Source organism: Peromyscus californicus, unplaced genomic scaffold, assembly GCF_007827085.1.
Source record: "Peromyscus californicus insignis strain IS unplaced genomic scaffold, ASM782708v3 Scaffold_4__1_contigs__length_199733344, whole genome shotgun sequence".
NCBI classification, from domain to species: domain Eukaryota; kingdom Metazoa; phylum Chordata; class Mammalia; order Rodentia; family Cricetidae; genus Peromyscus; species Peromyscus californicus.
Window position 1 is genome coordinate 79,848,954 of NW_026294562.1, and position 72,089 is coordinate 79,921,042.

Below are 72,089 nucleotides of genomic sequence, written 5' to 3' on the forward strand. Positions count from 1 at the left end.
TTCAGCGCTACAAAAACTAACAGATGAAGAATTCTGTAGGGAATGGAGTGCCATACCTTCCTTTGATACACATTCAGTGAGAAACAATCGTGTCTGCCCTGAAATTGTGCCCTTCTACTTGCTTCTCAGTGTAAATTTGTGTGCTAATTCTCAGTACTGACCAACTGTCTCTCTTGAAATTTATTACACTTTTTAAAAACAGCAAAATCTAGACAGATATTCTTGAAAAGCCAAAGCTACAGCGATAAGGAAGAGAACAGTAGCTGCATGGGCGGAAGTAGATGTGACCACAAAGAAGCAGACTGGAAAAGTAGGAGGTGATAGAACTTTTCTGAATCCTGTATTTTGGGTGGCCTCAAACTCATAATCCTCCTGCCTCTGCCTTCTCAGTGCCGGGGTTACAGGCAGATACTGCCATGCCTTCCTTACTTTTTCAATAATTTGGGGACATTTTTTAAAATTTTAACCTAATTTATTACCTGTATATTTGAGGAGCATGCATGCCACAGTGGTCATGTGGAGGTCAGAGGACAGCTAGCTTTCGGAGTTGGTTCTCTCCTTCCATTATAGGTTCTTGGTTTCAAACTCAAGTCATCAGAAGCACTGAGCCACCTTGCTGGCCCTGAGAATGGTTTTTAATGTTTTTTAATGCAATAAATTCAGATCACAGTTTCCCTCCCACAACTCCTCCCAGATCCTCCCCCATCCACCTAATTCCATGTTCTTCTCTCTCTCTCTCTCTCTCTCTCTCTCTCTCTCTCTCTCTCTCTCTCTCTCTCTCTCTCTCAGAAAATACAAACCAACCAGAATTAAAACACACATACTGAAAAAGAAAGAGAGAGAGAAGGGAAGGGAAGGGAGGTGGGAGGAAGGGAGGGAGGGAAAGAGAGAGAGAGAGAGAGAGAGAGAGAGAGAGAGAGAGAGAGAGAGAGAGAGAGAGAAAGAAAGAAAGAAAGAAAGAAAGAAAGAAAGAAAGAAAGAAAGAAAGAAAGAAAGAAAGAAAGAAAGAAAGGACATGGACACAAAACCAGAAACCATAATACACAAGCAAAAGACCAATAAGACAAAAAATGCCCAAACAGTATGAGACAAAGGGTCTATAAAGATGCTACCAGGTTTATTTTGTATTGGCCATCTACTGTAGGCCTGGGGTCTACCTTAAGTGTGGTTAGTATACCCAGCGAGTCTCTATTGAAGAAAACTAATTTTTCCTTTGAAAGTGGATGTCAATTGGAGATAGCTTTATGGTTAGGGATGGGAGCCTGTGTCCACTTCCTCATGTCAGAATTAGGGCCCCAACGTGAGAGACCCTGGAAATTTTTAAGTGAGTTATTTTGCTGTATGAACCCTACAGAAAGTTAATTATTGTGAAGTGAACACATCACTCAGGACTCAGTATAGAGCCTCCTCCTGCCCCCTGCTAAGTCTTAGCCCTTTCCCTTCTCTCTGGAAATAATGACAATACTGATTTCTAAAATCACAAATTTGTTTTGCCCGTTTTTGAAAACTTAAATGAATCTCACAGCAATGATGCATTATGTATTCTTTTGCATTTAGCTTCTTTAACTCAACAGTATGCTCATGGAATGCATTAATTCCCAACACTTAGTTCCCTCTTATTGTGCTGTGATATTTCATTGTACAGATAATAGGTTTTTTTTAAAAAAAAAAAAAGCATTCTACTTTTGATGGAAATTTGGCTGTCCAATTTTGGAGTATTATAAATAATGTGTCTGTAAGGGACAGAAAAGAACCTAGAAATAGATGTCATAATTTAACATCTGATAAAAGTGAAATTCCTTAAGTAAGGGTGCCCAATATCAGGGTAGTTCATAAAATTAAATACATTTAAAATCTTTCAGGGGAAAGTAGAATTTTTCATTGGCAAGAGCAAGAGTGTATTAGTCAATAAGTGATGTTATGGTACAATCCTCTGTTCATTCAGAAAAAAAATTAGGGTAAATTCCAATCTTATACCACACACAAAAATCAATGGAAACTTAATTGAAATCTAAATAGAAAAAATAAGCACTAAATGTACCATAACACATTCATCTATTACAATGCCTCAAGAGATAACTATTTTATCATTTTGAAGATGTAGATGCTGAGTCTCAGAGAGACTATGTAGCTTACCTGAGGTCACACAAGGCCCCACACAGCAAGTTCAGAAGACACTCACAGACACTTTGTGCTCTAGATATAAGTGAATTACCATTAAGTGTGTTCACTCAACCCAGCTATCAACTCTTTTTTTTTTTTTTGCAGAGTTAAAAGCCCAGAGATCAGAGAGCAGTAGCCAAAAGCTGAGACTACCTTCTTACCACCCACTGCCCGCTGCCGTCCTTCCCCTGAGAAAGAGGCCTACTTCCTGTGCGTCTGTCTTTTTATTGACTTTCTGTTCTGCCTTCTCATTGGCTGTAAACCCAACCACATGACCTCCTTGTCACTGCCTGTCTTTACAGACCTCCAAGTCTCTATAGTTGGTATTGAGATTAAAGGTGTGTGTCTCTATGCTGGCTGTATCCTTGAACACACAGAGATCTGCCTGTCATGTGATCGGATTAAGGGCATGTGCTACCAGACTTTTGCTAAATGGCTTGCTATTAGCTCTGACCCCCAGGCACTTTTATTTATTAACATACAAATAAAATCACATTTCAGCACAAATAAAATATCACCATATTTCCCCCTTCTATTCTAATAAAAAGGAAAAAAGTTACAACTAATGTAAGAAAAACTATATACAATATATACAAGCAATAAATACTTAAACAATGTCTAGTCCATTAGCATTTGACAAACTCAGAGAAAATATTCCATTATCTATTCTATTTTTGTCAGTCCAAAATGTACCTGATTCACTTTAAAAAAATCAACAATTTCCAGAACTTAAAATCCTGAATCATGACAGGACACTAGTAGAATTCAGGTGTTTCTGGTACATGGACTGCTCTCACCCTATGTGAGGTCGAACTGTTGGCCTTGTGTACAAACTGTTGGCCTTGTGTACATCCTACTTCACAAATGAGTCTGTCAGATACGCTAAGCCTATAGGCTGAAGATGATGCCCCAACACTGAGGAGAAACCTCAGGTGACTGTCCAGGAAGCTGGCTGTTTCTGTCAACTCACATTTTTTTTTTTGGTGAGGGTTTTTTTTTGTGAGCTTTTTGCTTGCATGCACTTCCTGTTTTTATTTTTGTTAGTAATATTATTTCCTTCTTGGGTATCTGAGGGAGCTGAAGATTAGACAGCTACAGTTAGTTAAAGATTAGATAGTTATAGTTTTCCTTGTTAAGAATTTTAGAAAAGAAACCCACTAAAGAGGAGTAAGTATATAAATTTGAAAGACATTATAAGATAGTTCTGTTAGTAATACAAGTTAGGATGGAAAGTGAATCAGCTATCAACTCTTAACAAATAATCATCCCTGCCCACCTGGAGCACAGCCAGACCTCCAGAAAACAACTCTAAGTTCAAAATAAAACTCACGTAAAAACTTCTAGTCTCACAACCTGAACCCCCAAGCAAGTGCCATCCATTTTCTGAACAATGCCATAGAGAAGAGATTCGTGCCATCAGAACAGGCGATCTAGTGCTGCAACTGCATGTGTTCTGACATAATGGTGATGTCCTGAGGAAAAATTAGTAGGTGCCTCCCAAAAAGGCAGCCTGGGCCCTGGCTACCAATTTCATCTCTTCCTTTCAAGGAGTTTCCTCCCCAAAGAATGGGAGTTCAGTCACTGCATGCTTTTCCCAACCAGGACTGTCAGGGGTTTAACACATATTAAGCATCTGCATGTGGGACTATATTAGGAGTGCTGTAAAGAACACAGGAAAGCACATTTTAGTTCACTTCATGGTAACATAATAAAATATATGAGGCCAGGTACTTACAGAGAAAATGGTTCTATTTGCTCACAGATTTGGAGGCTGACAGTCCACAGGCAGGTGGCCGTCTATCACAACATGGCGTTGGCATCATCTTAAATGCCTGAAAGAGAGATAAAGTAGTCACGTGTTGACAGATTCAGGGGCCAGTCTTGCTCTTCTTACAACAACTGCTCTCACAGGAGCTAGCTCCCTCCACAAGGATAGCACTAATCCCTCAAGTGCAATGCCTTCATTGCCTATTCATCTTGCACTAGGAAGGTTCCAATACCTCTCAGAGACACCACACTGGGGACCAGGCTTTCCACATGTGAACATTCAGAAGACACACTCAAACCATACTCAAACCCTAGCATGATAAGATGAGCTTTCTCCATCTCCTATAGCATCCTCCACAGCTAAGGCTTCCCAGCCTCTTCTGTGCCTAGTTCTTCAATATTTTTTGGCAGTGCTGTGGTTTGAACTCTAGGACCTTGAGCTTGCTAGCAAACACTGCCACTGAGCCACATCCCAAGCCCTTCCCCCAATCCCTTTCAAAGGACTGCTGCTCTTTGTCTTCCTCCTAGTCCTTATCATTTCCAAGGCTCTGTCTGTCCCATGCACACCATTTTCTCCAGTCACTTCCTCATGCTCCACATTCCAAACAGCTCCCCTCACATCTCCTCATTCCGACGCAGAAATCAGAAAACAAATAGCCTCTTTGGAAAGTGTGGCTCTAGAACTCCAGGCAAAACCAGCATGAGAACCAGAGAGGGCTTGAAATATTCTGCAAGTCTGAGTTGCTGAAGTGAAATGTTCATGGGAAATGAGTAAAGAGAGATAGAGGCTTGAGATATAGACATCAGCGGGACTGAGAAGGATCCGGCATTCTACACTGAAGGGAATTGAGCATATCCAATGAATAACAAATTCACTGAAAAAGACGCAGCGGGAAATGCTAGCCCATTCCTCCACTAATGTGTAAGATACAATAGAAGGACATATGACTACCTCCTGTCTTTAAACCCCAGAAGATGTCAGGGATCCCAGACCTTCTGCTGCAGATGACTACAGGACATACAGCCCAGGTGATCAGAACACTGCCTAGTGGCCTCTACTCCCCCAACAAAACCAGGGAGCCATATTTGTCCAGCAATGCCTGTGTGCTGCTTACGGACACACATCGGAACTTCAAACCCACAGCAGAACTCAGAACCTCCAGAATGCTCTTCCAGGTTCATTCCTAAGACTAATGGGATTCTCAGCTCCTATCTGTTTTTAGAACAAGCTTACTCAGACCAATGGTAAGCACTGTTCTCACATCCTGCCCATCCTTACCCCCATACAGCCTCTGCCATACATTTGAGAGCTTGGAAAGTAATGTGCATTTCTCTAAATATCTCTCAGTCATTCCCCATCTCCCTTACCAATTCTTCCTTTTCTCCATTTTTCTTTCCCTCTTTCTCTCCTTCACCCTTTTTATTCTTTCTTCCTCTTGTAAAAACTTGTACACAAAAATTTGACCCATTTCCCATCAATAAAAATATACAGAAAGCATCATTATTTTAATACCATAACATACATGATAATTATTAGCCTAAATAATCAACATCTAAGACTGCTGCATCCAACAAAACTGCTATTTGTTATAAATTGAAAAAAGATCTAACTTATTTAAAAAATATATAAAATATACAGTTTTTGAGGCAGAAATAAAGCATAGACTTGACATAATGAATATTACATAAAGTAAAATCCAGGATCAATAAAATTTGATATGGACAATATCTAATCAATACATCAAATTTTGTTTCTGGGTTTAAGTGGAAAAGAATGTGCCCAAATGAAAATGATTTCAGTAGAGTTAACATTTTTAAAAATGGTCTAACTGTGCTATGTAGAAAATTGATCAAGAGATCAAATTGACTTAATGGAATCACTCTGGCAAATATTGTCTGGATTCAAAGTCCATCTAGGTTGATATATTTCTAATTAAAATTGTTAAATTCAAAATGTTCTCTGAGCCAAAAGAGCAGGAGAAATTGTTCTCAAAGTCAAAAAGGAAGGGTCAACATACTGAGGTCAAAATGTCCTGTAACATGACAGTGTAGACGCCATGCCAGGTCACATCAGATTGTCTTTCAACTTCTAAAAGAAAGAAGAAAAAGGACAACTATGTGATTCCGTAGAAGTAAACCAGTTGCACAAGGATTCATGAACTGTGCAAGCACCTGAAATATTAGCAAAAACACAGGCAAGGGGAGAGGGAAAATGGCCTCCATGAAGTGATGACCACAGTAGAATTTATCCAGAGGACTGCTGTGAAGAACAAATGAGAAAATCTTTCCAAGGTGCTCAGCTCTGGGCACAGTAGGAGCACAACAAGTAGTTGTGATGCTGGATGTCAGAAATGGCAGGAGGGTTTGAGGAACTGAAGAAGAGCTGCACATTGGTCATGAGAATAGGCTAGCCTTAGAGAACCTCGTTGCGTTCCCAGCCTCTTCCAAATTCAATTCTGACCAGTTCTGCTCACTTCCCAGGGCTCACACTGGTGTGCACACATGCCCTTGAGCCTTGCTCTGCCTCTGCCTCTCTCACCCTCACCTGGAAAATATTTATGTGTCCTTCAAAACCCAAACTAATGTCATTCCCTCTATGAATTTTCTATTGGCTCTTCTGCCAAGCTCCCAGAGCGTTTTATCCATATTTTATCACCTCACATTATCAGAGTTTGTTGCTATTTCCCCCATTACATAAAGAGAAGCTCATTTTCACTTGGACTTTTGAGCTCCTGACACCAAGGGGACACCCAGCGAATGTTCCGGGGAGCTAGCTTTACTAATAATTCCCAAACTGGTCTAAATCTTTCCTCTGGAAAAATTCCTTCCCGCAACCTATCCTATTTTGCAAACAGAATTAGATTGTATTTTCTTTGCCTAGGAACACTTCTGGTGGGCAAGAGATGCTTTGGTGAAATGCCAATTTAATGCTAATGGAAGGTTCTGGAACATTTCACCTGCAAAGGGTTATGGCTGGTGGGTTTCTAAGAAATCTTAAACAACAGAGATCTCATTACTCGCACAGTCAAGGAGATTCAGGCATTGTCCCCCCTGACAGTCACAGAAGCCCTGGGCGGTTCTACCACATTAGCTTTTAGAATGATTTGATGCTAGAGATAGATTCTACTCCAATTCACACTTGTAACATTTTGAGATTTTTAACATGTTGAGGGATTACAACAATAAGCATACTTTTGTTCTCTTAAATTTGATATTCTCTCTCTCTCTCTCTCTCTCTCTCTCTCTCTCTCTCTCTCTCTCTCTCTCTCCATGTATGAAACCAAGCCTTTATTTTCTCTTTCTTCAAAGTATTTGCGATGCTGATAGTGATGCTAAGCTTCCTGGAGGATGATGGGAGATTGGCAAGTTCTCAAAGAATAAGATTCCACCAGAAAGAGGAAAAATAGGATTTCAGTAGTAGGATTAGCACGGTTGTTAATACACAGCCCAACAAAACTATCAGGCTATGGAGAATGACTGTAGTGAGCACAGAGAGCTGGACCATCAGTACAGGCCTTCGGCTCCAGTGAAACTGTTCATCCCTAGACATAAAATGACACCTGAGCTTCCACAGTTCTAGGTACTAAGTGATTTATGACTTAAAAGAAATTAAAGCAAGATGAAAAGGTACATTCCCAAATATTTCTTTCCACTACTGTAAACTAGGAGAGCAAAATCACGTGCATATGCATGCATGCACACATGCACATACAGATAATACAGAGTGTTTACCAGCTGCCCCAGTTGAGGATTCAGTGTAGAACTTACAAATAATAATAATAATAATAATAATGACATCTCCTGCATGTTGGCTGTGGACTCATGGCTATGTCATTAGAAGATTTTGATGGTGAATAAAGACATGTGGAACCTGACCTCTTCCACTGAAATACTACCAGATGATCCTCTTTCTGAAGAGACTTGCCTACAACATCTCAAGGCTTGGAAACTGGGGAATCAAAACTCAGGCTTACCTGAGCATGTTACAGAATGGATCCAGTCTGTATAATGTTACTTCAATGTATGTGTCTGGGGCTAAGCATTGGAACTGAATAACAAACTGGTGTGCTCTTCCCTGGGGAAGACTATTTCTCCCACTCCTGGCAACCCTTAGTTATTTACAGTTCTTTGTGTAGGGCTGAGGTCTCATGGACTTTCATCTGTCCACTTGGGCATATCTACTGTTGCTGTCCTGGTTCAGCTCATGATTAAGCAGACATGTTGGTGAGACTTTATGAGTATAGCTTCTGGCATTACTAGGAGACACAATCTCACAGTCTGATCCTCTGGCTCTTAAAATCTTTCCATCCCTCTTCTGCAGTATTCTCTGAATAGTGGGTACAGGACTTAATTTATAGATGTATCTATTGGGACTGAGCTCCACAACTCTACATTTTGATTGGTTGTGGTTTTCTGTAGGTGTCTCCATCTGTTGGAAAAAAAGACTTTCCTTGATGAGGGGTGAGGACTACACTTATCTGTGAATATAAAGACAAACGTTTAGATTGTTGTTAGGGATTATGCCAGCTTAGTAAGAAGTGGTTGCAGGTTCTCCTCCAAGATCCATGACTTCACTGGCCCTGGAGAGTTGGCTATGTTTCCAATACCAGGCAAGACCTTCTTGTTGAGTGGGTCTTAAGTCCAATTAGAGAGCTGTTGGTCCAAGGGATGCATGCCACCAGTGCATCCTTAGGGTTATCTTGACATGCTCATCTTTGTTGTGGTACACAGGTATCATAGATGGGTAAAACTGGCCAATTGTGTTTTACAAATAGAATAGTAAAGTTCCAAGCTTCTGATGTTTTCATAAACCAATGGAGTTTATTTAACAAATATATATCTAGTGCTGGTTAGGCATTATGCTAGGCTCTACTGATGCCAGAGGGAGCATTAAATATATATATATATATATATATATATATACATACACATTTATTAAATATATGTGTGTATATACATATGCATATATATAATATCTATCCTGCCCTTTCCCATTGCCTGCACATACAAACCTGTGGTTTGGAGCTGGTGGCTAGATCATTGAGAGCTTTCTATATGTTATAAAAGCTTCATGTGCCAAAGCAGTGTGCCAGCAAACTCCTCTGAAGTAGGTCACTTCTGAAACCCACTTAAAAGACCCTTCTACCCATCTTAGTACAGGGTATCTTGTTTGATAGCTCCCAAAGCTATTGACATGTGATTGGGAAAAGCCCTGGGAAATTTTTTAATACATTACTGTCCAAACCCTACTCCAGACCAATCAACTCAGAATATGAGGATTGTCCAGATGTGGGAAGATATGAAACAAGATCCCAGTTCAGGTTCCTGAACCACACCTCAAGATTGTCGTTTAACTTCTCTGCCTGTGGCCTCATCAGGAGTTTGTGGAGACCTCTAGGATTCCAAGCAGTAGCTTGGTGACTTTTACAGCAGCAAGCTGTCTATAGAACAGCAGCAGCCCCAGGCAGATTTCCAGGGCTACAATGTGCAGGTGTCAGGGACACCTTGGGTGGGGCCTCAACAAAGCGTTTTACCAAATTCCTTGGATGATTCTGAATCGTGCTAGAGTTTGTGATACACTGATCATATAGTGTCTCTCCAGAAATCTGAGGATGATTCTTGATTCTTCATGCTCATGTCATCCTAGACACTTTCAGTTAAACCTGTCTGTCTACTCTACTTCAAACCCCACCACCACCTCTTTCTTTTATCTCTGTCGCTATCCTGGAGCAAGAGGCCATCATCTCTTTACTGGGATATTATGACAAAATCTCAAAACAAGTGTTCCTTTTCTAGTTAGTATGTAAAATAATGGGTTTCACTTTGATGTTGCCATCATGTACATCATTGCATTTGGCTCAAATTCACCACCACCACCCCTTACCTTCTCTTGTTATCATTCTTGCTAGTCTCATTCTCTCTTCCCCAGTAGTCCAGCATTAAATAGATGTTCTTGATAGTAGCCACACACTAAGGCCTGGCCACTGTGCAGAGTTACTAAGTGAATGGCAGACACAGCTGGACACCTGAGTTCTTTAGAAACTACACCAGGGAATAAAATGTGTAACCTAAGATGAGGGATATAACTCACTCAATAAGTAAAGGCACCTGCCACCGTGACCTGAGTTCAATCCCTGAGTATCGCATGGTGAAAGGAGAGAACTGACTCTAACAAATTGTACTCTGATCTCCACATATGCACAGTGGTGTGTGTGTGTGTGTGTGTGTGTGTGTGTGTGTGTGTGCACATTCATATACATACACAATAAATGAATAAGTTAAATAAATATAAATAAATAAAGGTAATAACAAAATTTTAAATGTGTAACCCAGGCAGGAAAATCACTGTCTGGTGTGCTCATCTCTTCCCACTCTGCCCTTCTAGAAGGGCTGCTTCCAGGGAACCACCCCTGTGCTACCATTCACACAGCAGTCATGTAAGTGATGATGCCTGTTGAAGGTCCTTAGGGACTTGCACTGGGGTAATGCTGCCCAGGCACATTTTCCTCACACAGCAGGAGGGAGAATCTTCTCAAAACATAAATGCTATCTGGTCTCTCCCCTACTTGAAGCTTTAAATGCCTTACTATGTGGCCTGGTCCATTTTCTGTTTCTGTAAGATAATACTACAGACTGTAATTTATGAGCAGAAAGATTCACTTCTGATAGTCCTGAAGGCTAGGAACTCAAGAACATGGTGTTGGCATTTGGTAAGGCTTTCTCTGTGTGATGAAGGAGCAAACACAGAGTCCATGGGAGGAAATGAGGCTCATTCCTTCTTTCAGGAACCCACTCCGGGGATGAGGGCGTTAATGCAGAACCACTCCCATGACCTGTTCACCTCTTTAAGGGTCCCATCTCTTAAGACGGTCACAATACCAATTACATTTCAACAGGAGCTTTTGAGGGGCACCCAAAGAACAGCCAACTCCTTACCAGGATCTAACCCCACCTGACACCTCCCTTGATAACTGACTCTCCAATCAGGTGATGATTCAGTTTCTCAGACCCACGGAGCCCTGTCCCACCCCAGGTCTTCAGGAAACTTATTCACTTTTCAGAAAATATTTTCCCCACTGGTCACATGACTGACATCTCCTTCTTTGGGTATCAGCTCCAGTTTCCTCTCCAGTATTACTGACCACATTATCCAAGATGGTACCCTTTTCATCTCCCCAAATTATTCTCTTTTTTTTCGTCTTTTCCACTTTATTTCCAGATGGTTATTCTTTTATCTCAGGCTCGTGACTATTAATTACCTTTACAGGATTTACCATAACTTGCAATTATCACACTTGTCTTCTTTGTCTATCTCTCCATGTCTCATTCTCTCTCCTCCTCCTCCTCCTCCTCCTCCTCCTCCTCTTCCCTCTTTTCCAGTCTAGACTGAAAGATCTGTGGAGTTGATGATACTCTTTGTTTTAAGCACATGCGCACAACAGAAGTGTATTAAGAGTGTTGATTGTATCTCCTATTACTGAGCAGGTAAAACTTACAACAGATGTTGATTGGCGCTCAGGGGAAAAGAGCCCTTGTGTACATTAGTGGGAATGCACATTGGTAAACCTGACCGAGGTTCTAAAGGAAACTAAAAGCCGTACTGCCACATAATGACAGTTCCTCTTCTGCATTAACAGTTCCACCCTCTTCCCAAAGCTGACTTTACTCCATGCTCATTACAATGCCTTTCAGAAGACCTAAGATAAAGAAATAACATAAATGTCCATCTACAGTGAAATGAATAAAGACAATATTGTGTGCATATAAACACTAGAATTACTCAGCTTTTAAAAACAATGCCGGGAGCTGGGCAATGGTGGCACATGCCGTTAATCACAGCACTCAGGAGGCAGAGGCAAGTGGATCTCTGTGAGCTCGAGGCCAGCCTGGTCTACAGAGAGAGCTAGTTCCAAGAGAGCCAGGGCTACACAAAGAAGCCCTCTTTCAAAAGAAAAAAAAAAAAACTGCTGGGCTGAAGAGATGGCTCAGCAGTTAAGACCAGTACATTGACTGGAGTCCCACAATCTCCTTAAGAATACACCTTACTAATTGGAAGACCTCCTGGCAGGCTCCACCTCTTAAAGGTCCCACTTCCTCCCAGTAGTAATACTCTGCGACAAGACTTCAAACTGCAAGCTTTGGGTGTTCTTGCCATCCAATCCATCCAACAGATACAAAATTTCAGCGACACAAGTTAACCCCTGGCTTCTTTGTGTCTAACTACAATGTTGTATTGGACACTTGCAATTTTGTCAAGAGGAAAGAGCTCATGTTAAGATGTTCTTACCGTAATAAAAATAACTAATTACATATTTTTTAAATTGTCAAATCCATCAACCACAAAATCCAGAAAAAATATAACATTTCTGTTTCTTTACCTGCTTGTCCGCATATGCTTTGATTGCCTCCTCATATGTTGTCAATTTTGAAAACATAATTTTCTATGGAGCAACAGAAAGATTATTCATATTTTCCTTTATAATGATTGATTAAAGTTCATTTTTATTCAAAGCTGGGAAGAAGGCTCAGTCAGTAATGTGTTTGCTGCACAAGTCTGAAGACTTGCGTTAGGATCCCCTGCATCCATTTGCAAGTTAAGCAGTGTGTGTGTGTGTGTGTGTGTGTGTGTGTGTGTGTGTGTGTGTGTAATCCCAACACTGGCAAGAGACAGAGAGACAGATTCCTCAGGCTCACTGGACAGCCAGTCTAACCAAATTGTGGCTCTAGGTTCAGAGAGAGACCCTGTCTTAAGAAACAAGATGGGTGATTGAGGAAGACACCTGATGCTGACTTTTGGTCTCCACATGCATGGGTGTAAGCATATGCTCATGCACCACATGCACACACGCACACACTTACACTATCAGATACATATGCTACACACATACAAATACAAACACACTTTTTCTACATTTATTTATGTAGTGTCTGTGTGTGTGTGTGTGTGTGTGTGTGTGTGTGTGTCCACAGCATACTTGTGGAGGTCAGAGGTCTGGACACAACTTACGGGTATCTGTTCTTTCCTTTCTACCATGTGGGTCCTGAGAACAGTTTATCAGGCCTGGCAGAAAAGCTTCTACCCACTGAGTCGTTTCACTAGACCTGGTTTAGTTTGATTGTTTATTAAAGCTTCATAATTTATTTGTAATGCCAAGTGCCTGTTTGAAATGTTTGTAAGTCAGAAACCCTGTTAAATCCCATCAATATGTGAGCAACAGTGCTTGGAAGACTTCCAAAACCAGCTTTGGGTTAGCACATTTTCAACTCTCCATCTCGCCCACTCCCACGTTCTGGTGCTGGATACTGAAGGACATATCCCCTGCCCTGTTACATCACATCACTGTATGGATTATCACATCACAGAAGCCAATGTGGAAGTCATTTCCCTCACGAGATGCCTGGTGATAATTCATCTGTACACATAAGTGACTGCAAACCACTCAGTAGAGTCAAACTGGAAGGTGTCCACAACTCTACTCAGCTACAAAGTCAGCCTGTGCATTCTTCAGTGCTATTCAACATGAAGGTAATATAAGGGAAGATAAGGACAAGCCAAAGGGTAGAGAGATGTCAGTCTTCAAAATACTTCTGTACACTTTGCAAAGGGTCCAGAGTTAGGAACCTTGGAGCTTAAGCAGCAACATCTTTGTGTGTCAAGATAAAAAAATAAAGACAAGATTTGCTCAAAATGGATTCATGTTTCCTATTCTAATGTCCAGCATCCTTATTGCCTTTTGTTTTTGTTTTTGCAACAAAGACCCTCTTTCCAGATAATGAGACATCGTTCAGTACGACTTGGAGTGAGCATGTGGTCTAAGAGCACCCCCTTTTCCTTGTTTCAGTGACCTCTCAAGGTCAGATACACAATATTAGGAAGGTCATTTGGAGTTTTCTGTGACATTTGACATGGATCTGTGAGGATGCTGTGCTTGTTGCTATGGGGACTCAATCTTAGAGACTCAGTAATGTCCCTACTCCATTTGAGATAAAGATTGTAGTTTGGGTGTTTTCTTTCTCTGTGCATGAAGCCTTTTCCTAGACAGGAGAGAAATTGTGCATCTTTGGAGGAATGGGAACTATGGTTTAACAAGGTATCCAAGATTGCCTGAGGCTCCCCGCTCCACCCACAGGCACTGAGAAGACTTGGTCCTCAGTCTGATATCAGACTATGCTCCAGTCCAAGCAACATCAAGAGGGCATAAAGCGTAGTTCCTGGAGCCTTTGCAGCATTCTCACACTCCCCATGGGGCGGTTTCTCCTGTGACATTTTTATTTTCCCTTAAAAAGCTTAATAATTATGTAATGTAACTCACATGTGTTTTTTTTTTCCTGAGAGAAGGCCCAGAATTACACTCCTTGGCCATTTTTTCCTGTGGTATGATTTGGACTTCTTATGCCACTGTGTTAGTTTTCCATCACTGCGACAAGCACTTGAAAGGACTTGCTTAGAATGGGGGAGCTTCGGCTGAGTACATGTTTTCAAAGGTTTCAGTCTGTCTGCTGCTCCGTCCATTCGGGCCTGAGGTGAGGCAGAGCATCATGATTGTCCAAGGTGTCGGAGGCTGCTCATGTCATGGCAGGAAAGAAGCAGAGAATGAAGAAGGTGTCGAGGGCATGGAGTATCTTCTCTCCAGTGACATACATCGTCCAACTAAATTCCACCTCTCACCTGTCCCCACCTCTTCATGATGCCATCATACTACAATCCATCAATGGAGTAATCCAGTTAGGCCATAGCCCTGGACATCCAATCACTTCCTATAAGGTCATCACCTGGCAACCAAGCCAACAGTACGGCCTGAGAGGTACCATCCATGCTCATACCATATACTCATTTAACAAAAGCACAAGAATAGCAAGTTTCAATGTGAGACAAGCCAATGAAAAATAGATTACTGGCCTGGCATGTGGAATATTCAGAATCAACAATAATTCCTGGTCATAATCCCACTTAACAAACATAATTTTAAAAAAAGAAATTTCAAAACCAGAGAAAAGGGCTGAGGGTGGTAAATGGTTGCCTAGTGGTTACAAAGTTCTGGTATTGAGACAAAAAACAAAACAGAGAAAGCTTACAGTTCAGCTTGGCAGTTCAAGTACCCCACCCTCTTCCACTCCCATCTCCTCAGTCCTTCTCATAAGAGAGAAGATACCAGAGAATTACTCCCAGAATGGTTTCGTCAGAGGTTGGGAAGATTGAAGGTAGCATAGAGGTGTATTATGCATTGGGCAAGTAGAAAAGCGATTAGAAACTCCAGGCTTTAAACAAGTGCAAACCAAAAGAAGGTTGTGGAGCAGCTCCTTGGCTAAGAACATGGCTAGCATGCATGAGAGCCTGGGTTCAAGCCCCAGCACCAAATCAAATATTCTGTGATTTAAGCCGTGTGTGTGTGTGTGTGTGTGTGTGTGTGTGTGTGTGTTGTTGTTGTTGTTGTTGTTGTTGTTGTTGTTGTTGTTTTCTGGAGACAATGCCTCACTCTGTAGCCCAGGCTGACCTATAACTCACTATGTAGCCCAGGTTACCCTAGAACTCACAGTACTTCTCCTGCCTCAGCCTCCCAAGTCTTAGGGTTAAAGGAGTGAGACTGTGCCCAGCTAAAGATTCACTGACCTCTGACGCCTCTGATATGAAGGTTGTGACCTTAGATCTGTAGGAAAGAAACAATAATCCCAGGTCAACCCTTCTTCTACAAATGAATGGCCATTACATAATCACAGAAGCTTGGGTTTGTGTTGAATTTTTAGTGTCACTCTGTCGGCGAAAACAACTTGAGGGTGTTTGAAGAACGCTAAGTGGGTGCTGCGTGGGTGACAGGAAAGTGAGAGCATGGCGGGAAAGTGAGGAAGAGGAGGCCAACAGAGGCGGAGGGAAAAGTGGAAGGAAACACTCACGCCCTCACCTTACCCAACTGAGGAAAACAGCCATGATGAGATGAGAAATGGGAGAGTGGGACCTGGCTGTGAGCTGTGCTGCTGGAAGGTCAAGATAGCTTTAGAAGGCACCAAGTTTGGGGAAGAGGAGGCGAGGGTCCATGCACCTGAACTAAATCTTCATCTTTCATAGAAAGCAAGAAATAAAAATGCCCTGAAGTAGGTAAAAGACAAAAATAGATGTAAATACATGACTGAGACTTTGGGTAGCGAAGAAATGGTTAAAAAGATGCTGACCCAGAGAGAAGTCTGCAGGTGGGGTGACAGTTGTGACTTTTAGTCAGTAACTGCTTCGATGCCCTGAGACTTGTCACCATGTCTATCTATTGCTCTGATCAAATTTCTTAATTTTAATAGATAAAATTCTGGAAACAGGCTCTCTGAATCAATGACAACGTGTTGACAATATTTTTTGGATGGTGTTAAACAAGAAGAATGGGCCTGGTTTAATAGTGCCCTGGGGAGCGATGGTATCCCCCACAATTCAATTCCGTAAACATTTATTGAGTAAATAGATTCCCTGTGACAGCACCTCTGCTAAGCCATGAAAGGATAAAAAAAAATGAATCAGCCATAGTTCCTGCCCCCAGGAGCTTATAGGAAAGTAGGAGAAAAACATGAGCTCACAAAATAAGGCAGAATATTCAGACTACAGTTCCACCAAAACACAGCTGGGCTGGAAGAGGGTTGACAACCCAACTTATGAGGAGTAGGGAGGTACAGTTGATGCTGCCCGTGCCCATCCCAGCATATGCTGACAGTATCCCACTGAGGACTCCTGTGACCTCACATGCCAGGAAGACCTAGACAGGTACTATATCAGTTGACACTGGACCCAGCATCTCATGGTCACTGGAAGGCTATGGAGTTCCCGATGGCTCCAGGATGGTGGTCTTTTTCAAAAGAATTACCTTATGAGTGAAGACCTTGAAAATGGGTAAAATTTGTGCAAATAAAAATCAAGGAGCAGAACAGCACAGACAGAAAACACAAAATTAGATAGAAAAGAGAAATACGCTGTGTTTCCTTTTAGAGTTTCCAATGGCTTCTCCATTTCTCTTGTGCTGGAGAGATAACCCAGTGGTTAGGAGAACTGACTGCTATTGCAGAGGAACTGGGTTTGATTCCCAGAACCCGCATGTCTCTCACAATCGTCTGTAACTTCCGGCCTCCCTGGACACTAAGCACACACTTGGTACAAATACACATGTAGGCAAAGTACTCATACACACAAAATAAATATCCTTTTTAAAATTGCATGACTCCCTCATAATTATTTGACTCATGTCTATTTTCCCCATCTGATGAATTCATAAAACTAAACTAGGAATTATCTCGTGTATTACTACAGCCCTAGAAAAGCCCATTATCTATAAGATGCTTTAACAGTCAAGCTGGAATGGAGCTCAGTTGGTAGAGTGCTGGTCTAGTATGCTTAATGCTGTATCCAGTCCTCAGCAGCATATAAACTGGGCTTGATGATGCGCACTTGTAACCCCAGCACTCAGAAGATGGAGACAGGAAGATCAGAAGTTCAAGGTCCTCCTTGGCCATATAGAGTTCTGAGCCAGCCTGGGTTAGAGACAACCTTTTAAAAAGAGATTGAAATCTTTAAATGGTAAGCAGTTTTTAGACCATGGGGGGCAGGTCCTGATGATAATGAAGAGGAAGCGGGGAAGAAAGAGGGAGAGAGTGACAGAGGGAGAGGGGAGGAAGGGAGGGCAGCTTTACTGATATGTGCCCCTTCCTGCCTGCAGTTAACACATGATGTCTGAGGTCCAGCAAGTGTCATGAAGGTATGAAGGTAAGAACTACACACTGAACAGGACAACCAGAGAGAGTACCAATGCCAACTCTGAACTTCCCACCTTTAGAGTCTCAATATTTGAGAAATGGGCTAAGTACCTAAACTCGGATTTCTGTCCACAATCTTAATTGATAAACTCTCTTGAGCGAGCTTATAGTGTCTGTTTCTTAGAACCAAAACTGTCACATCTAGCACTTCCTCCATCTCCCTGCCCACTTAGCTACAAAACATTTTCACTTCTACAATCTTCTTCCCAGAAAAAGCAAATCTTGCCCCCTACCAGCGGCTCCCACATTCTATACCCCGCGTCAGCCTCTCAAGCCCCAGCTGCCCTCCCAGGCCATGCCTGGTGTCCTTCACCAGGGCCCTGCCCTGCCCCTACTCCCGCTCTGCCTAACGCTTCAGACCAAATGGAGTGCCCGTCACTGTAAGTCAGTCTCGCCCGCTACACCATCGCTCTTTATTACCTTCACACATTTCTCTTCTTCTTCAAGAAAGTTTCATCTAGAATCATCCCACATCAAATTTCTATTTCATTCCCTTTCATTCACTCCTTAAACGATTCCGTCCCAGTACCCCACTAAAAATGGCTTTCGTCGAGGTTGACAAGGACACAGCTTGCAAGCACACCCCAGTCGACCTCTCCCTCACCGCTTACAGAGATGTCACACACTGGGCTGGGCACGGGCTGCCCTGTTTTCTCTCCTACCCTCCTCCACCGCTTTCACTTGGGTCTTTTACATGCAAACTTCGTGTTTCCGCTCACCCATCATGTTTTCACAGATGCTTCCCCGGAACAATGTCACCTCCTGTCGCAGCAGGTAAGCTCTCTGTGGCTCCGCAGTTTTCTTGACTCTAGAGGGAGATTAATAATCGCTGTCTTAGAGAATGTTTTGAAAACGGAGGGAGTCATATCTTTAAACACTATGCTTGCTAAGCACATAGTACTACATACAGATAGATAGATAGATAGATAGATAGATAGATAGATAGATAGATAGATAGATAGATAGATTTGTTCAGGTAACAAATAAATAATTCACTTCTGGAAATTGCTCTTGTCCTACAATTATCTGACAATATTGAAATTGCCATTTGTCTCATCCCCCATATTGATAGCTTTCAGCTTTGGTTCTACAGTAGAACCACTTGGGGGTATAATTATTCTGATCTGAAATGTCCCCCAAAAAGGCTTGGACCCTAGTGTAACAATGTCCAGAGGTGGTGCAATTGGAAGGTGACTGGATCGTAAGGTCTGCAATTCAATCAATGAATTAATCCATAGCTTATCATGAGGTTGTGGAAATTAGTAACTTACTAGTTTGGGGGCATGTTATGAACTTTGAGAAGTGGGGCTTCATCGGAGGAGGTGGGTCTCTGGAGGGATACCTTTGAAGAGTACTTTTTGTATTCAACCCTTCCTCTCTCCCTTGGCCCCTCCCTCTCTTTGTTTGCTTCCTGGCCAATGTCCTGGCTCCACAGCATGCCTTGATGTTCTGCTTTTCCCACAGCCCCAAAAACAATACAACCAACTGGCCATGAACTGAAAATACTGAACCCATAGGCAAGATCAATCTTTCCTCCTTTAAGTAGATTCTCTTGGGCATTTTGTCACGATGATGGAAACCTGACATAGAAGACTTTGAAAATTTATGATCCCTAGACTACACCAGACAAATGAAGTCAATATCTCTAAGAATTGTTCCAGGAATAAGTATTTCTCTCTCTCTCTCTCTCTCTCTCTCTCTCTCTCTCTCTCTCTCTCTCTCTCTCTTTCTCATGTGAATACAAATATGATACGAATCCTTGCTATAACTAAGTAAAACCTACAACTCCAATCTCATTAAATCTATGCCCTGGCTGCACCTTAAATTATCTGAATGTCATGGATGCATGCCAGGCCCCACAGAGATCACACTTAGAATTCCTGGAAATGGACCTAGCACTGCCATGGCTATGAAGCGCCCATTGTGCTGCAGCCAGGGTATACAAACCTCAGTTCACACAGCCAAGCATAGCTTGTCATCTGCTTTTATTTAAAAAAAAAAAATTCTTAGGAACACAGACACACTTATTCACTTACAAATGCCTATGGCTGCTTCCCTGCCACCACATCAGATTAGGTAGTTGTGACATAAACTTTCTGCACTAGAAAGCTAACACAGCTGCCTCAAACCCTAACTTCACTGTGGCATTCATAACAACAATACTGACATGATGGTTTGAATAAGAATATAGTTCTACTCTTTAAGGAATGGAACTATTTGATAAGGACTAGGAGGTGTGACCTTGCTGGAGGAAGTGTGTCACTGAGGGGTGGGCTTTGAAGTTTCAAAAGCTCATACCACCAGCCCACACCGCACCCCACTCAGTGTGTGTGTGTGTGTGTGTGTGTGTGTGTGTGTGTGTGTGTGTGTGTGTGTGTGTTTGTGTGTGCGTGTGCCAATGGATCAGGATGTAGCTCTCAGCTACTGTTCCAAAGCCAGCATGCATGTCTCTGTGCTCCCCATCATGATGATAATGGACTAAGCCTCTGAAACTGTAAGCAAACTCACAATTAAACATTTTCTCTTTTAAGAGTTGCCTTGGTCGTGGTGTCTCTTCACAGCAATAGAACAGTCATTAAGACAACTAGCATACGGAAAAATATTTTTCAACTTTAATCTCCCTACTTTTTCTTTCCCATATATTACTTGCTTTTAAAAAAGAAGACAGGGATGGGAGTAGTCAATCAAGATCTGATCTGCATTAAAACCCACTCCATGAGATGGAACCCATACCCAGTGCTGCTTGGGTAGCCAAAAACCTAAGACTACATAGGCCAGGGACCTAGGGGAAAATCAAATACCACTGTTCTGCTAAAGGAATATGGCAATAAAATGACTCCTAATGACATTCTACTGTACTCATAGGTCTATGCCTTGCTCAGCCATCATCAGAAAATCTTCCTCCTACAGTAGATGGGAACAAATACAGAGATCTACAGCCAGACAATGTGCAGAATGAGAGACCTTGGAACATTCAGTCCTAAATGGAATGTCTCCAACAAATCCCTCCCTGCCTCCCAGGCCTCAGGGAACCCCTCAGAAGAGGAAGCAGAAAGAGTGTAAGAGCCAGATGGGATAGAGGATATCAATAAAACAAGGCCTTCTAAACACAAGACCAACACACATAGGAACTCACAGAGACTGAGACAGCATGCACAGCACCTGCACTGTTCTGAACCACATGGTGTCCTACAACTGAGAGAAGTGGATGCACACCCCCATTCCTAACCCAGAAACTATCTCTAATTGATAATCATTTGCAAATGAGGGCTTGGTTTTCTCCAAGGGAATCCCACTCAGGGAAAGAAAAAAAAACACTCTTAAGGGTGGGCGCCATGCCAGTAGTAGATGACCAATGCAAAATGAACTCAGTGGCATCCTTGGAGGTTCTTTGTCACATAATGCTGTGTAGGGCACTTTTTTTAGCCTTACAGGTCCTTTGTGTATATATCATGACTGCCAGCTTTGTATTTAAGGGATTCCTGAGTGTGTGAGCATGTGTATCTCTGCATCTATGGGTTTCTTATGCTTTTTCTTTGGCTCTTTTTCTCCTGTTTGTTTAGTCCTAGTCTGAGTTGTTTGTTTTTTGTTTTATTTTATTTTTTTACTATTCCTTAGATGCCTTTTTTTTCCCAATGATAAACAGAAAAAGTGTGGATCCAGACAAAAGGGGAGGTAGAAAGGAGCTGGAAGGAGTACGGGGAGGGGAAACCATGACCAAAATGTATTATATGAAAAAAATCCATATTCAATAAAAGAAAAAAAAAGACAGGGTCTCACTATTATAGCCCAGGCTGGGTTCTAACTTGAGATCCTCCTGCCTCTGTCTCCCAATGCTGGTATTATAGGCATGCACACCCATTCCTGGTCAACTGAGATCCACACTGAGCTTTGTTTTATGGTTCAATACAATAAAATCAACAGGATGTGGAGACAATGCCCTTTCTGGCCTGTTTCACTGTCTTCAAGACACTTCATCAAGACAAGGTTCATTTCACTACCCCTCCAGTAAGTGGCTGTAAGGAAAGATTACTCTCTGCTTCTCCAATGAGCCTTGCTCCTCTGGGAGACTTGACTGCCTGCCTTTAATTACCAGAAGTTCAGCTGGTGATTTTCATGGGGCTTTCTGGCCCCTCCCTCATACAAGCAGAGAATGGGTGCCTTCCAGACTACTCTCCCCTTAAAAAATAAAAGCAAAAAGGATTTTACTGTCTATCTCTTTTCCTCTCAAGTGTCTCGTTTCTGTAAAGAAAACAGAAGTCTCAACTCGCTTGGCTCCAGGTAACCCTTCCTCAGCCTGTGGTATGTTCCAAGGAAACAGCTCCTGTGCCTGCTTTGTATTTCCAAACTTTGTCACAAATGCAAATTCGTGGATTTGAAAGGAGATACAGAGAAAAGGAAAGGAGGTTAATATGGATCTTGAGCTGGACGTTCATCAGGTTCCATCTTCTCCCTGAGGCTGAAATGGTCCTTTTTTTTTTTTTTTTTTTTTGGTTTTTCGAGACAGGGTTTCTCTGTGTAGCTTTGCGCCTTTCCTGGTACTCGCTTTGGAGACCAGGCTGGCCTCGAACTCACAGAGATCCGCCTGCCTCTGCCTCCCGAGTGCTGGGATTAAAGGCGTGCGCCACCACCGCCCGGCCTGAAATGGCCCTTTTAGTTGTGTGGTATAGTTTTCTTTCTACCCAACTCCCGCTGCTGCTGGGGATCCCAGATCTAGTTCTTGGAGAGTTCCCAAGCACTCAACTCCCAGCTCACACTGGTTCCTTGGGAATGTCAGTTCTTGTGCAGAATAAATAGGACTCCTAAATTCTTGTCTTTTTTTTTTTTTCACAATAGAGTGCTTTCAGGGGCGAATTCAGTGAATGAAGATGCCTCTTTGAACAGCACGATTCAGACAGAACCTATCAAATCCCACCAACCCACATCCCTCCTCTCCAGGTATCCTAGTTAGATTTCTCTGGCTGTGTTAGACACCAGGACCAAAATCAACTTGGGAAGGAATGGATGTATTCCATTTTAGTGCTTGTAATTCATCATGAAAGGAAGTTAGGGCAAGACTTTAAGGCCTGGAGACAGAAACTGAAGCAGAGGCAGTAGAGGGATGCTGCTGGCTTTCCCTACACAGCTCAGAGTACTTTCTTATACAACCTAGGACCACCTGCCCAGGCATGGTACAGCCCTCAATGGGCTGAGTCCTCCCACCTCAATCCTAATGAAAAAATGCCCTACAGACCTGCATATAAACCAACGTATGGAGATATGTTTTCACTTGAGGTTCTCTCTACCCAGATGACCTGGTTTGTGTCAAGTTCACACACACACACACAAACACACACACACACACACGCACATACACACACACACACACACACACACACACACACACACACACACATCAGCATACCAAGTCTTACCAACACTAGGATCGTGGGTTTCTGAGGGCCGTTGCTTGTGTCCTAGAGAAAGAGATGAAGGTCCAACAAGGGTCACTTACATAATTGCCCTGGCCACAGCTTATATGACATCACTTTTTGAGCAGCTAAAAGCTTTGTCAAGTCTTAACATCAAGGAGAGAGCTTTTGGCTTTCCCAGCACCCTCAGGTTAATGGCGTTAATGGCTCTGACCTATCGGGCTGTTCCAGTAACAACCTGACAGTCACTCTGTCTTTCACCCAGGTTCCCACATCCCATCCTTTCCTGAGACTGGCCTCCCATGTCCTGTCAACTGTGCTTAACTCCACGCTGTTCCAATAACCCAAGCCACCATCTCCATTCATCTGGTCTATGTGTGCCACCAATAGCCAGGCCTGGTGGCCCAGGACTGTAACCCCTGATTCTTAGAGGCTAAGGTAGGAAGACTGCAATTTGAAGGCCACCTGGAGAGATTTAGTGAGATTCTGTCTCAAAATAAGAAGCAAAATAAAAATCAGCATTAGAGCGATTGCCTCGCATCTGCATAGGGTTGAGTCCCCATTACCACAAAAGAAAAAAAAATTAAATCCCATCAGTCTCCCTGCTTCTCCCTCTTGATTCACTGCTCTCCATTTTCTACCCAGCAGCCACTTGTCTCCTCAAGTGGAAATCCCATCAAGACACCACACTGCTTCCAATCATTGACAGGCTCTCCTGCTGAGTAAAGTCCCATCCCCTTTCCTTGGTCTATAAGCTCTAGTTCTGGGGTGGGGGTGGGGTCAGGGTTTCTCAGCCAGGTACCTGGACTCTTGGAGATAGATTATTCTGTGTGGTGGAGCATCCTATGCATTGTAGTATGTATAGCAGCATCCATGACCTGGACCACTGGATGCCAAACTCACCTGAAGCCACCCCTCAGCCTCTACCCCTGACACTACTTGGGTCACTGTGTTAATTGTCATTCCTACTACTGTGACCCAATACTGAATTAACTCTAAGGAGGAAGGATTCATTGTAGACCATAGTTTCAGAGAGTCCAGGCCATGGTGGGTAGGCCCCAAGGGCTTGGGCAGAGTGTCTTCATGGTGGGAGGGTGTGGCAAGACTGCTCTTCATGTCTTGCCTGACAAGAGGAACTGGCAGGAAATACAGGAAGGAGCCAGGGCAAGGCATATCCCCAAATACACCCCTCCACTGGCCTACTTCCTCCAAAGGCCCCATCTCCTACCCTTCATTATCTTCCAATATGCCATCATAACATGAATCAGTCAAGGGACTGATCCATTCATTAGTTAAAAGTCCCCACATCTGGCAGTGTATAATCCAGAACTATATCATCTCCTGGCGGGGGGGGGGGGGGGGGGGTTGTCTCTCAATCCAGTCAAGTTGACAGCCAGATTAACTACAACAGCTTCTATGTTCCAAACCCATTATCTCACCTCCAAGCTTGCTTCAAACTTACCTCTTCTGTCCTTTTTCTCACATGATCCTTCTCCTAAACCCACCAGTAACCAGCTCCTTCCTCAAAGGTGGTCGTCCCAACCCTCCTGACTGAAGTACATCCTTCGCCCTCCCACACACCCCTTCATCCTGTTCTCCTCTGCCTGCCTGGTCTTTCCTCTTCGTAACACTGACTGCCACCTGAAGCTACTCAATTGACTGACTTCTCTCAGTGGTCCTGCCTAAGACTACAAGCATTTGGAGACCTTGTGCTTCCTGCTTTCTGCTGTTTACTCCATGCCTGGCTACATGCAGTGAGTATTCAATAAATAGCTCCTACTTCGAGACTCCTAATTGTTACTAAGGAAGACAGGAGCCCCTGGTTAAACCTATCACTTAGCCCTTACGAGCCAGACATCGTCCTGAGAGCCTTGATGTACAGACTTAACACTTACAGGAACCCTTATCCTGGTTATTTTGTCGGTGAGGACACTGAGATGCAGACAGGCTGTTTAGTTCTCACTTGTCCTGCCACTGTGGCTCAGCCTGTGGTCTAGACAAAACCTCAATCGATTAGTTGCGTCGTTTTGCCCTCTTCCCTTGGTCAGAGTTCTCTGAAAGCACAGCCACTCTGTTTAGATGGAGTTGGTGCTCAGTAAAGTCAATAAATGAGTGAATAAATAAATAAATGTTAAATGATGGCTTGGTGAATGCATAGGATTAGAGCTCATGTTGGCCACAGCCTTACCCAGGATCTCTTTCTAGGCCCCCATGCAATAGGAACCAAGAGAGAAGCTACTGTTAGTTAGAAATTCAGTCTTGCTGGGCTCAAGTCCAAGTTCTGCCTTTCACTGGCTGTGTGACCTTGGGCAAGTAACTAAGCTCTCTGACCCTCAGTGCTCTCATCTGTAAAATAGGGATAATGGTAATGTCCCCCTTATAGGGTCCCTGCAGAGACAGATCATAATCCACTTGAGTGCTGTGGACACAGCTCCGCAGACAAGGTGATTGACTCGCAAGCAGAAGAACCTGGGTTTGATCCCCAGCAGTGCTCATGTAAAAATCCGGATTTGGTGATGCACATTACCCTCAGCACTGGGAAGAGAGAGACAGGAGGCCGCCTGGTTCTCTGCCCTGCACACACATATGTACACATGCGTACACACATGCACATAAAAAGAACACACATACAAAACTACTTAGATACTTGACTAAGAGAAACCGTGTGTGTGTGAATATGTATGTCTGTATCTGTGTGTGTGTGTGTATGTGTGTGATTGTTTGTTTGTGTTGCTACTATCTCACTGGCTAAGGAATTTTGGGGGAAATAACTTAGGCAAAATAATTAATTTCAGATTCCCCCATCCTGTTACACCAACTGAGGCAAAAAAGACCCACAGAACTTGGCATAAGGGACTTTTTTTCCCTAAGCTATTTTCCTACAGTTATCATAAATCTGATTATATCTTGGGCCCAAGCAGGGAACTCCTTCTGTAGTAGTAACCTTTAATAGCCCAGAACAATATAATTGCCACCTCTTAGCATTCTCCTCTCCAGGGTAAATAATTCTAATGCCTTTAATGCCTACTTGCCTTTCCCATTTTCTGATCTTTTGCATTCATTGTTCTCCGTTTGGAAATAGAGCCAAATGAAGAAGGAGGAGAGCTGCTGTTGTCATGGCAACTGCAAAGGGACAGACAACCCAGCGCGGATGAAATAAGAAAAGTTGAGGGCTCTTTTTTTTTTTTTTCCTTTCCCTTTCTGGCTGAAAACATCTCACTGCTTTGAACGGGAGGCATGTGACTGACACTGTCAGTCTTGAAGGGTGCCTCCTGGTCCCCCACCCTCCTCACTCCCACAGAGAGGGGAATTGTCAAAGTGTGATGAGAGAAGGTGCTTGGTGACACCTCTATTGAAAAGCATTCCCCATTTTAGTTCCACTCTTAGGGCTCAGTTCTGTATTCACCTGACATAGTTCACAGCGGCATCCGCCTTTCCTCTCTTGATTTGCATTAGACTCCAGAGCACTGATCACTTTCTATAGACCAGGGATGGTGTTCGTTCCTTAACTTACAAATCTTTTTAAATTGTATGACTAGAACAGCATTAAACAGCAACTTGAATAATCTACATACACAGTCCACTCTTGCCACCATGGACATACTCACTCTCAATCTTAAGACAGACAGAATTATACCATAACAGGCTCACACTCCAGGACACAGGTATTAACGACTGCCTTGCCTCTCCATTTTTATCATTCATCTAGTGGGTCTTTTTGCCAGTGCTTTATTTTCAGGCTTTAACATTGCTTTGTCGTTACATCTTACACATAATATGCAAATTTTTGTCCAACCAAGCTCAGTGACAGTTTAATCGAGTGATTAAGAGCAAGGCCCAGAGCTCTGAAAAGCCTGGTTTGAGCCTGACTTCTGCATGTTGAGCACATGGCTCAATCCCTCCCAGCCTTCAGTTTCATGTCTTTCTTATGAAACTGAAAAGAGGAGCATTCAGAGTTTATTGTTCGCCTGGGAGGCAGAGGCAAGTGGATCTCTGTGAGTCTGAGGCCAGCCTGGTCTACAGTGTGAGTTCCAGGACAGGCTCCAAAGCTACCCAGAGAAACCCTGTCTCAGAAAAAACAAACAAACAAAAAACCAAAAACAACAACAGTAACAAAAAAGAGTTTATTGTTGGCTCTGAATGAAATTATCCATTGAAAGTGGCTAGTACAGCATTTAGATCATGACTAATACTAGGTAAATTGTGGCTACATTGTCCACATTTTTAAGCAAGAGTTTAACTCATATTTACTCTAAATACTAATATTTCATTTAATTTGCCACCATAATTCATATTTTCTATCATTATGCTTTCTTGACCTTTTATATTCTTTTTCTAATTTCTGTGGGATTGATGGTATTTTCTTTTCATATTAAGTTGTTCTTTGATAATTTCATATACTTGTAATACATTCTGATCACCCCTCTCATCCCCTCCTCCCCACAGGTCTTTTCCCATATTCATGTCTTTTTGTTGGTTTTGTGACCTGCTGAGTTTAACCAGGGCTGTCTGTGTGACCACAGGTTTGCCTCTGTCCATTGGAGATTGGTGAGCTCACTAACAGGCACACAGGTGACCCCTGCCCCCCAACTCCCAGACTCTATCAGTCCCTTGAATACTTCCCCTTTGATGATATTTTCTTTGTCTAATTTTTCCGAGTTGTTCTGGAGACACACACACACACACACACACACACACACACACACACACACACACACACACACACATTTTCCTTCTTCTAGTGTTATCCTTAAGTTGACCCCAAATTATATATTCTTCTCTCCTCAGTGGTAGTTAATCGGCATCTAGACCTTAGTAAACCATGCATATTTCCTCTTGCCTCACAGTGTAAACTCATACTTCCTTACTGGAAACAGCTGGGCTTTCATTCCAAATTGTTCCCAGATGTGTTGGACTTACTGGTTTGTAGAGCCAACGCTGGGTTTTGTTTTTGTTTGTAGTGTCTCAGATTTTTTTCTTTTATTTATTTCCATTTTGTGGGAATACATCCTTAATTAATGCTTGTAGAGAAGAACCCTGAACAATAAAATTCTTAAACACTTGTGTATATGAAAACTTCTTTACATTCTCCACATGTGATTAATGGTTTAACTGACAGAGAATTTCAGGTATAAAATAATTTTTTTCTTAGAATTCTGAATTCTATTTTCTCCTCATTCTCATTATTGCTGCTGAGAACTCTGGTGCCAATTCAGTTCTCTTTAAAGTCACAAAACCCTGTTTCTTCCCCCTGAAAAATTCAGGATGCTTTCCTTATTCTTAGGGTTTAACCTAATCTATCAGAGTGGGATTTGTGGGCACTGCCCTGCATTCTGGGCGTCTGTCTCAGGCTCTGGAAGCCTCCCATCATTTCTGTCATTGTTCCCTCTGGTCTCTTCTCAACTCCTTCTCAACTGTCATTAGACTGATTTTGTAACATAATGAAAAGTCCATCCTCCCACATTCTAGCCCATGACTTATATTTGACGTTTCTCTACCGTTTCATTCTGCACTCTGGAAGAGCTCTTTGTGCCAAGGTTTCTAACATGGTTTTCAGTGCCTCTTACTGGTGACTCATGTCCTGTGATGATACCCCAACATCCTAGGCCTCCGGTTCTATTTTGTTTAGCAGGTTTTTAGAGTTCTGTTGGCATCTTTGATCTCTTAATACCACTGAATACTGATAATCTCTTCCTTCCCTCTTGAACTCAATTTTCAGTTGGTAATTTTTGCATTTTGTGACTTGGGCATTTCTCTTCTGATTTGGACTTTTTTGCAAGAGTTTTGTGTGATAGTTAATTGTGGTTGTCAATTTAATTTACCTGGAGAGGAGGAACGTGTGTAGAGAATTTACCTCCATCAGATTGGTCAATAGGCATGTCCACGGGGGTATTTTATTAATTGTAAATAGAGGAGGGCCCAGCCTACTGTGATCCCTGGGTAGGTGGGCTTGGGATGTATAAGAAAAGTAGCTGAGCAAGACAGGGGGAGCAAACCAGTAACCAGCATTCTTCCATTGTCTCTGCTTGAGTTAACTGCATCCAGGTTCCTGCTCTGGTTCCCTTGATGACTGTACTGTAACCTATAAGAGAAAATAAACTCTTTCTTCTCTAAGTCGGCTTTGATCAGTGTTTTATCACAGCAAGAGAAAGCAAACTAGAACATTTGGGGGATGTTTCTTGTATTTTATAAAAATAACAAGTTTGTGGGCAAATATTTGGTGGTAGACTGGATTTCTATTTACCTAGCAGAGTGAGAAATCCTGTCCTAAGGGAACAAGGCAGAAATCAATAAAGCAAGACACTCTATGTCCTCCTCTGGCCAGCCTCTGCACATGCATGTACACACACACACACACACACACACACACACACACACACTCGCACACACACGCACCAAATCCTTGTAGACATCTCTACTGCAGCTTTGTGAGACTCTAAACAAAAGACATGCCTAAGCTATGGCAAGGCTTGTAACCACAGAAACTGGGAGAATAAATATGCATTGTCTTAAACTGCTGATTTTTTAATCAGTAATGCCCCATGTGCCTCCTGAGCATAGATTCCCTGTGTCTTGACTGTTATCCATTTCTCTATACCCACTGGCTACTTGGAGTGCTTCCTCACAGTACATACAAATGGACACCCCCCATGCATACATTCTCATACATATGATCATATGCACAAGTGCTCACTTAGATGTATACGCCCATGCACATACCTTAAAGAAGTGCCCTTCAGCTTTATCCAGAGATCTCAAATCTTTTCTGCTATGCAAAGCCCTAAGACTGAAACAAAATAAAGTAAAACCAATGGCCATTTTCATGGTTTAAAATAGATGCAAAATTCCTGAATAAAATATTAGTAAGTCAAGTTCAATGAAACATAAAAGAATAAGTCATGAGTAGATTTTTTTTAGAAATGCAAAAATAATGATGAATTATTTATTAAATTCATGAGGGGATTCACTTAGTGTGTGAGAAGGTATCATTCCAGAGTCCAGTTATGCCCCAGTTATGCAAACTCTAGGCCAGCTCCCACAGACCCAGAACCTGAGACCAACCACTGTAGGTCCAGGTTCCACCAGGGTATCTGCTAAGATCCAAGTAGCAGGTCTGCCCTGGTGGACCTGGGGTTCATGCTCATCTCTACACACACAGGTACCAAGCAAGCCTACCTGCAGTCTTCACTGGCCATTCTGCCCAGAATATCTAGGTGAGATGACTGGTCAAAGCTGCTGGAGGAGATGCCAACTACACACAACCCCAAGGTGACCTCTGCATACCAGTTAAAACCCAGAAAAAGTCAAGCAATAACAAATGTTGGTGGGGATGTGAAGACAAACTGTTGCTCACTTCTGTTGGGAACATAAATTTGTAAAGCCGCTATGCAACATGGGAGAGGGGCCTCTCAAAAGTTTAGAGAGAATTACCATGTAAACCAGAACACTGTTTCTGAGTCCATGTCCAAAGGATTTGAAACTATCATCTCAGAGAGAGCTACACTACAGAGTTCACTGCAGCATTTTTCAGAATTGCCAAGATGAGAAATCATCTAATGGTCCAGGAATAGACGGATGGATGGATGGATGGATGGATGGATGGATGGATGGATGATGAAAATGTAATGGACAGCTTGAGATATTCATATGTATAGATATTCGTATCTATCATAAATAGATACATGATAGAGTATTAGTCTGCCTTTTAAAAGACAAGTGTTTGTAATGTGCAGTACAAATACACCTGGAACATTATACTAAGCTAAATAAGCCAGAAACAGAAAGAAATGCTGTGTAACCTCACATGTGACATCTAAGCAGGTTGAGTTTGTAGACATGAGCAAAGTAACTGCTGACAAGGCCTGGGATGGTGGAATAGGAAGATCTTAATGAAAAAGTTTCAGTTATGCATTCTTATGATCTAATGTGCAGTTAGTACACATGCATCTAGACTACAGATTTACTAAGAGAAGTGAGTCTTGGATATTCACCCCCCAATAGAAGGTCCCTATGCAAACTGATCAACAAATTAATAGGCCATAATCCATAATCATCTCATAATATATACATATTAAGACATCACACTGTATACCTCAAGAGTGTGTGTGGTGTGGTGTGGTGTGTGTGTGTGTGTGTGTGTGTGTGTGTGTGTGTGTGTGTGTGTGTTTTATTTGTCAATTATACTCCAAAAAAATCTGGGAAAGAGGAAAACAAAAAATACAATTTAAATATTACATAAATGGAATCATACCATTCAGGGCTTCTTTGTGTTATTTTTTTTCATTGAGTATAACTCTCTAGACACATCCAAGTTGTACGTGTATGGATAGCAATTGCTTTCCATTGTCAGGGTGTATTCTGTGGTTTGGAGTTCAAATCAAACCATAATCTGCTTAACTGTTCACCTGTTGAAGGACAACTGAGCTCTTTTTAATCTAACAGTTCAATATCCAGAAATGTACCTTTGAACACAGTGACATGGGCGAAGAAGCTTTGCATCCAGCCAAGAAATAGACAAAACCCAAGGTTCACCATGGGAGACCTGATTAAAACCAGCTACTGGACTCACATAACACGTGTAGCTATGCGAAGTGACTTCATGTTTATGACTGAGTTACGAAAGAAGAACTAGAGTGGACTCCTTCTGTGCTTGAAAGAAGCATGAAGACATCAAGGCAGACACAGAGAACATTGTTCCTGCTTATACTATTTGGAAGGTCTATACTCCTGCCCAGTGTTTTTCCTTATATTTCATGGCATTGACTAGGCAGCCGCTGGAATTGCAACCACAGGTAATCAAAGCAGGTGACTAAATAATGCTCGTTACTTGAGACAATGTTCCTAATATGCTTCATGTATTGTGCGACCTTGGTTGTATATTTTTAGGGTGGATACTTTTTTATTTTTTCTCTTTTGAGTCCTGTAGCATCATAGGCAGTGTTTGCCTCCCTTCAGTCTGTAAATCAGGTGATGTTCACAGGTAGTTCACACTGATTCCCAAGCTTGAGTTACTCACATAAATCCTACTTGATCGAGACATATTATGATTTTAATGTGCCACTAGATTCAATTACTCAGTATCTTATCAAATTGTTTCCTTCTGTATTAGCCTGTAATTTTATTTTCTTGTCTTCGTATCAGGAATAAACTGGCCTTATAAAATAAGAGAGGTAGTCTCTACATTTTTCTCTGCTCTCAAATATAAGATGAATCAGGCTCTTTCCTGGGATTGGAGAGAACCTGCCTATAACTACCAAGGGCTTGTGCTCTGGACGACAGAAAGAAAGGGCAGATTGGTAGATGGTCCTTTAACTGCCATCTCTATTTTTTATGAGTGTTTTCTATTGGTTTTTCTTGGGCCAATTTTGGAAATTTATATTTTCCTTGACATTTTTGTCCATTTCATCTGAAGTTTTCAAATGGATTGGTATAAAGTTATATAGTTGAATCACATCATCCATACATTTATTATATGTGGATTTTCAACTATACATGCTCTATTAAATGTTTTATATATATATATATATATATATATATATATATATTTTTTTTTTTTTTTTTTTTTAAGGGAGAGAGGGAGGCTAGCGTTTTAAAGCATGTGGGCCATCCCTCCTGATCTTCCAATTAAAGGAACTGTGCCTCAACAGAGCAATGTGAACAGGCTGGTCACAGCCTCAGCTGGGCCTCTCACCACCTCAAGGGTTAATATGTAGTTTAAAGGCATTTCTCACATAAGCTAGTCTAATTTAGAAAGTGATCATGAGAGTCAAAGATTACCAGGAGCCAAGGTTTCCAAAGCATCTCCTCCACCCTCAGCACACACATGCCTCCAAAGGCATGGACATTCCCATCATGGGTGGTGTTTGTCTTACCTTCTGACTTCAGCTGAGATGCTGTGCAAAGCAGTCCCCAGTTCTTTGAAAATGCCTCTGTATCCCAGATGAGTCTGCCCTTGCCATGACCATCCTAACAAACAACTTGTGTGTTTTGACATTCTATCAAAACTCCAACTCTGGCTTTTATTGATCTCAAGCTTCCTATATTTTGTTTATTTCTGCTTCTATTTTTATTAACTTTCTATCTATTTTATTCGGGTTTGATTGTGGTGGTATTGTGTTCCCCAAAATATTGTGCACTCTAATAAACTTTTCTGGGGTCAGAGAATAGAACAGCCACAATATTAAACAGAAGCTAGAAAATGGTGGCACTCACACCTTTAATCCTAGCATTCCAGAGGTAGAAATCCCTCTGGGATCTCTGTGAGTTCAAGGCCACATTAGAAACAGTCAGGCATGGTGACACATGCCTTTAATCCCAAGAAGTGAGCCTTTAATCCCAGGGAGTGATGGCAGAAAGAGAAAGATATATAAGGCATGAAGACCAGAAAATAGAAGCATTTGGCCTGGTTAAGCATTTGACCTGGTTAAGCATTTGGCCTGGTTGAGCATTCAGGCTTTTGAGCAGCAGTTCAGCTGAGACCCATTCTAGATGAGGACTCAGAGGCCTCCAGTCTGAGGAAACAAGACCAGCTGAGGATCCGGCAAGGTGAGGTAGCTGTGGCTTGTTCTGGTTCTCTGATCTTCCAGTGTTCACCCCAATACCTGGCTCAGGTTTGATTTTATTAATAAGAACTTTTAAGATTCCTGCTACATTTGATTTTTATTTCTTTCCATATTCATTGAAGCTGTGATATGGTTTAGAATTTCAGAGGGACATTTAGAAGCATTTTGTAAGTATATACTTTCTGAACAAACCCATTCTTAAGAATCTACCCTAGAGAAGAATTTACGCATTACCGAACATTTTCTTTTTTAAATTTTTATTATTGTTGTATGTGTATGGATATTTTACCTGCATGTATGTCTGTGCACCATGTGTGTACAGTGGCCACAGAGGCTTACAGAGGGTGTCACATCCTTGGAACTGAAATTGCAGATGGCTGTGAGCCTCCATGTAGGTGCTGGGAATCAAACACAAGTCCTCTGGAAGAGCTGATCTTAACCACTGAGCCATCTCTCCAGCACCTAAACATCTTCTTCTAAAACTATTGTTCATTAACAAAAACAGAAAACCCTAAAAACACATCAATGTGAATATAACATTTAAAAATCTGTTTATTTGTATGTATATGTATGTGCATGTGAACATGTGCACAAGCATGTTTATAGAGGCCGTAATAGAATTCACAGGAGTCAGTTCTTTTTCTGTCATGTGGGTTCTAGGGATTGAATTCAGGTCATCAGCTTGGCAGCAAGCACCTTTATCCACTGAGCCAACTTACTGACCCATTAATATGAATATAACTTATTGAACTAATCTAGAATGAAACCACAGAGCAGTATACAGCTGACATAAAGGGAGAGGCAACACCCCACAGATGATGTACAAATGTTCCTCCAAGTGGTCCTTAAACCACTTACTGAATAATCTGCCTCTTCTCCCACATCCCTGCGCTCTCTTTGTAATATACTAAATCCTCATCCATCCTTGGGTAGACTTCTCCATGCTGTTCCATGCCATTGATCTATCAGTCTATCCCTCCAGCTGCGGCTACTATAAATTTCATTGTTTTATAACACATCGTAATATATGATGCAGGTTAGTTCTCATTATTCTTATTTCAGAGAACATTCCTGGTAATTGCTCCAAGTCTTAAGGACAAAACAGTATTGAGGTTTGAGTTGAAACTGCATTGAATGTATAGATTTATTTAGTGAGAGCTGACGTCTTTACAGCCTAGAGTCTTCTTACCCAAGTGCAAAGTTTGACACCCCATTGATTCAAATCTCCTTTTATGGCCCACAATAGAGGTTTATAGTTTCATTCATACAGACCCTGCATGTTGCCTGTTAGGCTTATCTGGAGATATTTTATGAGTATTGTCTCATACACATGTGGAGTTCAGAATGCCAAAACCAAACCTTTAATCCACTTCTTCAAATAGGTCCCTTTACCGGATCCTTCAATCACAATTCACCTGCCACAGATGTCAGGGGTCCAAAGTCATCCTCAAGCCTTCTCAGCCTCATTTCAACTCCTGAACAAACAAAACCATACTGAAAACACACCTTGAACCAGTAGATGTCACTTCTGTTCTGCTACTGCCTGTCCAAACCACTGTCACTTATTGGACCATTTAACTGCTCTGTGTCTTTGTTTCTCTTCCACCCATCTATCCTTTACATGACAGCATCGTCTTTAAGTAAACTTATACTTGAACATCCATGTTTAAATGCTTCCAATTGCTTTGCATGACACCTAGGACCCAACACCTTTAGCTAGACCAAGAAGGCTCTACGGATTGATACAGCCCTTCTCTTTCTCCTCAGCCTTCTACCCCACCACTTTCCTTCTCATTCATGACATCCAAACCCACTGGGTTCAATTCAGATGACCAGCTATGGTTGATAAGATCATTGGTTAACCTCCACTTTCTTCATGGAAAAGAATTACATGCCTTGTCTCATCCATGTTGGAAACATCCTGTGATTCGCTTTGACCAATGGAATATAAACAAGCATGAGTGAAACAGAGGCTCTATGTGTGCTTTCATATTTTGGCTTAGCCTCCTGAATTGATGCCATATGGCAGACAAACTCACTCTAGTTAGTGGCTGGCCTAGGCTGAGTAACAGTGGAACACACCTAAACGCACCCAAAGCTAAGTGGCGCTGACCCCAAGCAACCCATTCATTCTTTCACCAAACAAACTGATTATTGTTTAATGACTGGGTTTTGCAATTGTTCATTACACAGCATTAATTAGAGCAACATCTTTGTCCAAATTTCCAAAAGCTAAGCACTTCCTATATTCTTACAGGAAACTTAGCTATCTAGCACATTCCCCGCACTAAGTCTCTTGTAATCAAAGTCTGCACTCACAGCTGGAGCACAGTGCTTGTGCTGAGGGAACCACACTGATTAATCTAGACAATCAAATCGTTGAGGCAAACAGCATGAAGGAGAGGTGGGAGGTCGAACAAACAGAGGGGCTGGCACCAAACAACACAGAGCTAATTCCAGACTCTGGATTGAGTAAGGTTAACACACTAAAGGGATGGTGAGTAGATATATATTCTGAAATTAAGATGAAGCTGACAGAAAAAAGAACCTGAGATCTTGTAAGTTGAAAGAAATCTTTCCTACAGTTAAATACGCCATAAAAAGTTAAGCAGTGGGACAAATGCATTAGAGCACTGTAGATACTGGACAACTGACTAACTCTCCAGAGTCTCCTACTTTTCTATCCTCTCCTGTCCTCAGGGGAAGCTCTGGAAAGTTCGGAGGCAGCTGGCGAGTGAGGTAAGAGAGAAGCCTGAATGAAGAAAATGAGAAGTGAGAAGTGGGTCCCAAGCCTCTGTCCTGCTTAGTAGTCTGTGTGTGTGTGTGTGTGTGTGTGTGTGTGTGTGTGTGTGTGTGTGTGTGTGTGTGTCACAAGCTAAAGTCATCTGGGAAGAGGGAACCCCAGTTGAGAAGATGCTTCCATCGAATTGGCCTCTGGGCAAGTCTTGGGTGTATTTTCTTTATTAATGATTGATGTGTTAGGGAACAACTCATTACAAGTGATACCACCCCTGGGCAGGTGGGCCTGGGTTGTATAAGAAAAAAAATCTGGGCCCTGCACCTCTCCTGGGCAGCACAGTAGAGCTGACCCTACTGGCACAGGTGTGTGTGGATGACCCAACCCGAATGTTGTGAGCCATGGGAGAGCTGCTCCCATTACTCATCTGTCATGTGGCAGCAGGGGTTGGGGAGAGATGCCCCCGTCCATCAACGCCTGAGGCAGGTGGAAGAGCTGACCCTGAGGTCAAAGGAGGAGAACTGTCCCTGCCCCTCATCAGCTGCAGCACTCAGGAAAGTGGCCCCTACACCTCACCTGGGCAACAGAGTAGAGCTGACCCTGAAGGTGTACATGTAGGAGAACCAACCCTAAGGACGTGAAAGCCAGAGAACTTGCTTGTTACTGCAAGGGGTGAACTACCAGGGCAATGCTGGAGAGCTCACCCTGGTGGCAAAAAACAGGGGAGAACTGGTGGGCTGACCAACTCTGAAACTACCCAGGCCCAGAACCAAGGTTATATGTTGGCCCACCCCAACATCCAGACTATCTGTGATCTGCTGGAGCACAGGTGGGGGCAGGGTGCACAGTCCTGCGGACCCAGGGCTTCAGGATCTCCACAGCACAGGGCAGCAACAGGATGTCCTCGATGGTGCAGCAGAGACCAGGGGCCTCGAATCAGACCAATGTAAACGCCTGCATGTAAAAACGTATAGATAAAGGGGTTTGCTGCGTGACTCACTGTCACACTGCAGCTTCCATGACGAGATTCACCACTTCTTTTTTTTTTTCCTTTTTATTTTCTTTTAAATTTTATTTTGTTTTATTGAGGTTGGGGGAAGATGAGTGGGACCAAGAGGCATGCTGTGAAAGACACAAAGAATAAGTAAAAAAGAAAGCTTTAGAAAAAGAAATGAAAAATAAATAAATCTGAATAAGCGATGGGAGCAAGCCAGTAAGCCACATTATTCCATAGTCTCTGTTTCAGTTCCTACCTCCAGGTTCCTGCCTGCTTGAGTTACAGCCTTGGCTTCTGTCAGTGATGGACAGTGATCAGGATGTGTAAGCTAAATAAACCCTCTCCTTCCCAAGATGCTTTTGGTTGTGGTGTTTATCGCAGCAACAGAAAGCAAAAATATAAGCTCACTTCCCACAGGGGGCTGCCAGCCCAAAGCACACCCTCACACAGGAAGAGGGCTTCTCACCTCCCTTCCAAAGACCTGTAACTGAAATTTGAAGTTTATATGTATTTACTGAAATGAGATTTTTCTCTATGGTTTGAAGTGACTGAAAAACTAAGTGACTAATAATGACCTGGAAAATCCCAGGGCTCCCTGGGGATTTCATTCAGAACCAGTTTGAACATACACTGTGGTATGAAAATAAAACTGCTGAATGATTGCCCCTGGAGTCCAGCTGACTGCAGTTAACAGCTCGCCTGGGTTCTCAGACTATACAGGACGATATAGCAGAGACCTACCGGGAGGTTCTTAAAAATAGATCTGTTGTAGACTATTATTTTAAGGCGTGTTACTTTTGTTTATCTAAGCTGTGTTACTGTGTTTGTCTAAACCACCTGATGGTCTAATAAAGAACTGAATGGCCAGTAGCAAGGCAGGAGAAAGACCAGGCAGGGCTGGTAGGCAGAGAGGATAAATAGAAGGAGAAACTAGGAAAGGGGAAGAAAGAAGTAGCCAGGAAGGAAGAAGACATCAGGGGCCAGCTACCCAGCCACCCAGCTACACAGCAAGCCACAGAGTAAGGGTAAGATTTATCGACATAAGAGAACGGGAAAAGCCCAGAGGCAAAAGATAGATGGGATAATTTGAAGTTAAGTAAAGCTGGCTAGAAACAAGCCAAGCTAAGTCATTCATAATTAAGAATAAGCCTCCGTGTGTGTGATTTATTTGGGAGCTGGGTGGCAGGCCCCCCCAAAAGAGTAAAAACAACAACATAGACCCAGAAGTTAGACATGTTGGTATATGCCTTTAGTCCAGAACTTGGGAGAGGCAGGAAAATCTCTATGAGTTCAAGACCAGCTTGGTCTACATAACAAGTTCCAGGCCAGCCAAAAATACATAGTGAGATCCCCTGTCTTTAAATAAATAAATAAAAAGTTTCCAGAGCCCCCAACTGTTGTTGGTTTTTGCTCTTTTGGGGGGTCTGCAACCCAGCTCCCAAATAAATCACACATGGAGGGTTATTCTTAATTATAAATACCTGGCCTTAGTTTGGCTTATTTCTTGCCAGCTTTCCTTAACTTTAAATTAACCTGCCTGTCTTTTGCCTCTGGGCTTTTCCTGTCCTCTTACTTTTATAAATCTTACTCTTACTCTGTGGCTTGCTGTGTAGCTGGGTGGCTGGGCCCTGGAGTCCTCCTCCTTCTCTAGCTACTTCTTTTTTCCTCTCAGATTTCTCCTTCTATATATTCTCTCTGCCTGCCAGCCCCACCTATCCTTTCTCCTGCCTTGCTATTGGCTATTCAGTTCTTTATTAGACCATCAGGTGGTTTAGACAGGTACAGTAACACAACTTCACAGGGTTAAACAAATGCAACATAAACAAAAGTAACACACCTTAAAATAAGAGTCTGCAACATCCAATCCCAGAGATTAGCATTGTAAGCAAGCCTCTCTCCCAGAGAGAGTTATCTCCTAACCCCTTCAGTGATCTTCTCTGTATCTCACTGCAAGCTTCACACTGCTCTGGACAATCTCCACCTTCATGCTACAGTCTGGGTGCTCAATGTCCCCCAGAGGACCATGTGCTGAAGACTTGGACCCTAGGAGCTACTATTGGTTGATGGTGGCACCTTTAAATCAGAGGGCTTTAGGTTGAAGGAGATAAGCTGTGAAAGGGACTTAAACCATAACCTATTCTTTCTCACTTTTTGCTTCCTGGCTCAAGATTCTCCATTTTCCCTGCCACACACTTCCCGTCAATGCCACTCAGTGCTCTCAGCAATGTGGACACATGGTGTTGAACTGGAACCTCCAGAAGTATGTTCTAATAAACTCTTTCTCTTTCTACACTGATTGCCTCCACTATTTTATTATCACAACACAAAGATGACTTATATAGTCTTGCAATTTCATTTATTTTGCATAGTTGTCCTACATTCTCTTCTGAGTTTCTGTATTTATTTAGGACACCTTAAATGAGCCTTAAAATTTAGCTTTCTGGTGAAAATGTGGATTTTGGAATAAAATAGCCCAGAGCTCAGGTCTCAGTTTTCTCACTTATTCTCTGTGTGACTTTTTAACCAACTAATTTAAACTCTCCAAGGCTCGTTTTGCTTCTTTATAGTATAGATGGAATTTCATGATGTCTAGAACCTTTTCAACAATCCAGTTGGGGAAAATAGGCAGGTACATGAATTAATTAATTAAAGGCGGCCATAGGTTGACAATTGGTGGCAGTGGGTGGTGGGTATATAAGGGAACATTATACCACTGTCTCTGGATATATTTAAAACCTCCATATTACAAAGCCTAGAAAATTTAATTGAAATAAGAATGCACCATCCAAAAACAGGTAGTAAAAGATAGTATGTATCTTGTAAAAGAAATAGAAATTGCCAAATGCTTTTAATGTTTGGTTTCATTAATAAATTTTAATGTGAATTTTATAATAAAGGAGTCTTTGAAGTGGTGAACGGGTAAAATTAAGTAATTCATATAAAGGATTGTCCTTTCTCTGCCATATGCTTCTCATTGTTAGCTATTACCATTTTTTAAATTCTTTATTAGTTCTAAGAAAAGTTTTTACAATGTTTTGGCAGTATCAACTCCTACCAGATTCAACCCTCTTCCCCATCCACCCAACTTTGTGTCCTCTTTCAAAAAAAAGTCTAATTTGTGCTACCCATGTACTCTGGCTGTGTGGCTATCCCTGGCATGCAGTCAACCTAACAGAAGTCACACTCTTAAAGAAAACTGACTCTGCCTCTCCCAACAGCTATCAGTTATCAGTAGCTCCTCCTCAACTAGTGATGGAATTTAGTGCCTACATTCCTCCCCTGAGTCTGAGATGCTGTCTGGCTTGGCCTCGTGCAGTTCTTGTCCATGCTGTCACAATCACTATGAGTTCATATGTGTAACTGTCCTGTTCTATCCAGAAAACACTGTTTTCTTGTAGGCATGCACTGCCTCTGGTTCTTACAATCTGTCTATCCTATCTTACAACGATCTCTGAGCCTTGGCAGGAGGGAATGTGATGCAGGTGACCCATTCAGGGCTGATAATTCTCTGCACCTTGACCAGTTGTGGTTCTCTGTGTTAATTGACACCTCCTGCAATTGGAAGTTTCTCTGATAAAGGTTGAAAGATGCATTAATTTATGGGTATGACAATAAGTCATTAGGGGTTGGTTTAATACTATGTTCATTTAGCAGAATAATAGTAGTAGGTTCTCCCCTAGGGCTTATGAGCTGTCTAGCCATAGGCTCTTGGTCCTAATAATGGTTCCAGATATGGGCTTGTCTCATTGATTGGGACTTAAGTCCAATCAGAAAATAGTTGGTTATGCCCATGACATTCGTGCCAATGTTGCAGCATCAGGCACGTCTTGCTAGGCTGGTTATTATTGTAGCTTGCAGGGTTAGTAGATGAGAAAGATTGATAATTATTTTTCCTCCAATGGTAATATGATCCAGCACTATGAAAGCTAGTCAAGAGCACTGAAGCTTCTGGTAACCTTGAAATAGAAACAAACAAACAAGCAACACAAAGAATCAATGAATTGGGGAGTTGGTTTATTAACAAGATTGACAAACCTTTAGCTATATTACCAAAAGTTGGGGGAGGACCTAATCTAACAAAATTAGAGATGAAAGTGGAGACATTACAATAGACACTGAGGAAATTCAGAGAATCATAAGATTATACTTTAAAAAGATCTATATTCCCTCAAAACTGGAAAAAATTACAGTTATAATATCTAGTCTATTTGTATTTGGCAAAATTAAAGAAAATATTTTATCTGTCCTATATTTGTGAGTCTCAGGTTTCATATATAAAAACTCACCATATGGGTGAATTTCTAGAAATATTTGATCTACCAAAGCTAAATAAAGATGAAATAAATAACTCGAATGGACCCATAACATCCAGTGAGATAGAGGCAGTAATTTAAAAATCTTTCAACTGAAAATGCCCCAGGGTCAGATGGATTCAATGTAGAATTCTACCAGATCTTCAAATAATTAGCACCAATCCTACTCAAATTAACCCATAAAATAGAAAATAAAGTAACATTTCCAAACTCCTTTTTGAAGCCAATATTAACTTAATATCAAAACCAGACAAAGACCTAACAAAAAAGAAAATTACAAACTAATATACAGACAGAAAAATTTTAAATGAAATACTTGCAAACTGAATTCAAGAACGCATCAAAAATATGAGTCATGATCAAGTTGGCTTCATCTCAGAAATGCATGGATGTATGAAATATATATACACATATATGTGTGTGTATATATATATGTATATGTAATTCAATAAATTTAACCACCACATAAATAAACTCAGTGACAGAAACCACATGATCACCTAATTAGATGCAAGGAAGGCCTTTGACAAATTCCAACATAAATTCATGACAAGAGTCCTAGAGAATCTAGCAATCCAGGGAACATAACCACAATATAATAAAGGCAATATACTAAATGTAGAAAAACTCAAATAATTTCCATTAAAATCAGGAACAAGACAAGGATATCCAGTCTCTCCATTCCTGTTTAATATAGTGTTTTGCTGTGGGATGGTCCTCCTGTATACTGTGAATATGTATTGCTCTCATTGTTTGATAATAAAGCTGTTTTGGCCTATGGCAAGGCAGGATAAGGTTAGGCAGAAGAACCAAACTAAGGACTCAGAAGAAGAGTGGCAGAGTCAGGGGAGATCCCACAAACCACCCAAGAAGCAGGATGCTGGAGGATCAGTAAGCCACGTACCATATGGCAATAAATAGATTAATAGGAATGGATTAATTTAAATGTAAGAGCTAGTTAATAATAAGCCTGAACCATCAGTCAAGCATTTATAATTAATATAAGCCTCTGTGTGGTAATTTGGGAAGTGGCTACCGGGTATTTGAGAACAGACAGGCAGGAGAGGACCCTTCGTTTACAGTGCTTGAAGTCTTAGCCACAGGAAAAAAAAAATAAGAGAAAGAGGATATAAATAGGAAAGAAAACTGTCAAGGTATCCTTATTTGCAAATGATAGGATGATTCTGTACATAAAAGACCCCAATCCACCAGGAAACTCCTACAGCTGATAAACACATTCAGTACAGTATTGGAATACAAAATTAACACACAAAAATCAATAACATATTGATATAAACCAACAACAAACATAACCAAGAGATCAGAGAAACAATACCATTCATAATAGCCTTAAAAATAAAGTATAATGAGGGCTGGAGTGATGGCTCAGAGGTTAAGAGCACCGACTGCTCTTCCAGAGGTCTTGAGTTCAATTCCCAGCACCCATATGGTGGCTCACAACCATCTGTAATGAGATCTGGCGCCCTCTTCCGTATACATAATAAATAAATCTTAAAAAAAAATAAATAAAATAAAGTATAATGAGTCTAGAGATATTACTCAAAAATTAGGAGCAGTTGTTGCTCTTGCAGAGGACCTGTATTCCATTGTTAGCATCCATATGGTGTTTTACAACTATCCATAAGTCCAATTCAAAGGGATCTGATGCCCTCTTCTGACCTACACAGGCACCAAGAATAAATGTAGCACACAGACATACATGCAGGCAAAACACATATAAAATAAAATACATAATTTTTAATAATGTATTTATTTTTATGTTAAGTGCATTGGTGTTTTGCCTGCATGTATGTCTGTGTGAGGGTGTCAGATTCCGAAAATTGGAGTTACAGACAATTGTGAACTGCCATGTGGGTGCTGGGAATTGAAGTCAGTGCTCTTAACCCCAGAGCCATCTCTCCAACCACCAAGTATTTTTTGTTGTTGTTATTGTGGTTGGTTGTTTGTTTGTTTGTTTGGTTGGTTGGTTGGTTGGTTGGTTGGTTATTTTTTCTTTTGTTTTGTTTTATTCTGTTTTGTTTTGTTTTGTTTTAAAGACAGGATTTCTCTGTGTAGCCCTGGCTGTCCTGGAACTCTCTCTTTGTAAACCAGGCTGGCCTCAAACTCATAGAGATCTCCTCCTGAGTGCTAGGATTAAAGGCATGTGCCACCAGTGCCCAAGTAATTTTTAATTAATAAATAAATATATATATATTTGAATAAATCTAACTAATGAAGCAAAAGGTTTGTGCAATGAAACTTTAAGACACTGGAAAGGGAGGTTATTGTTTCTTTCTATCAGGCAGTCTATATACTGTATTACTTTCCATCTCTATTTTCAAGACAGTCTTGCTGTCCAGCCTCAGACCGGCCTCAAACTCACTATACTGCCTAAGCTGGCCTTGGACTCATGATCCTCCTGCCTCTATGTATGCCACCATGACCCATCTACACCGTGAATTCCTAAGAGGAGAATCACTGTTTGTCTCTGTCATGCCCACAGTGTCTGATGCATGTGCTTGGCCCAAGCTAGCTACTTAGTAAATATTTGTAGAATCAGTCTTCTTTATTCAACAAACATTTGCACAGCACGTAACTGTGTGATTGACAGTATTCTAAGAACTGCACAAATACAAGTCTATTTAAGCAGAAGCTAACCCGGTGAGGATTTCCATCCTAAAGGTGAGAGGACAGGAGCTGCAAGATATTGAACATATCCAGGGTAACGCAATAGGAGGGGGCAGTGTTGGAGTTCAGACATAGGCGTGCTCTTGACACAGACCAGAGTCCATGCACTTCATCATTTCTAGGCTGCTTCTTATTTACTAATGTAAGTTTAACTCTACCCATCATTTCCTCTTCTGTGAGCTGCAGAGGGTGAAACTGTGACTGAAGCAAAACATGAGGGTGATTTGGTGTGTGAGAACTGGCTCCTATGATTCTATAGAATCTATAGACTCTATAGAAGTGATTCTCCTATAGAGAGCCACTACGCATACCTTCGGTGACACAATACTGTTAGCTTCAAGGTGGACATGTTGGGAGTATTTATACCAGAGAAAGTGGCAAACACTACAGTAAGAGGGTTTTCATTTTTCCAGTAAGTTAATTGTCAAATATTTCCCAAAACACCCCTGAGTCCATCCCAGGTGATCTTGAACATCAAAATCTATTAGTTGTCTTTTTAGTAGACAGGCTCCTGGTGCATGGTTTGAAGAGTGCTCTCTTAAAGGGGCATGGGGAGAGAAATGAATGAATGTATGCATGCATGAATGCATCAATGAATTCTCCTGAAGGGATCCCTAATGTGAACTCCTAAAGGAGAAGCATTATAAGCAATTTTGGTAATTGCAGCTTTTCAGGTGGCAAATGAAAGAGGCATCCCCTACAGACCAGAGTCAAGAACTGAAGCATCATTAGTCAATCATTGACATCTCTTCATGAAGCTCAGTAAATAGACATTTTTCAGAGGACTTGGCAAGAAGCCAACTCCTTCAACAACCTTCCCCTTTGAACAGGGAGAGTAAGGAAACTCCTGAAGAATTTCTCCTAGACAAGATATAAATGTGAGCAGAAGGCTGGTGTCACTCTGACTTCAGCATGGCTTCCACCAGAACTGTCCCAGATGTCTGGGTCTGGACAGGAAGTGATGACAGGGTATAGAGTAGACAGTCCAAGTTATCTGTGAGAGTGGACCACATACTCTGTCTCTTTGCCTGATGTACAACAATGTAGGCAGCAAAAACACATTTGAAAAGTATAAGAATAAGCTTTGGTATATGATTCTTTAAAAAGCTTGAGGGACCTGCAGAGATTCCTCAATTCATTTTGAACTTTGCAGGTACCACTCTTGGGGAAGTCACTGTGCAGAGTCCTTGATTTACTGCCGTTCAACTTAGAATTTTTCAACCTTAGGATTAAGCATAGTCACTATACAGTCAGTAGCATCTGTATTTCCAATCAGTTTTGGTCTTTTCCCAATCAGCCACAAAATCACAAGGATTCCAACTGTGTGATGTACTGTGTTGACAGGCTATGGTGTGTGGTAGATTAAGAGGACTAAATGCACAGATGACTTATACTATTTTCAACATATAGTACGTTTACAGGAAAATAACACATTGTAACTCAAGGAGCATCTGTACCAACTTGCTGAGTATTTTAAATGTGTTCTTTAGAAAGCCTGAGAAAATGTGAGTATGTTTTTAAGAACATCTATTATCACAGCAGTATGATAGTAACTCAGCTGCCTCCAGAGTCTGCCCACCTGCAATGCCCAGCACCTAGTATGGCCCACAAATATGTAGTTGCTGGGTGAGCTCAGTGGAGTTATTGGAAGAGGATCTTATGAAATCTGCTTTGTACCCTTCTCCATATTGCTCAAAAAGGTGGCTTGAGAGAGTCCAGCACTGGGGTGGTTAATGCCAGGAGATTATTAGTCCAGAGCCAGCTGGGACTAGAGAGTGAGTCCAGGTCAGTCTGCTTGGTATCTTGTGTCAAGAAAGAGCATTGAAGGAAGAGGAGGGATAAAATGGGAGAGAGAGAAGAGGAGAAGGGAAGGGGGAAATAAAGGAAGGAGAGAGAGAAGGAAGAAGGGAAGGAGAGAAAGACTCAAGAACAAGGAGGGAGAGAGAGGGAGGAGAAAAGAAGGAACAGACAGAGGGAGGGAGGGAAGAACAGAGGGAGGAAGAAAAGGAAAGAACAAATGAGAAAGGAAGGGAGGTGGAGAGGGAGGGAGAAAAGTGAAAGAAGGAAATAGGAAGGGAGGGACAGAAGGAAGGAGGAAGGGAGGGAAAAAGGGAAGAGGAGAGGAGAGGAGAGGAGAGGAAACTTGACTTATGAGAGCTGAAATCTTCTCTTATTAAAAGACAGAGTGCAAAGAATTCAAACTGAGCAGGATGCTACAGGCATTAACACTAATAAAGAATTAAGAAGTGTACTAGCTGGTTTTGTGTGTCACCTTTTCACAAGTTAGACTCATCAGAGGAAGGAACTTCAGTTAAGGAAATGCCTCAATGAGATCCAGTTGTGGCACTTTCTCATTTAGTGATCAATGGGGGAGGGCCCAGCCAATTGTGAGTGGTACCATCCCCTGGGCTGGTGGGCCTGAGTTCTATAAAAAAGCAGGCTGAGGAAGGCAGGGGAAGCAAGCCAGTAAGCAGTACCCCCTCCATGGGCTTCTGCATCAGCTCCTGCCCCTGGGATCCTGCCCTGTTTGAGTTCCTGCCCTGACTTCCTTCAGTGATGAACAGCAATGCTGAAGTGTAAGCCAAGTAAACCCTTTCCTCCCCAACTTGCTTTTTGGCCATGGTGTTTTGTCACAGCAATAGAAACTTTACTAAGACAAACTGGTACCAGGAATGGGGTATTGCTGTGACAGACCTGACCATATTTGGGGGGGGGGGGGGGCGGGATTGTGGAAGGACTTTGGAACTTTGGGCTAGAACAACCATTGGATGTTAAGAGCTCGGTAGGATTCTTTAGGAACTTGGAAGATAAGAATGTTGAGAGCAGTGCAAAAGATGGAGGCTTGGCTTGTGAAGTTGCAGAGGGAAGTTTAAAAACTCTATCAGGGCCATTTGTTATTTTGAATTAAGATCCTGTGGTTCTGGTTAGCTGGGACTGAAGAATCAGCTGTGATTAACAAAATACCAGAACTACTAAAGTGAAACTGCTTTGCAGGGATACTTGATGCTGGTTGGCTGTAGCTAAGAAATTATTGGTGGTTAAGAAGAGTCTGGCATCACTGAGGTGAAATCTGGGATTTGTTTCCTGAGAGCACAGAGAAGCTGTGGCCAGAGGTGGCCAAGGTTGTACCTCATGCTGGCAGCTGAACTTGGTAATGTGTAAGAGTCACCTAGGTAGTACCAGTTTTGAAGGCATGAAGAGGTCATGGAGAGCAGCTGAGGCTTGGCACTGTGAGAGGCCAGGAAATGCCATTGGTGAAGGTGCAGCCTCAATGGCAGTTGAAGGCCCAGAACTTAAGGGATCATGCAAAGAAATTGAGTCCTGGGACCATGAAGATAGTCTATGAGAGGCTATTGGTGAAAGTGAAGCCCAGTTGCAGCAGAAGACCCCAGCGTTTTGGAGATGCCAGTGCCATGGGATAACTGCCAAGAACAGCAGCAGCAGAGTGGAGCCAGCTGGAGCCTGGAAGACAAGCTGTGTGTGCTGCAGAGGGCAGAGTTGGAGAAATGACCCAAGCCCTTTGGAGGAATCCAGAGGATCATGAGTGGATCCCAGACACTGGATTGTTAGAATCTTGTTTTGTTTTAATTTGATTGTGACTGTGCCCTGATTATTCCCTCCTGAAGTAAGGAAGTACTTTACTGGAGTCCATAGGTGAGAGACTTTGAATTTTAAAAGATATTGGTTTTTTAAAGAGATTGGCTATTTTAAATGGACTGAAATTTTAATGTTTGAATTTGTAAAGACTGTAGGACTTTTAAAGTTATTTAATATCTTGGGGGATAAATAAGCAATATTACAAACAATGCTGCTATGAACATAGCTGAGCATGTGCCCTTGTGGTATGATTGAGCATTCCTTGGGTACATGCCCAAGAGTGGTATAGCTGGGTCTTGGGGGAGATTGATTCCCAATTTTCTAAGAAAGTGCCATACTGATTTCCAAAGTGGCTGTACAAGCTTGCATTCCCACCAACAGTGGAAGAGAGTTGCTCCACATCCTCTCCAGCATAAGCTGTCTTCAGTGTTTTTTATCTTAGCCATTCTGACGGGTGTAAGGTGGTATCTCAGAGTCATTTTGATTTGCATTTCTCTGATGATTAGGGATGTTGAGCAATTCCTTAAATGTCCAGAACCTGGAAACAACCTAAATGCCCTTCAACTGAAGAATGGATAAATAAAATGTGGTATATATACACAGTGGAGTACTACTCAGCAGAGAAAAACAATAACATCATGAGGTTTGCAGGCAAATGGATGGATCTAGAGAAGATCATCCCGAGTGAGGTAACCCAGACTCAGAAAGACAAACATGGTATGTACTCACTCATAGGAGGATACTAGATGTAAAACAAAGGATGACTAGACTGCTACTCACAACTCCAGGGAGGCTACCTAGAAAACAGGACCCCAAGAAAGAACCTGGGGCCTATGCAGGGACATTTTGCTCAGCCTGGGAGGAGGGGACTGGACCTGCCTCGACTGAATCTACCAGGTTGAGCTGAATCCCCAGGAGAGTCCTTGCCCTGGAGGAGATGGGAATGAGGGGTGGGCTGTAGAGGAGGGGGCGGGAGGAGGGAGGACAGGGGAATCCATGGCTGATATGTAAAATTAAATTAAATTATAAAATAAAAAATACAATAAAAAAGAAAAAACAAAAAATAAGAAAGGAAGGGTTGTAGGTTAATAGTGATATGTTTGTGTGTCAAGTTGACAAGTTGTACTGGCTGGATTTGTGTGTCAACTTGACACAAGCTAGACTCATCAGAGGAAGAACTTCAGTTGAGGAAATACCTCAATGAGATCCAGCTGTAAGGCATTTTCTCATTTGGTGATCGATGGGGGAAGGTCCAGCTCATGATGGGTGGTGCCATTCCTGGGCTGGTAGTCCTGGATTCTATAAGAAAGCAGGATGAGCAAGCCAGTAAATAGCAACTCTCCATGGCCTCTGCATCAGTGCCTGCCCCCTGGATCCTACCCTGTTTGAGTTCCTGTCCTGACTTCCTTCAGTGATGAACAGCAATGCTGAAGTGCAAGCCAATTAAACCCTTTCCTCCCCAACTTGCTTTATTGTCATGGTGTTTCATCACAGCAAAAGAAATCCTAACTAATACAAGAAGTAGAGCAATCCCTTTTCATTGATATATGAAAGCAAGTCACTGAAACTTCTTGTGGAACTTGAAGACACTCTCCAGTGAGGACTTAACTTAGAGATGTTTTGAAGTTCAAACCATGAGATCTATACCCCATTGGACATAACTTCCTGAATATTGTGAGAATCAATATTCTCCCAAGTCCTAGAAGCACAATTAGGAGCAAATTAAATTCTAACCACCAACCCAAACTCTATAAAACTCTTGATATGCTCAGCTATATCAAGGAATTTGGCTTGAGGACTTTTTATCAGTGTTTATAGTCATGGTCAGTTAACTATTAATTATATATTTGTCTGCATAACTGACTAGGGCTTGCAGTAGAATCCCAAGATTCTAAGAGTCCCTGACCATCTCCTTCTCTAGGTCCCTTTCCCCCAGGGTTGGATTTTAGCCAATGTGACCCTCCAAAATGACCTTATCATTAATTAGGACCATAACTGGGGTACCACCTTCTCTCTAGAGAACTTTAAGTTGTGACAGTCAGGACAGAGCTATGAAGTACAGGAGGGTGGGGGCTAGAAACAACTTGGGAGTCCTGGGTTACAATTTGTTCCTCTGGGCTCCCGATGGCTTGGCAGACTCTGCTTATAGCAGTCTTGAGTTCTAGTTGTCACTTTTTTGTCTTATGTGAAAAGTCCCAGTATCCTTTCTAGGAGATCTTTCTTGGCTTCATTTGTTTGCCCTAATGGAACATGGGTTTCTTTTACCTGTCACCAAAGGAAGGTGAGTTTTCATCCCTAGAGAAATCCTCACTCAAAGGGCCAACCAGGAGAGCACAAGACACCAGTCTCCTTTACCTGATCAGTATAAGGCAGAGCCATGTTCTGTGCTCAAGTAACTTCTTGAATCCCAGCCTTACATCTGCCTTGATTCAGACATTTGAGTCTGAGCATATTCCATGACCCTGATGTGATGGGTTGTGTTTGTCTAGGACCACATTTCTAGGTTTTTGTGAGGTACTAAGGAGCCCCTCAAGATATCTAGGTTTCTTTCTGCTAAGGTGACAGTTCCTCTTATCTTGAGTTCTCAAACATAAGCAGACTTAGAAACATCCAGAAACCAAGCATGGTGGCACAGGTCTGTCATCCCAGAGTTTTGGGGGCTGTCTTAGTTAGGGTTTCTATTGCTGTGATGAAACATCATGACCATAAAGCATGTTGGCAAGGAAAGGGTTTACTTGGCTTACACTTCAGCATTGCTGTTCATCACTGAAGTAAGTCAGGGCAGGAACTCACACAGGGCAGGATCCTGGAGGCAGGAGCTGATGCAGAGGCCATGGAGGAGTGCTGTTTATTGGCTTGCTTCCCCTGGACCACTTAACCTGCTTTCTTATAAAACCCAGGACCACCAATTCAGGGATTGTACCACACACAATTGGCTGGGCCCTCCCCCATTGACCACTAAATAAGAAAATGCCTTACAGCTGGATCTCACTGAGGCATTTCCTCAGCTGAGGCTCCTTCCTCTGATGAGTCTAGCTTGTATCAAGTTGACACACAAAACCAGCCAGTACAGGAGCTGAGGCACTATATAGTGAGATGGTGAGATTCTGTAAAGAAAGAAAAAAAACACTAGGGACTGAGGAGCCAGATTGGTTGGTAACAGGCTTGCTACAAAAGCATGAGACCCTCAATTTAGTTTCCATAATTTGTTTAAAAAAAAAAAACAGGCACAGAGGCACACACCTATAATTCCAGTACTGGGAAGGCAGAGACAGGAGGATCCCTTGGGTTCAATGACCAACCACCCCGTCTCAGTTAGGGTTCCTATTGTGATAAACACCATGACTAATGTAACTTGGGAAGGAAAGGTCTTATTTCATTTCACACCTTACAGTTCATCAGGAAGTGAAGTCAGGGAAAGGACTCAAGGCAGAACCTGAAGCAGATGCTCTGGGGGAAATCTGCTCACTGGCTTGCTCTCTATGGCTGTTCACCCTGCTTCCTTACATGCCCCAGAACCACCTGTCTAGAGGTAGCACTGCTCACAGCTGCCTGGGCCCTCACACATCAATCATTAATCAAGAAAAGGCCCTACGAACTTTCTGCAGGCAATCTGGTGGAGGTATTTTCTCGACTGTTCTTCTTCCCAGATAACTCTTGTCTTGAAAAGTACCAACCAGGACACAGCTTAACAAAACCCATGAGCTTCAGGTTCAGTGGGAGAACCTGTCTCAAAAACAAAGGTGGAGAGAATTGATGAAGATATCGATATTCACCTCCGGCCTCTACACACATGTGAACATACAAACAGAGAGACATGGAGGGAGGAGAGGAGGGAGGGAGAGAATTTTCTATATGACACATTTGATGCTCCTGTATCTATTTCAAAATACAGAGGTGAGATGGCTAGGATCTGATAGCTGTCTCACTGTGAGACTTAAGAGCTGGACCAAATAACATTTAATCTTTACACGTGATCATAATCTCATTCTTCAAATGAGAAACTGAGTACACAACACTTACTTTCCCAAGCTCTGAGACTGGCAAGTAAGTAGGACAGCAATTATAACCCAAGTCCCCTGACACATGGGAAATTAGTTGTTCCCTCACGTCTAGGTTCAAGCCCCTGGACTCTGCCTGCCTGGTTCAAGTCCTGCCTCCACCCTGGCTATGTAATCTTAGATAGTCCCTGCACCTCCCTGTGATCAGTCTCCTCCTCTGTAAAATAAATTTATATGGATTCAGCATCACAGTGTTATTCTAAAGACTGAACAGCATAACCCACCAGAAGAGCTTAATGAAATGCCTGGCAGACAATGCACACTTGAAAACCATGAGTTATTAAGGGGCGAGGGGATATGCTTCCCTGCCTTCTGAGAGAGGGGCCTCCATCACCTTCACTTATCCTACAAACACTCACAGTGACAGTACTACTAAAACACAGAGGTTAGAGAGGGTGCACAGAGTCCTTGAAGAAATGAGGTAAGGAGGGGTGTGTTCGCAGAGAGAGACTGATGTGGATTAAGGGAAGAATGCAGAAGGAGTTATATACAACACAATCTAGGGGATGGGTAGCTCATTTTTAAAGCCAAGTCAAGTACGTAACTTATATGCTCAGAATAATCCAATGTTTCTCCATCTTGCTGAGAGCAGAAACCAGTCACTGCACTGTCTGCAAAACCCCCATGTATTTTCCCTTGACCCATTTTCTTTTTCCTCCTGACTCTTCTCCAGCCACTCCAGCCTTGTAGCCTTTGATATAATCTTAGGGCCCTTGCATCGACTTCCTCCTTCTCTATCCACATGGCTTGTTCCATCGCCTCTGCCACTCTGGGTTCAAATAGCACCTCCTTAATGAAATATCCCATAAGCATCTTTTCAATTGCATCACCCTCTCCTCTCACTCCTCACTCCTTTCTGAACTTATTTCAATGCATTGTATGTATTGCCTTCTGATACAGACTGTCTCCCCAGGTCCTGAAATATGTGATGGAAGTTATATGTATGTGCAAAAACACAGAGGCCAGAGATCAACTTTGATTGTCTTCCTCAATCATTCTCCAAGATATTTTTAATTATTTTTTAATCTTTGACAATGTTACAAATGGATTTTGATCATATGCACCCCTGTAACTCTCTCACCCTTCTCCCTTTCCCATTGACCTCTTCTTGCCAACAAGTTCGCTTCCTACTGTAATGTTGTGTTTATGTGTACATGCATGATCCATAGAGTTTAAGTTCATTTCCTACCGTAATGTTGTGTGTATGTGTGCACACATGATCCATAGAGTTTAAGTTCATTTCCTACTGTAACATTGTGCTTATGAGTGCGTGCATGATCCACAGATTGTAATGATGGTTTTTGCATGAGCACATTTAGGTGACTATTTGCTGGATGGGCAGGTAGCAGTAACTATACCACTGAAGAAAATGGCTCCTCTTTCCTTGGTATCCATTAACTGCCAATGAGATCCTCAGGGAGTGACAGGGCCTCCCAAACTCATCTCCCATCCACTATGAAATGCTGAAGGACCCAAACTTGTGCAGGTCTTGTGTGGGTAACCAGAGCTGCTGTGTGCTCAAGTATAGTCGCCATGTCATGTCTAGAAGACAGTGTTCTATAATACTCCTCCCATCCTTCAGCTTTTACATTCTTTCCTCTGCCTTTTCCATGGTGTTCCATGAGCTCTGGAGGAGGTGATAAATGTGTCCAGTTTGGGACTGAGTGCTCACTAGTTACTTATTCTCAGCCCTTTGCCCAGTTATGAATCTCTACATTAACTGCTGCCCATTGCAAAAAAGAAGTTTCTCAGTCAAACATAGTGGCATAGCCTTTAATCTCAGCACTCAGGAATCAGAAGCAGGTGGATCTCTGTGAGTTCAAGACCAGCCTGATCTACATATCTGGTTCCAGACCAGCCAAGTGACATAGAGAGACCCTGCCTAAAAATAAAAAAAGCAAAATTTTCTCTGGCCACAGCTGAGAATAGCACTAATTTGTGAGTATGAACATAAATACTTAAAAGGCAGTTTGCTAACACAGCAGAACAGCAAAATAGATAGTTTCACCTAGGATGTATTTCTACCCATGGAGTATTGACTAGGTTTCCAATACCGAGTTGGAGCTATCTATTGTGAAGTGGGCTTTACATCCAATCAACAAATGATTGGTTTTCCTTGAACCATGCCATTATTGTATCAGAGGGCACTGGAGGACGTAGCAAGTCAATATCGTAGCTTTCCATGTCCACATCTGTGTGCAACCATTGATAACTTTTCTACCCTGTCAGCCTATATAATACCTTCCAGGGTCATGAAAGCTTGCCAAGAGGAAGGCAGCTTTCAGCTCAATTCCATCTTGACTTCTCTATTTCCTCCAACTGAAGTATATTCCGCCTTGTTTTTGAGGCAGGGTCTCTCACTGCTTTTGCTAGACTGGCTATTCAGCAAGCCACTAGGGTCTCTTCTCTCCAAGTGCTGGGGTTAAAGGTTTGTACTGTCATGCCCAGCCTTTTTATGAAGGTGCTTGGGATTGGATTTAGGTCTTCATGCTTGTGCAGGAAGCACCTCACTGGCTAAGCCATCTCCTCAGCCACTAAGGTCCTCAAGTTTTAATGCAGGGCTTGCTGTGGCATCCTGGAATCAAATGTGGAAGGCAGAAGACATACTCTGATTGATAGGAGTGTAGATGGGAAACATTTTAACCTTCTCCCTGTTCGTCTCCTTCCTCACTCTCTCCTTCTGCTTCTCCCTCTTCCTCTTCCTCTCCTTCTACATTCAGGTAGAACTTAGAACAAGTTAGCCTGTGTGGTGGTCTGAATGAGAACAGCCCCCATAGATTCATATATCTGAATGCTTGGTCCCCAGTTGGTGGAACTACTTGGGAAAGATTAGGAAGTGTAGCTTTATGAGAAGAGGTATGTCACGAGGGTGGGCTTTGAGGTTTCAAAAGATTCATACCATTCCCAGATAGCTCTCTCTGTGCCTCATAGTTGTGTTTCAGGATGTAAATTCTGGCTATTGCTTTGGCACCATGCCTGCCTGCTGCCATGCTCCCTGCCGTGATGATCATGGACTCTAACCTCTGCAACCATGAGCCCCAAATTAAATGTTTTCTTTTATAATTTGCCTTGGTCATGATGTTTTGTCATGGCAATAGAAAATTAGCTAAGACACCTTAGAAATCCAATAGGGTGACTGACCCTGAAGAAGAACAAGTTTAGCACTGTTATTTATCTATTTTGTGAGTTATTTTAGTCTTGTGGGCTTACCTAGAAACCTAATCACCTCCCATATAATATCGTTTCCTTGGTGAAATGTATAAATCTATCATAAGCTGAGAACTGCTGATGTTGTAGGATAATAAACCTCCATATCAGTCTATGTTTTCAGAATTCCAGCCGTGCATTGTGAATTCTTACACATGAAAGACCAACTGTTTCAGAAACATGAGTAAAGTGTGTTTCTGATTCCCAAATGCATTGTCAATGCTGAGAGCATGGGTCATAGGCATAGCGTTGTTGAGATGCTAAGACAGAAAGATCCTTGGAGGAAAGAATAGGGAAAAGACACAACTGAACTTTCAACAAATGCCTGGCAATGTGCTACAAAGCTTGGTGAATATGCACAGTCTGGAAGTCATAGGGGGATTTAAATGAAATAATTGGCCACAGGACTTGGGGTACTTTGGGTTCTGGCAAAAACTCAAACTTAATTTTAAAAGGCAATGTCATGGTCTCATATCTATACAGTAATTAGTACCTACTCCAGATTCAGGCACAATGAAGTCCAAGACTCATGTGATAGGGGCTGGACTCAACATCTTGATCTCTTAGCTTTGCTTTCTCAATGCTTTACCAAGCAAGAAGACCTTTCACAGAAGAAACCTAGCTTCCAACAGTCTCAGTTTTAATTCACATGAAGGACCACTCAATAACAAAACATGCCTGTTTTCCAGTCATCTCAATCACAGAAATAACAAGGTCTACTTGGAGAAGTAGGTTCAATGTCATCCTAAATTAACACTGCCTTCAGGCAGAGGGAATGGAATCCCTAGTAGCCACATTGAGATCACACAACTACCTAAAAAATAATAACCGGTTTTATTGTGGAAGAAAGGAGTGATTCCCCCAGGAAGATAAGGATTATGCTATTAAAATGAAGAACAGATGTTCAACCAGCAAGAATAGCAGATGTCTCACAGGAATCTGGTTGAAGAAATCCTTCCCTGGTGCTACTAAACCAGGCTCATTTTTCTCTCCATATGATAGGCTACCCAGTGAAGCAGTGACTTTTACAAAAGAGGGCTTCTTTGTAGAACACCAACCACAGACAGTGGACGAGCCACACATCTGCCTCCCTGAGAACAGGAATGTTTGCAGCAGAATCAGTACAGGCTGAAGCATGGGAAAGGTGATTGGAGGTAAGGAAAGGTGATGTGATCTGTGGTCTGCACATGCATAATTAAGCATATGGCTCTTCATGGGATACATGTTCAGAAGATGGTATCATGAGCATGATCTGTGGATGGAGTTTTGATGTCACACACCTACCTGTGCAGCCCAGGTAACAGGGTTAGTAACTTCAACTGATTTGAGCTAGACAAGGCTGTCTCCAAACCCATTTTTAAAATGTTACCAAGGTGATCATACATCATAAATGTTATCCACAGTAAAGTTAAAGCTAGCAGGGGTCTATCATGTGATTGTTCGGCTAAGCCACTTCTAAAAATCAGTGAAGAAAGCAAGCAACTAAAACCAGGTGAAGCTAGAGAGATTATTCCCATTTCCGCTGGGTTCTGAGAGACAAAACACACTGTTTGCTTTCCAGGCTTTCATTAGGGAGAAGAGTGGCTGAAGTCTCTTATAAGAGAAAGAAATCTTGAATTTGTGACATTATGGGGAGCTGGTTACATTTTGTAGTTCCTGTCTCAACAGAGGGCCTGTTGGAGTAAGCTATGAGCCTGTGGTGCTCAAAGAATCAAAGAAGATTACACTGGAAGTACAGAGAGGATAGACGTTGGCTGAAGACAAGTTCCCACCTATGAATTTAAGGAGCTCAGACCTCTCAGCCCCACCCACTCTCTCCGGCCACAGTGCTGAACAAGCTGGGTCTGATATGCAGCCTCCCCCACTCTTTGCTGTCATTTCGGTCTCTGCTGTTACTCCGCAGAATGGCTGAGAAAGAACAAAGGAAAACTTGAGTTCAGCAATTCTCAAGACTGAGGTGTGTTGTAGCTTGAATGTTTAGATAGCCTCCAAAACTTAATTCCCAAGGCAACAGCATTGCAAGGGGGGGTGGAAGCTAGGGCATGAGAGTGCCACACTCATGGATGTGATTAGTCCTGAGATGGGCAGCTAGTCTTTGTTGCCCTTCTACCTTCACTGTGTGAGGACACCATCCATGGGCTCAGGAAGGAAGTAACGAACTGTCCTCAACACAAACTGATATATAGACTTAAGAGTCTTGACCTAGGATTTTCCATCCTCCACAATTTCTATTCTTTATAAATTGCTTAGTCTACAGAATTTTGTGATAGGTACACGAGAAGACTAAAGCAGGGTGCATATGGAAAGAAACCACACTTCTGAATCTTGAAGCTATGTCTATCAAAAGTCTTTCCTGGTCCTAACTGTAGTCTCATGACAAGATTCCTCCACCCTTAGGTTCCATTGCTAAGAGAAAAGAAAGTATTAGACTACACATGTGGGGAATGAATGAGAGGACCTGCTGAATCACTTCACGTGGTAGGAAAGAAGATGAGTTGGGGGAAATATGTACTAGGGTTGGGCCCAGATCAGCCAATAGCCAAGCAACCAGCCAGTTTCACAAAGCAAGACTAAGGCAAGAATTCCCACTAAAGCTTCATGGATCAGCCAGGTGGTGGTGGCACACGCCTTTAATGCCAGCATTCAGGCAGATCTCTGTGAGTTCGAGGCCAGCCTGGGTTACAGAGCGAGGTCCAGGATAGGCTCCAAAGCTACAGAGTAAACCTTGTCTCAAAAAACAAAAACAAAAACAAACAAAACAAAAAGCTACATGGATCCCAGAGAGGGCCCAAGATGGAAATGTCACAGGTAAAGCCAGAAAGTCTTGACTAGATCCCAGGAGAAGCCAAATACAAAAACCACACTACACTACACAAAGCAGAGCCCAGATCCCCAACCCAGCTGTTTTACTATTACTGCTAAACCCAGGTGTGGAAAGGGTGCTAGTCAATCTGATGAGGTAATTCAAGCTCATGCTCAACAGGAATTAATGAGAAGAGAATGCACAATAAAAGCCAAGGGGCACACAATTGATCCAAGTGGATTCATTTAGATAATACATGGAACTTTAGAGTAAAGCCAAGGCTTAGACATTGCTTCATAAATCTGAAATATGTAGACTTCCAAGTTCAACATCTGATATCAACAAATAATATGTTCAAAAAACTCCCTAGGCCCCATTCTTTTGGTGCCTACTTTATAGCCTTGTGTCAAAATGATGCTTTTCAATGCATTCTTTATTAAGCCTGTTTCTTGACTTATGACTTGTCAACAGAGTGGGCTACTGCCTCTTAAAACACGGAACCAGCTTTTCTAAAGCCCATCCTTTGACCTGTATAGCTGTAGGAAAGGTTTTTCTGCTCGTGGATAGGTTTTTCTTCTGGCATCAACCATCTATTCTCTCAATCTATGTTTCTTGTCATGCCTGAAGCATTTGTGCCTTATTTAAGCCTTTCATTATAATCAGCTGCCCTTAGCTTGCTAGTCCCTGCAAGAGCTTTGCCTCAATCATATATGCATTACAACAAGTGCCCTTTTGGCCATGGATCAAGTTATCTTTGGGGTGCCCTATGTTAATGAGAACACTTCAAAATGCTCATTTGTGATGAGCCAAAAGTTGACAGAGTAATAGCAATATGACTTTGAATGGACTGTTGAGGAGGCTGAATGAGTGACCAAGAAAGAGCATGGCTAGGAAAGGAACATAAAGTGACCAAAATCATTGAAAGAAGAAAAAGGAAAAAGGGAAGGGGAGAAAGCACAGGCAGGTGATGATTGCCGATAGGAGTGGTACTGGGCTGGATAAGAACTAGAAAAGGATTGATTGCCTTCTTACTGTCTTGGCAGTGATGTAACAGAAAACAACATAAGACGGGATGTTGGGGCTCGCTCTTTAGAGTGAAGGATGTGATGAAGCTTGTAAAATGCTTTGTGTCTAGGAGAAAGTCAAGCAGCACAAATACAAGAAAATAAAACAAGACAATTATAAATTCTGCACAGTGGGAAGAAGTAAATTTTTCAGGGGAAAAAAAAACATAGTCATATCACATCTTTGGTTTGTTTCTGTCTCCACGGTTGCTGATGGCATAAACGTCATCTCATCATATTGGAGAATAGAAGGTAAGTAGTATTGAAGAGCAGAGCCCTCCACCATTATTTTAGGATGTAAATAGATAATACCTGAAGCCAGTACATCAGGAGCACATTACATCACCATGTACTATCTATGTCCATAGATGTTCAGGGCTGGCAAAGGAAGAAAGTAATTTCATAACACACAGATAACCTCTGTTGTTAATGTAAAAATAGAGAGATACAAGAGCATGTAGCCCTGTGGGAAAGAACATGGGCAATGTACTTTTGAGGAAGGAAAGGGGGAGTTATTGGGAGCTAGGATCTAAAAACAATAGCTTGTATTTTCTTCTCTCTTTTTAAACTGGTTTTTATTAGAAAAATCAAGCATTAAAAACAGCAAATCAAGAATATTTGACTCTATATTACTGAAAATAAGCTTACTAGTAGTAATTGTGGTTGTTATAAAAAAACAAATATCCATATCTTTTCACTATTTGTATATATAATAGACTTTATAATGCCTTGAAATATTTAGTAGTGTTAGGCAATAATAACTTAATTCACTATGAATATTAAGGATTAAAAATGCTGTCTGTTCAATTTCAGTATCTGTTCATGTTGTAAAATTCTTCCAACTGCTTCTCTTTATACCACATGCAAAAACAAATAAATAAATGAGGAAGATGATTGCATGCTTTTTTTAAAAGTACTTGTCTTAGTTACTTTTCAAATGCTGTGACAAAGCACCATGAACAAAGCAACTTATAGAAGAAATAGTTTATAGGGGACTTACAGTTTCAGAGGATAAGTCCATGACCAGTATGGCAACAGACAAGCAGGTGTGGCACTGGAGCAGTAGCTGAGAGCTTACATCTTTAGTCACAAGAAGAAGACAAGCAGGGGGTGGGGTGGGAAATGGTGTGGGCTTTGGAAACCTCAAAGCCTGATCCCCCATGACACGCCTCCTAATACCTCCCAAACAGTTTCATCATCTGGGGACTAAGTACTCAAGCATGAGCCTGTAGTGGCCATTCTCATTCAGACCATCATACTGTAACTCAGCGAGTTAAAAATGGTTGCCTCCAAAGACCAGAAAAGGAAGGTAGAGAAGATTGAAGCTTTTCATGTACTCCAGTTAATGCTATTTAATTTCTTTTAGTTACCATGAGACTAAGAATCAAAGTTTTACTAAGTGTCTAAATTGTGCTAAGTACATCTGGTTTAACTTAACTATCACAGCAATAAAAGCACTTCTCTAATACTAGATACTGTTCTAACTCATTCATCTTTGTAACAAACTTATGAAGTAGCTAGTCTTACTTTCCCCAGTTAGTAGATTAGGAAACTAGGGCACAAGAGATGAATAACTTGGTCCAGAGCATGTACATGAGTGGGTGCTGGGACCTGAGCTTAGGCAGCCAGATTCTGAAGTCTATGTTCCTAACCTCTGTACTATGTTGTACTTGCTCACAAAGTCAAGGCATAGATATTTATCAGCCTCAGGGATGAAGAAACATGCAAAGAGTAAAGACCAAAACCATTTTTGTAAGATCTCAGAGACAGAGTACTATGAAATCTAGTTTGACCATAGGTTAAATTTGACACCGAGTTTGATGTCTCTTTTACACCATGCAATCTGCATTTAAAAACATGCAGTAATTGGAAACAAGAGGAAAACATTCATCCATATAATACTCATCAAGGTACATTAGGAGCTCTGGTCATTGCAATAAGATAAGAAAAGGAAATAAAAGGTTTATTAATCAAAAAGGAAGAAGCAAAGCAGTCCACATTTGCAGATGACATGATGGTCTACCAGAAAACCCAAGGGATCTCCCAAAAGCAAGTGAACTAATGAATGGGTTTAGGAGACACAAAAACATCAATCATATGCCTGTATGTCTATATACACAAAAACTAATTGTCTACCTGTTAACAATGATCACATGGGAATTGAAATTTAAAACACACTATAATTTATAATTGCTCAAAAAATGAAGCACCAAGCTATAAACCTAAATATGTACCTGTGTTATCTTGAAAACTATTAAGCCAAAAATTAAAATAAACAAAAAAGTGGGGGCATGTTCCCTGAGTAGACCCCTCATTATAGTAAAGATCTTGATTCTACTAAAATTTATATACATGTTTAATATAATTTTATTAAAATCTCAGCAAGATTTTTTGTAAAATCAAAATTACCCCCAAATGGGAATGGGACAGCAAAGGAGCTAAAGTCACTAAAATAATTTTGAATTAGATAAACTAAGTGATCACGGCACCTATGATGGTTGGTTATATATAGCAACAGTAATCCTGTGTGTGAACAAGAGCAGAGGGATCGACCATGTGAACAATGGGGAAAAACTGGTATCTGTCCATCTGGAAACTGAAAGTTAAGATAGAGTGAGGTACCACCACACATTGATTAAAGCAGCAAAACAGGGAAGTGTGACAATACCAAATGCTGGCAAGGACGAGGAAGGGCCGGTTTCTTAACCGTTTTATAGTGTAAAAGGGTATAACCACTCTGTGAATAGTAGATGATGCTTTCCTGAAAAATAAAATATAGGGGACTGATGAGATAGTCCAGTCAGTGAACCTCGTGCTGCACAATCATGAGGACCCAGAACCCACATCAAAAGCTGGGTGACATGGCAACATTGGAAAGGCAAAGAACAGGATTCCTGGGGTTCACTGGCTGGCCAGTTTAACTGAATCAGGGAGCCCAGGTTCCCAAAAGAGACGGTGTCTCAAAAAATAAGGTGGATCACTCCTGGGGGATGACACCAAAGGGTGGTCTCTAACCTCCATATTCACACACACACACACACACACACACACACACACACACACACGCACGCACACACACACCTGCACATACACATGCAACTACACACAATAGATAAGAAAGAAAAATAAATTAAATTTTTAAAATAAAACATGTACCTCATGAATGACCCTGTAATTGTACTCCTAGGAGTTTATTTTTTAAAAATTAAAATTTATCCCCACTTGAAAACCTCTGCACAATTATTCTTAACAACTTTATGATGACAACTCCAAACCAAAAACAATCAGAATGCCCCTCAGTGTGTGAAACTTCAACAAACAGCGCTACATGCATGCCCTCAACAATACCACTCCACAATGAAAATCAATAAACTATTGATACAATTTAAACAGCTCTCAAGGGCATTACACTGGACAAAAGAAAGAACTACTCTCAAAAGGATGCATGTTTTATAATTCCACTTAAGTAACATTCTCAAAAACATAAAACTTCAGAAATGGCAAGAATACCAGTGGCTGCTGTGAGTTAAGGATGGTGGAGGTGGATGTTTGAGTGTGACTAAAAAAGTGTAAGGGGCAAGGTTCCTTTCCTGGACCATTGCTCCCTCTGAATTTACTTCTCCACACTGGACTAATGCTTCTTAAATCCTGTGAGTCAGGTATTTGAACGGTTACTAGAGGTGAGGTTGCAAGATAAAATAAAGAATGCTAAGATAAATTTGAACTTCACAGATACAATAATTTTTAAAGTATGTCCTATGCCAGTCTGGAAACATACTTGGACCAAATTCTTATCCACTGTTTATCTGAAACTCAAATCTAACTGACTGTCTTGGATTTTGTTGTTGTTGCTGTTCCTGGTTTGGTGTTACTTATTTTGCTACATCTGGCATTCTCAGTCTTCACCCTCATCAAATTTGTAATCTGGTTGGTTGAACAGGAATAGAATGATTCCAGAAAGCCAAGAGACAAAATGAGAATAACATTTCCTAGTGGAGACCATGAAGGAGTGGCTTTAGACAAGAGACTCCAGGAAGATGATCTTCAACATGCTGAGACCCAGAGCAAGAGGCTTATCAAACCCAGAGTAAGAGTGACCAAAGGCAAAAGAACAGCAAGGGCTTTCCTAAAGGAGTGGTTTGAAAAGAAGGTCAGGACATTTGAAGCTACATAGGTAAGATAAAGGAATGGACAGAGAGAACTTAGAAAGAAAGAATAAACCAAAAAAATCCCTTGGACACAAGACATAGTAAAGTATTTTCCACTAGGAAACAACGAAAGGAAAATGAAATAACAAAATGCTTTGAACAAGAGCAAAGATTAAGACAAGGAAAGTTTATGAGAGATCGCTGTAGTAAATAACCCGGAAGAGGGGATGGTGAAGACAACTGTTAACTAAAGCTGTATCAAGAAACAGGAAAAGCACAGAGGACTCTGGAAGCAAGGTTAGCAAGACCTAGTGACCGAAAACAGAGGAGGGACTGCAGAGATGACTCAGCAGTTAAGAGCACTTAGGACCCGGGTTCAATTCCCAGCACCTGCATGGAATTACGTCACAATTATCTGTAACTTCAGTTCCAAGGGATCTGATGCCCCCTTCTGACCTCTGTGGGCACTGCATGCACATGGCTCACATACAGTATGCAAATAGTCATACAAATAAAACAAAAATAAATCGAGAGAGAGAGAGAGAGAACAGGAGGAGGGGAGGGAGGGGTCAGAGACAGCTCCAAGGTCTTTGACCTGAGAAGTAGGAAGAAGGGCACCGCTAATGGGTAACATGGAAATTTTAAGAGAAATCACTTGGCAGAGAAGAGTTGGGCAATCAGTGTCTCAGTGCTGGACATGTTGAGATAGAACTTCCCAGAGACAAGCAAGAAAAAATGGCAGGTAGATTCTTTGACACCCAGAATGGAGGTCTGGGATAGAGGCTGTATCATCCAGTTTTCACATTACGATAGAGGCAGTATCATCCTGCTGTGGGATGTCTTTCTGTACACTGTGAGTATGTGGTGCTGATTGTTTAATAAAGAAGCTGCTCTGGCCTATGGCAAGTCAGGTCATAGCCAGGCAGGAAATCCAGAAGAGAGACAGGAAGAGGAAGGGCCAAGTCAGGAGTCGCCAGCCAGATGCAGAGGAAGCAAGATGAGAATGTCTAACTGAGAAAAGGTACCAAGCCATGTGACTAAACACAGATAAGAATCATGGGTTAATTTAAGTGTAAGAGCTAGTCAGTAATAAGCCTGAGCTAATGGCCAAGCAGTTATAATTAATATAAGCTTCTGAGTGATTATTTTATAAGCAGGCCACAAGACTGAGGGGGCTTGATGGGACCCGAGAAACATTCTGACTACATCATCGAGTTTTCACATCACTGTAACCAAACTGACTTAAATGGAGAAAGGTTTGCTTGCAGTCACAATTTCAGAGGGTTCAGTCCATGATGTTTGCCTCACGAGCTTGGGAAGAACATCATATCATGGCAGTAGGAGCATGCAACAGAGGTCAACTGTTCACATCATGGTAGCTGGAAAGAAAAGAGCAAGAGGAACAGACTAGGACCCCTTCAAAGACATGCATATGATGACCTGCTTCCTCTATACATGCCCTGCTTCCTACCTAGTGATGGCATCATATTATAATGTAGAGAGAGATGGAGACACTTGTCCATGGAAATGCACTCTTGCTCTTTCTGGGAAATGTGCTCCCAGGCATCCTGCAGTCCACATTGTTAATTGAGATAACCACCACAGAGGTAAAAAATAAAAATAAATAAATAATTTTTTTTTTTAAAGACGGTTACTAGAACATAGATCAATTGCTTTTGTGTCTGGCTACTCAATAAGTTACCTAAGGATTTTTTTTTTTTTTGGACAGTGTCTAACTCTGTACCTCTGGCTGGCCTGGAACTCACTATGTATCCCAAGCTGGCCTCAAACTCACAGAGACTGGCCTCCCTGGTGCTGACACTAAAGGCATGCACCACCATATCTAGCTCTAAGGAATTTCTTTAAAGTATTTCTGCCCAAGTTCTCCTGACTCTGGAAGTTGGAAAACCAGCATCAGACCTTCTAAGGAACACTCAGAGACCATCAGGAACAAGACATGATTCTTGAAACCTAGGGAGGAGGCATTATTTAAAAAATAAAAATAATATCTCTGCAGGTATATTGGGATAAATGAATGAATGGATGCCTTGGTATGACAACACTTTGTGAGGCATTGACTGATGGGCAAACACTAGATGAAGTAACATCATCATCTAAATGAAAACTATCATTCCCACCCTAGTACAACATCTCTTACCTGTGCCCACTGAAGAAAGGACCTAAAGAAGACACTTACCCAGAATTTCTTATACCTAACAAGAGTTAGGCAAAAAAAATCTTCATATTTGTGAAGATTAAACAAATTAATACCCACTATTCTTAGCTGAGTGTCTAGAGATTCGTTATTTCATCACCACCATCATCACCTCTATCATTACCAACACCACCATCATCACTACCATCATCACCACCATCATCACCACCATCATCATCACCATCATCACCACTACCATCATCATTTCACCATCATCACCATCATCTTCACAGCTATCACTTAAATAGTATACCCTACATACTCTACCATGTTCCAAATACTCTGTCTCTGTTGACAGCTAGGGTGGTCCTGGACTTTCCCTCAGGCCCTGATGTATGGAGAAGGAACTTAATTCTTTGTCTAAAATCAGGTGCATAATTGGAAGGGCCAGTAATGGCCTGGGGCCAGGGCCTTGGGGGAGCTGCAGCTTCAGATCCTCAGAACTCTTCCCACCCTAAGAGGCTACAGTTATCAATCCCAAGGCTCCTTGTGCATGGTCAATGACACACTTGAGATACCCTGTGTTCCCTTTGTACAACATTGCTTGATTAGCTTCTTTCTGATTTTGTCCCGTTGTATGATAGCTTTCTACTGACTCTGTTCCATTTTTTCCCCTAAAAATGTTGTGATAAGATGCTGTACTTCTTGACAAGATATGTTTGGCATAAGACATGTGAGAGACCTCCTGACTCCAGATTTCCTATATTCTTTATCTTCTAATCCCCCTGGCCCTCCCCTTAGGACCCTGTCACTGAAGAGTGTCCTGCTGGGCCAGGTCAGCTACTTATTCAGTTAGCATTCAAGAAAACTTGGCTGCTGTTTATTATTATTGTTAGTTCTGAATAGTTTGGCCTCAGCAATGGGCATTAAGAGATGTGAATGTCAGTCTGGCATCTAGAACCAGTGTTCTAGGGAGATTCTTGATGTTCCATGGAGTATCTGGAGGAAGCAAGGGAAGGAGGAAAGGTGTCTTTAAAGTAGACTTAGAACTTCCAGGACCTAGGCCGGCACTAGGGTCCTTTGCGGGTGGCAAGACTTCCTTGCTCTTCATCACAGTGAGATTTGAATTCCATCAGTGAAGACTGAGCCATGGGTAGGTTCAGAGATGCATTTGAGGCATCTAGACATAGAGACCTCACATGGGATCTTCAACTCACCCGTTGTTTACTGACGACACATAAACACCAGTACATTTAAGCATCTCTTTGACTCTGAGAGCAGAGATGGTTCTCACAGTATCCAAGTGAGGAAGCTGAGGCTTGGTGGGGCTAAGTAACTTGTCCAAATGCTCACCAGTTACCATCAGAGTGATTGGTTCTAAAAGAGTGAGACAGTTAAAGAAGGAGGAAGGGAGAGGGGGTAGGAGTTGGGGGTGAGGTTTTGAAGGTTGAAAGTGCTTGTTTGGTGTGGTTTGAGTATGTCCTCCAAGAGGGCAGTGTGTGCTGAAGGCTTGATCTCCCATATGGTATTAAAAAAGGATGGAGCCGGGCGGTGGTGGCGCACGCCTTTAATCCCAGCACTCGGGAGGCAGAGCCAGGCAGATCTCTGTGAGTTCGAGGCCAGCCTGGACTACCAAGTGAGTTCCAGGAAAGGCGCAAAACTACACAGAGAAACCCTGTCTCGAAAAACCAAAAAAAAAAAAGGATGGAAACCCTAAGAGGTGGAGCCTAGCGGGAGGCGGTTGGGCCTTGAGGATGTCACTAATTGGAAGGGATTATAGCTGCTCTTGTAGAGTGAGTTAATAACATCCAGAGCCAGTTCATTCACACTGATCAACATTTTTTAATATAAGGAAGGGTACCTATGAAAGCATTTAAAGAATTCAAAATCAAAGGTCTGCAGGGTGACTCAGTGGGTAAAGGTGCTTGCCACACAAGCCTGGTGACCTTGAATTCCACTCCCAGAGCCCCTCCCCCATGCGAGGTATGTGGAGAGAACCAACTCTATAGAGCCCCTCCCCCATGCAAAGGCATGTGGAAACAACCAGCTCTATAGAGTTGACCTCTGACCTCCACACGTTCACCAACCCTATCCTCTCTGCCTCTCCCTCCTTCCCTCTTCAGCTCTCTCACTCTCCTTGAACCAGTCTAGATCCCTAAGTGAGTTTCACAGACATGATAAATCCCCTGACATTTTAAGTAAAATCTCATATTTATGAGCATTCTTATGGGGAATGGGTCAATGTTTTTCATCTCTGAGTTTCTCTGAGAGTTCAGTGTTCCATTAAAGAAAATTAAAATTAAAAGGAAAAATTGTCAGAGAATGTAACCTTGATAGAGTTTCCTGGACCTATCATGTCTCAAGAATCGAGTTATTTCTTATAAAGAACACATAAAGGGGGAGAAAATGTAAAGTGATTTGTTCTGACCCTGTTTCCATTCACCCTGTGCCCTGGGAGGAAATGCCCTGCCTTAGGAAACATAAACATCACCATTCTTCTCCTGCCGCCAACCCTCCCATCCATCACCTCAGGCAGGCTCTGGGCAGCAGCAGCCAGCTTCCTTTTCTGCTGTTCATGACCCTCTCTGTCAGACGCCAGGGTCTGGATGGGGCCAGCTTATTGACAAGAATGAGATTTTCCTAAAGGAGCCAAAGAGCCTTGGCACCAGCAGAGGGGATGTCACCAGAGATCACCAGTTCTGTGAAGGATGGCCCAACAGAGTGCCCAAGCTCACTTGAGTCTAGCCACTGTTACCGTGACTCCTCAAGAGCTAGGTCTGTAATCTAGACTTGTGGGACCCCTTAAATCCTTTAGGGAGGTTACAATTCCTCTGTGGAGAGAAGTGAGATGGGAGCAATCAGTGCACATAGCTGGGATCAGCCAAAGGTCAGGCAGGCAGCTCTGCTGATTCTGGGCCATTTGCCCACATGCCTCGGTATTGGTTAGCTTCTGCACATCTGGACTGGCCTCTGATGGATAGCTAACTGGCTTCTGCTCAGCTCCAAGTGTCTATCCACTAGCACATTAGTGTGGACACATTCTTATGGCAGTGGCCTAGGTCCCTGAGAAAGCCAGCACCAACCTGCAAATTTCAAAGCCCCTGCATGCATTTCACCTGCTAATGCACCTTAGCCAAAGCAAGTTGCAGGGAGGGCCAGCCCCAAGTCGAGGGCAGGGGTTAATGTCCGTCCCACAGCAGGAGGGCATAACAATCTGTGTAAGAGCCCACACTGAGGTCAGCTTCTGCCCATTACCAATTATGCAACCTTAAGGATGTCTTTTGAATAAAAGATAGCTTTTGTTATTGGATTGGTTAGTGCATTTTAAATGTGGTAAAGCACAGCTGGTGCTATAGTGAAGAAATGGGCACCTTTGGTGATTTGGTTATGGTCTGGGGCCCCCCAGGGGCCCATGAGTTGGGAGTTTGATTACCAGGTTGGAAGAATTAGAAGATACAGTGGAATTTTTAAGAGGTGGGACTCAGGTCCAGGTACAGTGGTACATATACCTTAATTCCAGGACCAGGAAGGCTGAGGCAGGAGGCCTGGGAGTTCCAGGCTAGCTGTGGCTACACAGTGAGGTCCTGCATTAAATAATAATAATAATAATAATAATAATAATAATAATAATAATAATAGAGCTGACACTTAGTGGGAGATCCTTTGGTCAATGAGGTGCCTGCCCCTAAATTCTCATGAGCAGGTTGATGTAGAGGGGTCAACCCTGGCCTCTCTCTTTCCTGAACCTCCCGTCTCATAATGTGACATTTCTCCTTCATATGTTTTGGTCATGGGGTTATGCAACCACAGCGAGCCCCTCATGCACAGCAAGCAAGTCTGAATCAAAAACCAAGACCTGCTCTACCTTGGATTCTAAACTGCTAAATAGACCTTTTTCTTTTTCTGTAATAATGCAAACTGACTAATAGAGCATCTTAATGTGCTAATGGAAAGATTTTTGTTACATTCTTAGAAGCAGTTGAATCTTATTTGCTGTGACATTTTGCAAATAAAAGGACCTGAAAATCTTCTCCTGTGTGCATCTGCTTCGCATGTGACTTAGTAGCTCCTCCCCTCCAGGACTCCAGGTTAGCCATGGGACCAGCTGAGGCCACAGAGATGTTAGCCAACACAGACAAGAATCACTTGAACGGCTCTTGGATACCAGGAATGGCCTATCTTGCCATGTTTGGAAGCCTGGGGCCACTATGCAAACAATTCCCAGCCAGACTACCAAAAGACAAAAACCCCATGGAGGAAAACTAAGGTGTCTCAGCAGACCTGGTGGCTAACTGTAGAGGAATAAGCAAATCCAGTTGAGACCAGTATATCCTGGTCTACATCAGAAATGCCACCCAACTGAGGCCAGCCCAAACTGCCAAATCCTAGAATCAAGAGCTCATTAGAGATACCAGTCTATTCCACCATATTCTTCCTTACAGGGCTGCTGTGGGATGTTCTGTATGGCAAATGTGTTGCTGATTGGTCAGTAAATAAAACACTGATTGGCCATTGGCTAGGCAGGAAGTATAGGCGGGACAAGGAGGAGAATAAAGCTGGGAAGTGGAAGGCTGAGTCAGAGAGACACTGCCAGCTGCCACGATGACAAACAGCATGTGAAGATGCCGGTAAGCCACGAGCCATGTGGCAAGGTATAGATTAATGGAAATGGATTAATTTAAGCTGTAAGAAAAGTTAGCAAGAAGCCTGCCACGGCTATACAGTTTGTAAGCAATATAAGTCTCTGTGTTTACTTGGTTAGGTCTGACGGCTGTGGGACTGGCAGGTGATAGAGATTTGTCCTGACTGTGGGCCAGGCAGGAAAACTCCAGCTACACAGGGCCGATGTCTTTCATAAGTAGAGATGTGATGTGGCTTCATTCAACAAATAATTACTAAAGCCCTCACTACTCAGCAGGAGGCTGGTCCTAGGCGTTGGGGAGCCGATGGGGAAATGTGCTGGGAATGGTTCTGACTCTAGGAAGTTGACGTTCTGGGCTAAGCAGCTTCTCTTCTCAGTCACAAAGTGCAATCACTTGTGTAAGCAAGAATGGTAAGGACGGAGAAAAGAAATAGTCATGTGCTGTTAAAGGGTGGTGGCGCACGCCTTTAATCCCAGCACTCGGGAGGCAGAGGCAGGCGGATCTCTGTGAGTTCGAGGCCAGTCTGGTCTACAGAGCGAGATCCAAGGAAGGCGCAAAGCTACACAGAGAAACCCTGTCTCGAAAAAGAAAAAAGAAAAAAAAAAAAAAAGTAATGTAGAGCTCCCTGCCCTGCTGACTTTCAAATGAAGATGCAGAGGACTGAAAAGGGTTGATTTGGGGTGGACGGGGAATAAAGTTCAGACTTAAGGTCTGTGACTTAAGATCTCACACAGGTAAGGGAATGAGCCTCATGATATCTCAGGGAATAGCCCTCCAGGGTGAGAAAACCTCAAAGCAAAGCTCTCAGAGGTAGGCTGGAGCCCGTGGCGAATACAAGACTTTCTTCAGAGAGGCGAAAGGGAAGCCGATTGTATGAGGACCGAGAGCCCCACGTGGAGTTTTATAGGTTCGGGTGGAGTTCTCATTTTCTGACTGTTGCTGTACAGTCTTTCAAGAAGGTAATTTTAAATCCACGGACCCCAAGTCAGCAGTGGTCCTGAGCTGCGTCCCTGGCGGCAGCAGCGTCGGTGGAGCCTTTTGGCGGGGGAGGGGGGTGCTGCCATTTTTGAGCATAGGCTGCCCTCTGCTGTTAATTTTTGGATTAGCAGCCACAGTGTCACTGTCCCAGTCAGTATGTGATCAGTTACCACATCAGTGTCTGGGGAAGCCCCAGGAACACAAAACACGGGGAGAAAGCATGTTCCAAACTGTCACAGATTCATTGCCATCTGTATGTTACCCTTTTAAATGTGTAAGGACTTTTTGTGGCACTGGAGTTGAACCCAGGGCCTTCTGCATACTAAGCAAGTGCTCTACCTCTGAGCTGTATCCCCAACCCTAAGGCTTTGTATTTTTAAGATCTCCCAATAATATTAAGAAGTTATAGAGAATTGTTTTTCTTAACATCCCCCCTCCCGCCCCGTGATGATCTTCATTGTCACCGTGTCTGTATTTAGTGTCGTATAACAGACACACCTCTGGGCAAGTCTGTGGTTTAGCTGGAGAAAAGGCCCACTCTGGATGTGGTGGGCAGGGGTCACAGGCTAAAAAAGCGGGGGATCAGGAGGAAGCAGAGTACCACCATTTGTCTCTCTGCTCCCTGACAACAGATGCAATGAAACCAACCTCACACTTCTGCCTCCCTGCCTCCCCACCTCACACTTCCGCCTCCCTGCCTCCCCACCTCACACTTCCGCCTCCATGCCTCCCCACCTCACACTTCCGCCTCCCTGCCTCCCCACCTCACACTTCCGCCTCCCTGCCTCCCCACCTCACACTTCCGCCTCCATGCCTCCCCACCTCACACTTCCGCCTCCATGCCTCCCCACCTCACACTTCCGCCTCCATGCCTCCCCACCTCACACTTCCGCCTCCATGCCTCCCACCTCACACTTCCGCTTCCATACCTCCCCACCTCACACTTCCGCCTCCATGCCTCCCCACCTCACACTTCCGCCTCCCTGCCTCCCCACCTCACACTTCCGCCT